At 44.3% G+C, this 69,644-nt stretch overlaps 5 protein-coding genes across 5 annotated transcripts in view; all 5 read right to left on the reverse strand.

Moving 5' to 3' along the window:
* Nucleotides 1-10,500: 10,500 nt before the first annotated feature.
* LOC102553726 (keratin, type II cytoskeletal 6A-like) lies at nucleotides 10,501-14,945 on the reverse strand. Its single transcript, XM_039080628.2, has 9 exons — nucleotides 14,384-14,945; nucleotides 13,628-13,842; nucleotides 13,262-13,322; nucleotides 13,010-13,105; nucleotides 12,716-12,880; nucleotides 12,184-12,309; nucleotides 11,825-12,045; nucleotides 11,367-11,401; nucleotides 10,501-11,262 (listed from the first exon to the last, which is right to left on the reverse strand). Exons 1-9 carry the CDS (start codon nucleotides 14,888-14,890, stop codon nucleotides 11,030-11,032), a joined length of 1,659 nt encoding a protein of 552 aa, XP_038936556.1. The 5' UTR covers nucleotides 14,891-14,945; the 3' UTR covers nucleotides 10,501-11,029.
* Nucleotides 14,946-22,848: 7,903 nt separating this feature from the next.
* On the reverse strand, nucleotides 22,849-27,286 carry Krt6c (keratin 6c). Its single transcript, NM_001101007.1, has 9 exons — nucleotides 26,747-27,286; nucleotides 26,003-26,217; nucleotides 25,616-25,676; nucleotides 25,351-25,446; nucleotides 25,064-25,228; nucleotides 24,533-24,658; nucleotides 24,174-24,394; nucleotides 23,716-23,750; nucleotides 22,849-23,611 (listed from the first exon to the last, which is right to left on the reverse strand). Exons 1-9 carry the CDS (start codon nucleotides 27,251-27,253, stop codon nucleotides 23,379-23,381), a joined length of 1,659 nt encoding a protein of 552 aa, NP_001094477.1. The 5' UTR covers nucleotides 27,254-27,286; the 3' UTR covers nucleotides 22,849-23,378.
* Nucleotides 27,287-35,854: 8,568 nt separating this feature from the next.
* On the reverse strand, nucleotides 35,855-40,308 carry LOC120093742 (keratin, type II cytoskeletal 6A-like). Its single transcript, XM_039080391.2, has 9 exons — nucleotides 39,745-40,308; nucleotides 38,998-39,212; nucleotides 38,629-38,689; nucleotides 38,360-38,455; nucleotides 38,073-38,237; nucleotides 37,542-37,667; nucleotides 37,183-37,403; nucleotides 36,725-36,759; nucleotides 35,855-36,620 (listed from the first exon to the last, which is right to left on the reverse strand). Exons 1-9 carry the CDS (start codon nucleotides 40,249-40,251, stop codon nucleotides 36,388-36,390), a joined length of 1,659 nt encoding a protein of 552 aa, XP_038936319.1. The 5' UTR covers nucleotides 40,252-40,308; the 3' UTR covers nucleotides 35,855-36,387.
* Nucleotides 40,309-52,518: 12,210 nt separating this feature from the next.
* Krt6a (keratin 6A) lies at nucleotides 52,519-56,965 on the reverse strand. Its single transcript, NM_001427490.1, has 9 exons — nucleotides 56,400-56,965; nucleotides 55,661-55,875; nucleotides 55,292-55,352; nucleotides 55,023-55,118; nucleotides 54,736-54,900; nucleotides 54,205-54,330; nucleotides 53,846-54,066; nucleotides 53,388-53,422; nucleotides 52,519-53,283 (listed from the first exon to the last, which is right to left on the reverse strand). The coding sequence occupies exons 1-9, from the start codon at nucleotides 56,904-56,906 to the stop codon at nucleotides 53,051-53,053; spliced, it is 1,659 nt and encodes a 552-aa protein (NP_001414419.1). The 5' UTR covers nucleotides 56,907-56,965; the 3' UTR covers nucleotides 52,519-53,050.
* Nucleotides 56,966-69,372: 12,407 nt separating this feature from the next.
* The window catches only part of Krt5 (keratin 5), a 5,730-nt gene continuing 5,458 nt past the window's right edge, over nucleotides 69,373-69,644 (reverse strand). The window contains exon 9 of the mRNA NM_183333.2: nucleotides 69,373-69,644. This exon is cut by the window's right edge and continues 364 nt beyond it. The gene's annotated coding sequence lies outside the window, so the exon portion shown is untranslated.

Here is a 69,644-nt window from a genome sequence, read left to right on the forward strand (position 1 = left end):
TATATAATATGTCCTGGATAATAACTAATTTAGAGACGGGCTGGTCTCAAGTCCTAGCTAATGGTAAGCATGCTGAAGGAACCTGGTGGCCCCCTTTGACTTTCGACCTTTGTCAACTGGCTAAGGACTCCTGGGAGCATACTGAGCGGACTCCCCACAACTCATACCCACCCTGCAGACACTCTGATTGGTATACTTGTCCCGGAGGTAAGAGGACACGGGAGTGCGGAGGTCCTGAGACCTTCTACTGCGCTAAGTGGGGGTGTGAGACTTACACTCGAGGATGGTGGGGGACCAAGAAGGGGGACTTAGTGGCCTTCTCCCCTGAGACTCCAGGCGAATCTCGAATTACAATAGAATTCACAGATCAAGGTAAAAACATAGATTGGAAGGTGGGGCGTAGGTGGGGGATACGGTTGTATACCCCTGGCCAAACTAACCCAGGACTCCTGTTCTCCCTCCAACTGGTGAGAGAACGGGTCACACAAGAGATTGGTCCAAACCCAGTCCTCATGGATCAAAAGCCCCCTTCCCGACCAGCACCAGCACTGCCCCCGGTCGGACCCCCACTATGGCTAAACACCACTCAGAACTCCGGGGATATCTTGACAACTCCCTCCCCGACTAGGGACCCTTCCACACCGGCCCCTCAGCTGCTAGGAACGGGAGACCGGCTAATCAACTTAGTGACCGGGGCATACTTGGCACTCAATTATTCAGAACCTGACAAGACCCAAGAATGCTGGCTGTGCCTGGTCTCTAGCCCGCCCTATTATGAGGGTGTGGCAGTCATGGGGAATTATACTAATCAGACTACGGCCCCGGCCAGCTGCACAACCCTCCCTAGCCATAGGCTGACGTTGCCGGAAGTCTCAGGACAGGGACTCTGTATAGGGACCATACCCCCCACTCACCAGGTCCTCTGCGCTATCACCGAGAGGATCCCCACTGGAAGCTACTACCTAGCAGCTCCTACAGGCACCTATTGGGCCTGTAACACTGGATTGACACCTTGTATCTCCGCCGCAATCCTCCGCAGATCCTCAGACTACTGTGTACTGGTAGAAATTTGGCCTAAGGTCACCTACCATGGGCCCGAGTACATATACTCACATTTTGAGAGGCTGACTCGATTCAGGCGAGAACCCATCACCATGACCCTAGCTCTACTCTTGGGAGGAATCACCTTAGGAGGAATGGCTGCAGGTATAGGGACGGGGACCACCGCCCTCATCGAGACGGGTCACTTTCGTCAGCTACAAGCAGCCATGAATGCAGATCTAAAAGCTATCGAGGAATCCGTGAGTGCATTAGAAAAGTCCTTAACATCTTTGTCTGAAGTAGTCTTACAAAATAGGAGAGGGCTAGACATGCTGTTCCTTCGCGAAGGAGGGCTATGTGCTGCTCTAAAAGAAGAATGTTGTTTCTATGCAGACCATACAGGATTAGTGAGAGATAACATGGCTAAGCTCCGAGAACGTTTGGCCCAGAGACAGAAGCTGTTTGATTCCCAACAAGGCTGGTTCGAGGGGTGGTTTAACCGATCCCCTTGGTTTGCTACCCTGGTGTCCACCTTGATGGGACCCTTAATCATCCTCCTCCTGATCCTCCTCTTTGGCCCCTGCATTCTAAACAGATTGATGCAGTTCATAAAGAACAGACTCTCAGTCATTCAGACGCTTGTTCTCACCCAACAATACCAGAGGGTAAGACAACAGGAAGAGATTCCTTAGAATTCGATTTGAGTAAAGGATTTTACTCAAGTCTAAAAGAAAATGGGGGAAAATGAAAGACCCACCCCATGAGTCTTAACTCAGAGTTGCAACAGGCTTGAACAAGCCCAGGCACGCCCAGATACCTAGGGCTGAGTCACCGTTAAAACTAACAGACCATAAAAGGAAAGGAATACAGAACAGACTAGGAGTACCGGATCTGGCAGGAAGAGATAAGTCCCTAGCCCCCTCCCCCCCGACATTCAGGACGTCCCAGCCCGCACGTACTCTTACCATGTTACAACCTCATTCGAATATGATTCAAACCTGCCAATGTGTGTAGCTATACCTTATTACCTCATCTTGTGAAATAACCAATCATATGTGAACATGTCTATATGCTTCGTTTAAATCCACCAATCCCCGTAACTATGCATCTGCTTCTGTACGCCCGCTTCTGCTTCCCCAAACCCTATAAAAGCCCCATGCTGGAGCTGTTGGGCGCGCAAGTCCTCCGAAGAGACTGTGTGCCCGCAGGTACCTGTGTTTTCCAATAAACCCTCTTGCTGATTGCATCCGAGTGGCCTCGGCTCGGTCATTGGGCGCTTGGGGGTCTCCTCCTGAGGGAAAGGTCCTCTCCGGAGGTCTTTTCAATAGAATAATCCCAACTAGATAGAAGTTGGTACCAATGTAGTAGGGTATTGCTGTGACATAACTGACCATGTTTGGAGAGGATTGTAAAAAGACTTTGGAACTTTGATCTAGAAAAGCCAGTGAGGATTGAGACTTCTGTGAGAAGTTCTTTAGGAACTTTGGAGATTAGAATTTGAGAGCAGGCTCCTTCTTCCTCCCCCTTTCTCCCTTCTTCCTCTTCTCTCCCCTGCTTCTCCCCAATTAACCCCTTTTCATGGGAAAAGGGAAAGAATTTTGAGAGCAGTGCAGAACACGGTTGGTCATCTTGTGACATTTCAGAGGGAAGATTAAAGACTCTATCCAGGCCATTTTCTATTTTGATTTAAGATTCTGTAGTTCTGGTCAGGAAACTACATACTCCTCAAAGGAAAATGTACTAGAAGGATATTGCAATTTTTAACATCTATACACCAAACATAAAGGCACCCAGGTTAGTTAAAGAAACATTATTATAACTTAAGCCATGTATATCCGCACTGTTAGTGGGAAACTTCATTACCTGACTCTCACCAACAGAGAGGCCATCCAAACAAAAGCTAAAGTGAAAAGTGCCGGAGCTGACTAATGTTATAAATCAAATGAACCTAACAGATGTTTATAAAACATTTTACCTGAACACAAAAGAATATAATTTTCTAGGAACCTCATGTAACTTTCTCCAAAACTGACAACTTATTGGATACAAAGCAAACTGTTTCAGAAACAATAGAAAGCTTACAAACTCATTGGGAAATAAGTCACCATTAGGAATTAAAAAATGGTTATGAAAGAAATTTAAAACTTTCTAGAACTGAATGAAAGTGAATACACAATATACTCAAACTTGTGGGGCACATTGAAGGCAAGTGAATAGAACAAAGTGCTTATATAATAAAATTGGAGAGATCTCATAACAATACACCTCAGCACTCTAAAACAGAAAGAAGAAATCACACCAAAAGAAGCACCAAATGAGAAAAGATGTTTTTATTATCTATACATCTGATAGAGTGCTAGTATCCAAAAATGTAGAGAGCTCAAGAAATTACACATTAAGAAAACAAATAAACCAATTTTAAAAATGTATATAGAGGTTGCCCTAGTGCAGACACAGAAGCCAACCAGGTCACCTACCTCATAGTGTGTGCATGGGAGGTGGGTACCAATGTGATGCACAAATATGTGATGGAGAGATCAGAAAAATAGAAAGGCAGAGCAGGATGTGCACTGTGGAGAGAGGTAGAACTGGAGACAAGACAGTGGTGAGGACCAGGCTGATGTGAGTGACCTATGCTTACACCAATTGTCATATCTGTGTTCAAGGTCCTATTGCAGCTGTATGTTGTGTTCATAGTCTGTACTTTCACCAGATACCATGTGGAAGTCCATGATCCATGCTCCTGGTGGTTGTGAAGAACAAGGAGGGTACTTTTGCTGTGATATACATGAGTGCAGGTGTTGTGGTTTGCCCTGAAGTTATCTGTATTTTGATGCTAATTCCACTGCCCCAAGGACAGCTGCCTAGTCAAGGACTCAGAACTCAGGTGACTTCACCAGAACCACCATCCCATTGAATGTGTAAAGTAGAGGTGAGGGGCAGGTACAGGATAGAAGGAGGCCTGTCATTGGAGGAGAAGGAAGGATGGGCAGGAGAGAAGTTTGAAGGAAGAGAAGAGAGGAGGAGAGAGGAGAGGGAGAGAGGGGCTGAGAAGCCTTGGCAGGACAAGATGGCAGGTGATGTTAAGATTCTGCTCTGTTTATTTACAGGTTGTTATTAATGTTCTCAAGGGAAGGATAGTACTGGGCTTTGTATGTTTAAGTGGGCAATTATATCTTACCAATTGGGTCAAAGATTATTGTGTTGTGTGTTCTTTTATGTGAGGGTTTGAGTGTAGGAAAGTGTGCGACTGGGATGTGTTTCCGCCAAGATATCTAGCAGATATCTTGGGGCATCGAGGTGCGGACCTAGCAGGGTAAAAGACAACTATACTCTTTCTATTTTATAGATTTTTACAACAACATGCAGGTGCATAGTTGAGAAAAAGAGACATGGAAGGCTTCTGTGACAACTTCTACCCCACCCCAACCCCTACCCTCCCAAAAAGTAGCAGGAAGCCATTACAAAGAATGCTTAAACTCTTATAAAATGTAATAAGGATCTTGAACTTAGCTCCCCACAATGGCTTTTGGGGGTGGGGAGTGGTATGACTCAGTTCTATTTAAGGGGAAGACAACTGACAGTCTGACCGTGGTTTCTTGGGTATCTAGATAATATAAATTGGACTTGTTTTTCTTTTTCCTTTTTTTTATTTTTAATTTTTGAGGGGGGGGGGAAGGTCACAAGGGTGAGAGTGGACATAAAAGGGCAGGGAAATGACTGCGATCAGGTTATATGATGTGAAGTGCCCAAATATCCAATAAAAATACCATGTTGAAAAACTGTATACATCTAAAAAGAGGATCCTCAAAAGATGAAACTCAAATGGTTAGTAAACCAAGAGACATCTAGCATCCTTGGTTGTCAGAAAAATGCAAATCAAGACTACTTTGAGATTTTACCTTACATCTGTGAGAATGACTGAGAAAACAAGATAAGACAGTTATGGTATGAATGGGAGGATTTAATTGGGAGGACAATGGAACAGGCAGTTGAGCTAAGAGATATAGGGAGAAACACCTAAATGTAAGTGCCATTGGTGGGGTAGCATGAAAAACCAATACAGACTGAGACAAATGAGGGCACAGCCAACCATTGGATCACGGTCAAGGTTGGGGACCAATATGGAGGAGTTAGAAGAAAGACTGAAGGAGCTGTAGGGGATTGCAACCCCAGAGAAACAACAGTGTTGACTAACCCAGACCCCCTCAGAGCTCCCAGAGTTTAAGCCAATAACTAAGGAACATACATGGTCTGATTCATGGCCCCAGGCATGTGTAGCAAAGGACTTCCCTGTATGACCTCAGTGGGAGAGGATGTGCTTAATCCTGTGGAAACTTGATGCACCAGGAAAGAGGGATGCTGGTGGGGGTGAGGGGATGGTGGGTGAATGGGTGAGACAGCATCTTTTGAGAGGTGGGAGAAAGAGATGAAGAACTTGGGGAGGAGGGACAGGGAAGAGGGGCAACTTTTGGAATGTAAATAAATAAATAATTTAATTAATTCATATATACATATTCATATATATATATATATATATATATATATATATATAGAGAGAGAGAGAGAGAGAGAGAGAGATGTTAAATCACCAAATAATGGGGGAGACAGAGCCCCCACTAGACATCCTATCAGAAAATGAAGTTTTCAGTGCCAGGATTGAGTGACATCTAATTGTGTGTGTATCCAAAGAGGTTCCATGGGAACCCCCAAACAGCACAGCTTGTTGTCAAAACTATAGGTTGCTCTACACAAACCAATGGCAAGGCCCTAATGCTAAAGACAACACCTATGCAGATCATTGAACATGAAGAATTCCAGCTGGTGCCTACACAGAGAGCTCTCACCCCTGTATGCTACTTAGGCAAGTACTCTGCACGATTCCCAAAGGAGAGATATAAACACCAAACCAGCAACAGCTACTTTAATCTCCATGTCCTGCCTGCAAGATGTGCTTGTGCAATTGGTGGCACAATGCTGTAAAAGTGAAGTAATATTTAATTCCATTTAAGGCCTACTTCACAAGATGGAATCTATCCCCAGCACTACTTGGGTAACCAAAAACCTGAGACTAGATAGCCTAGGAGACCTAGGGTAATACCAAAAATTACTGTCCTACTAGAAGTACATAGTAATAAAATGACTACTAATGGTTTTCCGCTTCATGTATAGTTCAATGTCATGTTTAGTTATCACCAGCAAAGCTGGTGGGATCAAATGCAGAGACCCAAAGCCAGATAATATGTAGAGAGGGAGAGATCTTGGAACTTCATTGCAAAACAAAATGTCTCCATCAAATCCTTCCCCTGGGGGCTTAGGGAACCCTGTGTAAGAAGAGCCGAAAAAAAGTGTCCTTTGGGTATATATTCTGGCTTTTAGTTTAGTGTTTCTATGGGATTGCTGAGTATGTGAATGATTGCATTTCTCAAGCTATTTCTTGTGCTTTTTCTTTTTTCCCTTCTGTTTGTTGGTTTGTTCTGATATGTTAATTTTACTTTATCTTATTATGCTTTTCTTAATTATTATCCCTCGGAAGCCTGTTTGTTTTCTAATGAGAGACAGGAAAGGGATGGATCCAGATGGGAAGGAAAGTGGAGAGGAACGTAGAGGAATAGAGGGAGGGAAAACCATGTAATCAGAATATATTGTATGAGATAAAGAATCTATTTTCAAGGAAAGAGAAAGTTCTTTGTACATTTTATCAATCTATGTCATTTATGAGATAAGTTCCATGCCAGCATTTGCCTGGTCTGCAGCTTGACCCCCCAAAGATTCCCTGCACACAGCCTTCACAGAGTTTTATACACTGGAACAAATCTTAATTCTTGAAAGCAAAACCAATACTTTATATGATCAAGGTAACTTAGGACAGCAACTAAGACAAGACAAAAGATGTTAGCAGATTACAGATAAAGGAGCCACTTTATTAAAGTATAGGATGGAGGGGTGATCAAAAGGCTGACTGAGCAGCCCTGGAGTGAATGAGTATGATATATGAGCCTTTAAGGGCAAAGAACTACATTGTGATAGCTGTACTTGACTTGACATGACTGGTTCCTATGGAGCTGTGACTAACAATTCTGAAAATGCTCTGTAAACAAAGTAGCACTTTTTTGAATCCAAAACACATGTGTTCTGCGCTAAACCTAAAACTGTTCAAACATAAAGGGAAATAGAGACAAAAATATAGGAGAAGGGCCAGAGGATGGACACACACACACACACACACACACACACACACACACACACACACACACACACACACGTGATAGACAGACAGATGAGATAGAGCCAGAGAGAGAAAGCAGTTAGGAACAGGCTCACGTAAGTTTGGAAGCTGAATCTCATTGGTCCCAAGGCAAAAACAAAACAAAACAGACTGATGGTGTTAGGAAGAAGGTATGGATGTGGGCAGGCTGCTAGCTGTTGGTTGGTTGCTGCTGCCTGTTGTTGGTCATGGTTTATGAAGTAGTTGTGTGCAAAGAAGAAACAACAACAAAAAAAGTAGAAATTAAATATCCTGATGGTGAATATCGAACTTGCCCCGAGCAATTTGAAACCCCCTAATCAGCAGGAATTAGTCTAATGATCACATTGATCCTTTCCTTTCTATCTTCTTTTTCTCTCCTACCCAACATTATAGGGCTGGAAAAAGAGAAGGGTGGAAAAAGGCAGAAACCAAAAAGTATTAAGCATTGGCTACAAGTGGCACCCAGATAGGGGGCTGGGCCCAAAGGGAAATTTGATTACAATGCCACAGAGAAAACAGGAGAGGATGAAGGGATGATTTTTTTTTTTAAAGATGATGGCAAAAAGATAACTCCCACTTTGCTTCCTGAAGGGAGTTTTCTTTTTGTTCCTTTTTCATCCTATATTCTGTTTCAAAAATGTTGGGAGAATGTCTGAGCAGTTAAAAAACTGTGGGTGAGGGGTTGGGGATTTAGCTCAGTGGTAGAGCGCTTGCCTAGCAAGCGCAAGGCCCTGGGTTCGGTCCTCAGCTCAAAAAAACAAAACAAAACAACAAAACAAAACAAAAAAACCCAGAAAAACAAAACTGTGGGTGAAAATGGAAGGGCCCAAGAAACTATATATATACATGAAATGAAAAATCTCATTTATGAATATGTTCCAGAGTTGGCCATGCAACTGGAAAAGTTATGGGTGGAGTTCTTGGGAGGCAAGGAGTGCCAGAGGGAGAGCAGGGAACGGAAATGCTCAGTCCTGTTGACAGAGCAAGAGAGTGTGATTTTCCCAAAGGATGAAGGAGGGAAAGAAACCTGTGATGCAAGAGTGGGAGGAGGGGTGGCCCGGGATTACAAGATCACCATCAGCTTTCAGTAGTCATAGAGTCCTATGCCTGCTAATGGTGTGGAACTCAATTATGACAAGATAGGTTGGCATCCTATAGAAACGATGCATCTAAATCACTTTCGAGAGCCCATGATTTCATATGGGATGCACTCGCCTTATGTCAAACAAATTCTAAATAACAAACTACTCAAAATAGAATTATTCCCCAGAGCTAGAAGGGATTGTTGACAGCTATGCTAGAGGCTGGTCCGCAGTTGCAATGGTTGACATGGTAGAGGGAAGAAGTTGAGCATATTGAACAGTGAAATAGAGCAAGGGGTTAAATATAGTAAAGTATCAGTTGCTGGGTGAAGGGTGGTACTGTGATACACAAGAACATATTTGTCCTTCCCAGTCTGCTCCTCTGTCAGTAACATCATAATCTCCTGGGTTCATGACCAATGGCCTGGGAGAGAAAGTGAGGTGGGAACTGCCAACTGAGACCTCAGGCAGCAAATGTGCCTGGCCAAGAACAGACTTTCAGAAGGCAGGCTTCGGTGAGACAGCTCATTTAATTGGGGAATGGGGGTAGACAAAGGCTATTTAAACCTTTTAGAGATGAGTAGGGGATATGAAGTGAGTGTTCATCATTGGCCAGGCCCAGGGTGCTGGGGATGTCTCGTTTGCATAAGGAGAAAATCAAGGTGCTGCTGGGTAAGGGGAAGGAAGTTTAATCTAGCTACCCGCTAGATGACCTCCTTGGGTGTGGCAATGTTGAGGGGAAGACAGGACTACCTGCACCAGGACATGCAGGCCCAGGGCAGGGGGAGGAGGCAAGTTGTCCTACTCATGCCGATCTCAGGATTGGATAGACCTCAACACCACTCTACCTCTGGACTGGCTTCTTCCACTCCCATGGCTCTCTGGTCCCACTCAGATTCAATTTGATAGCACTACTCTAGGACAGTGATGCTTAGCAGCTTTAAGAACTTGGAACAAAGTTGAGCAGCCCTGGAAAAGGTCCACCTCATTTACAAAGATTATACTAGGCTCTGGAGAAGACATCATTGATTTATTTTCAAAGATTCATCTCAGCTAGGAAGAAAACCATATCAGACCCAGATGCAAAGCAGATGTTGTTAGAGTCCTTGGCACTTAAAAACGCAAATACTAAATGTGAAAAAGTTATTAGATCATTAAAGGTACAGGCAGCACCTATGGATGGTTGGATAAGTGATATGACCAATATTGGTTGTAATGTGTACCATTGATAATATCATAGGCCGTGCTATGGCTAGACGTCTCCAACATAAAATTTCGTGGTATTCAATCGCAGGAAGAACAGTCATTTGCAAAGAGACCGGGACCAAGCTGCTAAAGGCCTCAGATATGAAAATGTTCAGTGCTGTAATTGTGAGAAATACTGTCAGTTGCAACAAAATTGTGAACAAGGCTTCTCTAAAGGCAATGCTTTTTCTAAATATAAACCAGAAAGAAGGCCTAGGCTTCCAGGGATGTGCAGGTGATGTGTCAATGGTTACCACTGGTCATGAAAATAACTGTAATTCTAAAACAAATACCTTATTATCTTATTAAAAAGGCTCTGGCTATCCCTGTCCAAGAATGTTTCTACACCTGAATGCTTTGGGCAAACACAGTGATCTGTGGTGATAACGTCAGAGGGGTCTCACCACTAATTCCTAACAAAGGCTGTTAGCACGGAGGGGACACCAACAGCTGCAGACTCGTGTTCTCTCTGAGGAAGATAACTCATGTGGAAGGAACACTGAACTGACATTTGTTGACTATTTCAAAAGGGAGAGAAAAGCACAAAGGGAACATACATTAAATTTATTTATAATGAAGGAAATAAAGGCTCCCCCAAAAAGACTATCAATTTGAGAAGGAAGGAGCAGGTGAGGGTGTGAAGTGAGGAAGGGAGGGCAGGGCTGGATGGTGGAAAAAGAAGGGGTAAAGTGATGAAATTCAATGTATTTTAAAAGGTATTGAAATAAAATAAAAATGTGAACTTAAATGTGAACTACAGAATACTAACAAATGGAGACATATGCAGCTGGGAGAGGGAAAAGTAATGACACCTTGCATAGCAAAGCTACAGACTTTCTATATGACACAAATAGTAACAAAAAATACACAAGGAAAGGCTTATCATTTATGGACCAGCTTTATTTAGCAATTACAACAAAGCAAAGAGCATCAAGAAAAGCAAAGACATCACATGAGCTCAGATTCTACCTCACAGGACCAGTGACTGGGCGGTCACAGTTACTTAAAAAAGGTTTAAGATGTTGAAAAATGGGGTTTCACAGGCCATTGGAAACTAATGAAGAGGTGCTCATTTCTTGAATAGGACCCAGACAATGATTCCAAGAATTAAAATGACAGAGACACCCTTTCACAGGCAGCCTCAGTGTTAGAGGTAGGGAGGCAGGAGCCTGGAAACCAAATACAGCATGAAGCACCAAGTGTGTGTGAATCATGATGTGAGCTCAGAGCATGACTATCAAGGGATGAGCAGTGGGGACAGACAGATGAGCACAAGGACACAATTTCCTCAGCACAAGAAGAGAGCAGAGGTTGGTGTCCAGCAAGGAGAAGGCCCTGAGCACAGGGCTCTGAGCACAGGGCTCTGCAGCCATGATATCTGGGATCAGGGTAAAGCTCTAAGAGACAGAATTCATGGCCTGTAGCTCTTCCTGGTGGAGGAGGTGGTAGTGTACTTGATGGTGGAAGAGCTGCCACCAGAGGAGCTGAGTCCACTGCTGATGCCTCTGCCACTGCCAGCACTGAAGCCACCTCCAATGCTGTGGCTACCACCATAGGAGAAGCTGCTGCCTCCTCCCAGGCCTATGCTGCTGCTGGCACCACCTGCACTGCCATAGCCGCTGGACATGGTGGACTGCACCACGGCTGTGAAGGAGGAAGAGGACACCACAGATATGGTGAGCACAGTGTGACCAGCTGATGCAGTCACAAAGGATGGGAAAGTGGGGACTGGTATGGAGGATACTTACAGATGTTGACTGGTCCAACGCCCTCACCATTCAACCTAGGAGAGGAAAGCAGCAGGCAAGTGAGAAATGGGCAGACATCACCTTAGACCCAATGGGAAACCTCAATCTGGTGAAGATTCAGGGAGAATCCCTTAGAAAGAGCTTTTTGTGGCTGTGGTTTTGGTTTTTCTTTTTAATATTTCTTTACTGATTCTATGCATTTGAGTTCGACTGTTTTCAGATACTCAAGGAAAAGGTATTGGATCCCAGTAGAGACAGCTGTGAGCCACCCTGTAGGAGCTGAGAATTTCCCTCAGTAATTCCAGAAGAGCACTCAGTGCTCTTAAACACTGGCCCAACGCTCCAGCCCAGCAAACGGTTTCCTGAAGGGACCAGGGTGGCCACAGCCAGTGCTCCCTCCTCTCCTGCTCAGTGATGGCATCATGGAGGAGTCCTCAGGGATTGGAGTCCATACTCACCTGCACTCCTCTCCTTCCAGCAACGTCCTGTAGGTGGCGATCTCCACATCGAGGGCCAGCTTGACATTCATGAGGTCCTGGTACTCCTTCAGCAGCCTGGCCATGTCCTGCTTGGCCTTCTGCAGGGCGTCCTCCAGCCCTTCCAGCTTGCCCCTGGCATCCTTCAGGGCCATCTCCCCACGCTGCTCAGCCTCAGCAATGGCAGCTTGCAGCTTGGCAATCTGGGCAGAGACAGCAACAAAAGCAATCGTGGAGAGCGCATCTCTACAGAGCCTGAGCCACACCCATCGGTTTCCAGTGAGCAAGAGCTAGAGGACAGCAACAAGGCCAGTGTCCCCTCCATTTCTCTGAGTACCCACCTGCTTCTTCACGTGGTCGATCTCAGACCTCAGCCTCTGGATCATGCGGTTGATCTCAGAGATCTCCTGCTTGGTGTTGCGCAGGTCGTCCCCGTGTCTGCCAGCTGTGATCTGCAGTTCCTCATACTGAAGTCAATGGAAGAGAGAACATTTGTGTGACTGTCACATGCAGAAGCAAATCCACCTCTAAGTGTCACGCACTTTCGTGGATGAGTTGACTTTTCCTCAAGAGAAGCTTTAGGAGACCTCAGACTCCATAGCTCCCTCAGGAAGAGAAAATGTTTTCTAGTGTCTCCTGAGGACTGGTGTTCAGAGAACAGCTCAAGCAGAGAAAGAGAGAGCATTGAACGCATTAATGGGAACTTTGGTTCTTCTCTATGTTCTTTATCATCATTCTATAACTCAAGTATAGTACATTTGCTGTGAGAACACCCCACGTTCTGTTCCATGGGACTTCAATACTAAAGTCAGAGACTTATGGAGTTCAGTGTGGGTCCCACACATCCTGATCTGCCTCTAACCCAGGACTCACTTTTGTCTGGTACCAGGACTCAGCCTCAGCCCGACTTCTCTTTGCAATTTCCTCATACTGGGCCTTGACCTCAGCAATGATGCTGTCCAGATCCAGGCTGCGGTTGTTGTCCATGGAGAGGACCACAGATGTGTCTGAGATGCGGGTTTGCATCTGAGACAGTTCCTGCAGAACAGAAAGTGACAGGGTCAGCTCTATTTGTGAGGATCCTATCAATTTATAAAGGATAAAAAAAAAAAATAACAGGACTGGGAAGGACGAAGAGAGAGAGAAGGGGAGAATTTGGGTGCTTACTGCCTCAAAAATAACTCTCAGGAAGTTGACCTCATCTGCCAGACTGTCTGCATTTCCTTGTAGTTCAACCTTTCTCATAAAGGCGGCGTCTACATCCTGAGGAATCCATAAACAACATGGAATGTGGTTAACTCTCTTGCCCAGACCACCACCTCTGTCTTCATGACAACCATTTCTTTGGAATGGCATGGACAGACAAGGCCATTTCTGTCCTTCAGGAGAGAAACAGGACCCTGTGATTAGTTAACTCACCTTCTTCAGGGTCACGAATTCATTCTCTGCGTATGAGTGCCTGTTGATTTCATCCTCATACCTACAAGAGGGAGGGTGCACCACATTGGAGCCATCAAACGGATGTGCCTCCAACCTAGATACCATTCTATAATATGTCCACATGTGGCTAAAAGGTGTTCTTTTACTAAAGAATTCATTCCTTTCCTGTCCTCCAATGTCCTATAACCCACCTTGGTCCGAGGCTTTTGCTCTCTCCAAATAAATTAGCATTCTCATCTCTGTTAGTATGATTTCTTAAGTCATAGAGCCCTTGTCCCTTGTCTACATTTGGGCTTCCATCGTTATAAAGTTGGGAGACTGGGTTCCTCCTCCCTTGTAACTCACTTGCTCTTGTAGTCCTCCACTGTGCCCTGCATGTTCCTCAGTTCTGAGTCCAGGCGACCCCTCTGTCCACGGATGTTGTCCAGCTGTCTGCGGAGGTTGTTGATGTATTGCTCAAACAAAGTCTCCAGACCCTGCCTCACGGTCTTGGTGCCCTGCTCCTGCAGCAGGGCCCACTTGGTGTCCAGGACCTTGTTCTGCTGCTCCAGGAACCGCACCTGGATGGGTGGAATGTAAGAGGAAGAAGTTTGAGTTTCCTCCTTCTGTGACGCCTTTACTAGTGTGTATGTCCTCTCAGGCTCTCTGACTAAACCCATTCAGTGTAGTTAGAACCTGGCCCTGGGTCTGGGACAAACAATCCAGACTGAAGCTCCTAACACCACCTCTCTAAGGAGTGTAGAGCTCTTTTGCAAGGCCCTGGCAGCCTAATGGTGTGTTGTTGGGGTGAACTTCAGCTTAATGAAGCTGGCATTGCTCCCCACAGAACTCTGTAGAGATAGAGTACAGTCATCTGTCCTGTGAGTCTTTAGGTCCTCTCAGTCCATTGGGATCAGACTCCTTTATGTGGCAACCTCTGGGGAGAGGAACTTTGACCCTGATTTCCAGAAGTAGGCCTAATGGTAGGGAACAAAAAACCAGGACAGAGGATTAACTAGGAACAAAGGCAACATCTGAGCCAAGCCTGAAGCCTCTTCCCTCCACCTCCGTTCAGCATTCAGTGCAGACACACAGGCTGCTCTAGGAAGCACCCAGTCTCACCTTGTCGATGAAGGAGGCAAACTTGTTGTTGAGGGTCTTGATCTGCTCCCTCTCCTCAGTCCTGACGCGCTGGATGGTGGGATCGATTTGCAGGTTCATGGGTGCGAGGAGGCTCTGGTTGATGGTGACCTCTTGGATGCCTCCAGGTGGGCAAACTGGGAAGCCGGCTCCCCCATAGCCACCACCAAAGCCAGCTCCAGCACCAAAGCCAAGGCTACCTCCAGCTCCTAATCCATAGCCGAAGCTTCCTCCGAATCGGCCGCCATAGCCTCCTCCAATGCCACAGCTGCCCCCTCCGATGGAGATCCTCTTGGAGCTGCCCACACCACAGAGACTCCTGCTGCCAAAGCCAGCTCCTCCACACACTGCACGGGAGCCACCACTGCCCCTGGAGCGGCACACAGACACACTGCTGAAGCCAGAGCGGGTGAGCCCTGGCAGTCTGGCTGAGCCCGCACTGAAGCCACGGTGGCTGGTTTGACTCCGGATGACGGTTTGGGTAGACATGGTTCTGTGAGATGAGAGGAAGCAGAGGAGAAGTGGAGAGAGGCAGGGCAGAGCTGAGGAGATGAATGTGCTGAGCTCCGGGCAGCGGCTTATATATGGTACACATGGTCTGAGCTGGGTCCTGAGGTGAGGTTGCTGAGTGGGTAGGGCAGGGCTTTACAGACAGTGAGGTCACACCTCGATTACTTGAAAATGTTATGAAATACTCAGGTTGCAGTTTTGCAGCAAAGACAGCTGCAGTACATGTTCTGACCTTCGTGAAAATACTCCTACACATAAAATATACAAATAAATGTAACAACAGAAATAATTGGTTTTTCTAGAACCTATTAAGCATTATTGACTTTAATGTTTTGATTGTTCAGTTTTGAAGATACATTTCATTCTTGTTCTATTTTAGTCATAGATCTTGAAAAATTCACTGTAATTTTTAGTTCTATATTTTTCTCCTCGTATGATTAAAAAAAATTTGCATGGGTCTTTCGGCTGGATGAATAGTGTAAACCATGTGTGCACCTGGATCCCTTGGAGGTTGCAGAGTGAATCAGATCCCGTAGAGAGGGATGTGTGTGCTCCGAGTCATAGTGTGGGATGTAGGAATTGAACCCAGGACTTCTGGAAACCAGACAGTGCTCTTTACCACTGACCCATCTTTCTGACCCCTCTGCTAGTACCTCCTGTGTCCAGGAATCCAGATCAGCTTTAATCCAGATCCAGTCTTTAGTGCATCAGCTGCTGCTTTTCCACTGAGTTACCTTTGCTTTCTCCTTGCTGCTGGCTGCTTTTGGAAGTCACTGTGTTTCCAACATCTTCTGTAAACTGACTTTCCTTAAATCACAAACTACGCAAGCCTTTCAAGTGTTGTGAACTGACAGAAGTTCTTGTAGGTAGCCCGGGCTTTTTGAGTCTCCGTACAGAAACTAAAAGTTTTCCTCTCAAGATCTGTGAAGAACTGTGTCAGGATTTTGACAAGGCTTGCACTGTATCTGTTCATTCCTTTGGTAGGACTTCTTTTTTGACTGTGTTAATCCTACTGACTCCCTAGCCTGGGAGGTCTTTTCATCCTCTGATGTCTCCTTCACTTTCTGACTTCAGCACCTTAAAGTTTCTATCGCAGGTGGGATTGGTCTTTTCCTCGGGATGGGTCTCAGGTTGGACCAGTCACTGCCTGGCCAATGTCTCATCTCTGCTCCTTCTTTGTCCACGCCCTTCATGTGGACAGCACACACTTGGGGTTGAAGCTTTTGTGGGTGTTTTGGTGTCCTTATCCCTCCACTGAGAGTCCTGCCTGACTACAGGAAGGAAGGGGCCACTTCAGGCTCCATATCCCCCAGTGCTATGAGTCTCAGCTAGACTCACCCTCATAGACTTCCTGGAAGCTCCCCCAACCCAGGTCTCTGGCTTGTCCTAGAGATGTACCCCCCCCCTCATGCTCCACCTCCATTCCTGCCTGCCTCCACACTCCTGGTCCTCTCTCCCCTACTCTTCCTAGTCTGATCCCCTCCCTTCCTGGGGAGTTCTTCTAACACTCTGCAGGCTCCCATATGTCCAGTGGCCTTTGCCTTACTGAAGCATTTACATTTCTGAGGTCCCATTTACTAATTGTTCATGCTAGTGCCTGAGCTATTACTGTTCTGTTTTCCTTTTTCCCCCCCAGGAGGTTGTCTCTTGTATCAATGTGCTCAAGAATATTCCCTAATTTTCTTATATTAGATGTTGTGTATCTGGTTGTGTTCTTTGATTCTCTTGGACTTGAGTTTTGTGCAGGGTGATAAGTACAGATCTGATAGTTTTCTTCTATTCACAGAAATCCAGTTACAGCCACACCACTTGTTGAAGATGCTTTCTTTTATTCCATTGCATGGTTTTGGCTTCTTTGGCAAAAAATCGTGTATCCATAGGTGTGTGGGTTTGTTTTGGAGTCTTTGATTCATTTCCTTTGATCAGCCTCTCTGTTTCTATGTGAATAACCTACATTTTTACTACAATTGCTCTGTAGTAGAGATTCAAACCAGGGATTGTGATGCCTACAGAAGTTCATTTATTGTGCAGGATTGTTTTTAACTAGGCTGGGGTTTTTTCTGTTTTTTGTTTTGTATTTCTATATGAAGTGAAAGTTGTTCTTTCAAGGCCTGTAAAGGCTTGTATTGGGCTTTTGATGGGAAGTGCATTGATCTGAAAATTGCTCTTGGTAAGATGTTTATTTTTACTCTGTTAAGCCTACTTATCCCTGAGTGTGGGAGACCTTCCCCTCTTCTAATGTCTTCTATAATTCCTTTCCTCAGAGACTTGAACTTCTTTTCATAGAGGCCTTTCACTTGCCTGTTAGAGATTTACCAAGATATTTTGCTGTATTTGTAGCTGTTGTGAAGGGTAATGTTTTCCTGATTTTTTTTCTTCTCAGCTTACTCATTTGTACAAATGCGGGCAACTGATTCTTTTTGTTTTTAATTCATTTTGCATCCAGTTACTTTGCTGAAAGTGTTTATCAGGTGTAGGAGTTGTCTGGTAGAGTCTTGGGGGTCACTTATGTAGACTATCATATCATTTCTGAATAGCAATACCTTGACTTCTTCCTTTCCAATTTGTACCCACTTGATCTCCATTAATTATCCTATTGCCATGGCTAGGACTTCAAGTCTTATACTGAATAGATACAGAGAGCAAAGACAGCCATGTCTTGTCCTTGATTTTACTATAGATGTTTTAAGTTTCTTTCCATTTAATTCGGTGTTGGTTGATGGCTTGCAGCACATGGCCCTTATTGTGTGTGTGTGCCTTGTACCCCTGATCTCTCCAAAACATGAGCAGGTATAGGATTTTATCAAAAAGCATTTTTAAGCATTGAATGCAATGATCATTCTATCTTTAAGCTAAATTTGCTATGTGGAGGATTACTTTGGTGGATTCTCATATGTGAAACCACCCTTGTATCCCAGGGATGAAGCCTACATGTTCATGGTGGATGATGTTTTCGATGTGTTCTTTGACTCAGTTTGCAATTATTACAGGGTATTTTACTCCAACGTTCATAAGGGAAATGGCTTTCAAATTCTCGTTGTTGAGTGTTTGTGTGGTTTGGGTATCAGGCTGACTGTGGCTTCATAGCATGAGTTTGGCAATATTCCTTCTGTTTCTATTTTGTGGAATAGTTTGAAGAGTATTGGTATTAGGTCTTCTTAGAAAGTCTGGTAGAATTCTATGGTAAAACCATCTGGCCCTGAAAACCATCTGGCCCTCCCCTTTTTGGGGTCATGGATGGTAGATTGAGACTTTTAATGGCTAACTGTATTTCCTTAGAAGTTATAGGACTATTTGTATCGTTTACCTGATCTTGATTGATCTTTGGTAAGTGGAATCTACCAGAAAATTTTCATTTTATTGAGATTTCCCATTTTTATGGAATAAGGCCTTTGAAGTAAGACCTAATGTTTCTTTCAATTTCCCTAGTGTCTGTTGTTATGTCTCCCTTTCATTTCTGATTTTGTTAATCTGGATATTGTCTCTCTGCCTTTTAGTTACTTTGCTCAAGGTTTGTCTATCTTGTTGATTGTCTCAAAGAATCCTTTCTTGCTTTTGTTGATTCATTTTATTGTTCTCTCTGCTGCTAATTTATTGATTTCAGATCTGAGTTTGAGTATTTCCTGCAGTCTACTCCACTTGGGTGTTTTTGATTCTTTTTCTTCTAGAGCTTTCATGTATGCTGATAAGTTGCTAGTATGAGATCTGTCTGATTTTCTTACAAAGGCATTATTGCTATGAAATTTCCTCAGCAATAATTTCATTGTGTTCTGTAAGTTTAAGGAACCTGGACCTTCTTTTTCACCAAATTCTAAAAAGTTTTTAATTTCTTCATTTATTTCTTCTATGAACCAGTCGTCAGAGAATAGAGAGTTGTTCAGTATCCTTGACTTGTAGGCTTCCTGTTGTTTCTGTTGTTGTTGAAGTCTACCTTTAATCCATGATTATCTGATAAGATGCAAGGGTATATTTCAATTGTATTGTATCCATTTAGGGTTGCTGTGGGACCAATAATATGGTCAATTATGGAGAATGTTCCATGAAGTGCTGAGAAGAATGTGTATTCTTTTGTGTTTTGGTGAAATATTCTGTAGATATCTTCAGGTCCATTTGATTCATAATGTCTTTAGTTGTATTACTTGTCTGTTTAGTTTCTGTTTTGATAAACTCTGATCTGTTAAGTAGGGTGTTGAACTCTCTCACTAGTAACGTGTGGGGTTTGTTGTACACTTTAGGCTTTGGCCACGGTTTTGTTTTGTATGTTTGTTTGCTTTTTACAAAAATAGTTGCCCTTGAATTTTGGGCAAATATGTTTAGAATTAAGAAGTCAACCTGGTGGATTTTTCCATTGATGAGTCTAAGTGTCCTTCCTCATCTTTAATAATTGCTTTTGTTGAAAGTCTGTTTTACTAGATATTAGAATGGCTACCCCAGTAACTTTAATTTTTTTCAAGAGCTATCGTTAATGATGGTTTTTAAATGTTTTGACTTCCCTCCAATGCAACCACCCACCACAGGTAGTGGAAAAGGAAGGATGTGGGGGAAGAGAATCTGTTTAGAAATGGGGTTTTGTTTTTGTTTTTGTTTGTTTTGTTTTTTGGAACAACTCCCACTTCTTTTGTCAGGGACTCAGCACTTCAATTTTCAGGTCAGCAGAGGCGGCTTGAACTACGTGTAAACACTTCTCAGATATACAAGAAGTCCAGTTCAGTGGAGTCAGGATAGCAAATATAATTCAGCAGCAGTGGCACTGCGTAGCACAGTCAGCCAAGCCTCAACCTTGGCCCAAGTCAACAGGAGGCACCATTGGAAATGCCTGACGTTCTCAGCGATACGTCTCTCAGTGAAGTGAGGATCAGCAAAGAAGCAAGACCAACAAGCGTTGCACAACTTTCTCCATATGGAAGTCTAACCCAACCTCTGTCATGTCTGTGAAGTAGTGTTTATACTCCCTCTAATCATCATGTGTCCTCCTAGGTCTTGCTTCAGCATGGGAGTCTGTCTCAGCCAACATCAATCTGCCAAACAGCCTGACTCCATGGAAGCAGCAAGAAACTATAGCATACAACCATAAATTTTTTGGTCTTTTTTGATATGAAGTCATAACAAATAGAGCTAAATTAAATAATGTAAGGCTGACCAATATATGTGTGTACCATTACCATAAAATCCTTCATCGTGCTTCCTTTCATGTACTGATTTTAGTAAGACATCCTTTCATATGTGTCTGCTTCAGGAAAACACTCCAATTGTTTACCCAAACAAAATACCATCCAACACTTTCCAAAGAACCCTTAAGTTTCCCGTTTATACTCTAGTTTCTTTCTTGGATCCATTGGCTTGGGAAATGTTTTTCAAGATCTTTACTCTGAGGTAAAGTCTACCTTTGTGCTGAGGTGTGTTTCTAATATCCAGCAGAATGGTGGAGCCTATTTATGCATCTACTATGTTAGCCTGTGTCTTTGTATTGGGGAATTGAGTTCACTGATGTTGAGAGATATCAGTAACAAGTGATTGTTAAATATTGTTATTTTTATGTTGGTCTTGGTGGGGGTGGTGCTGGTAGTAATGGTAGTGTATTGTGTGTTTGTATGATTCTCCTCTTTTTGTTTTGCTGTTGAGAAATGATAGATTTCTTGTTTTCTTGGATGTAGTTACCCTCCTTGAGTTGGACTTTCCCTTCTAGTATCCTCTGTAGGCCTAGAATAGTGGAAACACGTTGTTTAACTTGACTTTATTGTGAAATATCTTGCTTTGTCCACATATGGTATTTGAAAGTTTTGCTGGGTCTGATATTTTTGATCTCTTAGATTCTGCAAGACCTTTTCCCAGGGCCTTCTGGTTTTTTAGAGCTTCTGTTGAGAAATCAGGTGAAATACTGACAGTCCTGACTTTATTTGTTACTGAGGCATTTCTACCTCTGATTGCATCTAAGACTCCAAAGATAGAACCCATGGCTGGTATTTAAACAGCTAAAAGCAGGTGACTGCCTCAGTCACAGGCCTTAGGGGAGAAACTAATACTATGATTTGCTATGGACATGGTAATAAGCTGTTCATTAAGTTATTAACTTTAAGATTAATTCATGTCTCAAACCAAACCAGAGAAACGTATTCTATTTCAGATAATGCTTAATACAGACACCCACAGCTAGTCATCTCTTAGAGAGCAAGGGACTGTGAAATATTCAGCTCTAAGTGAAACTCTATATCACAACTCCTCAATATTCACAAGGCTCAGCTATCATTGCAGAGAAGAGAGGTAAGATTGTAATAGCTAAAATTTATGAATATTTCTATCAGAAACATGTTTGCTCGACGTAATAGGACCATTGTACACATGATAAGAGCGCAGCAGTTGGGCTAATCTTCTTGCACATTGCCCCAGGTAGTCCTGTCTCTATTTCCAGAAGGATAGAATACTGTGTGGGCCACCATAAGAGTCCACTTTGTGAACTTAATAGTCATGCAACTGAACCACAACTACAGCCCCTTTATATTTTACATTTACATTTTCATTTATTTCATATGTAATGCACACATACTACATGATTTAAATTTTATTTAACCCACTCTACACATGGTCCTGTTGTGCTCTTTTCTATATACTATTTTCCCTGTCAGTGATTTTTCTGTTATCTCCCATGTATGCACTTGTCATAAGAAGGCTTAGATTTCAGATATGGAAACTATTTTTGTTTATGTTGAGGAATTCTGGGAGAGAGTGAAGAGAAACCAGGGTGGGAAGCTTCCAGTGCTGTTAGCAGAGCAGTGAACATTGTAACAAGCAGAGATTGATGCCTACGGCTTCAGAAACAGCAGCAAACCAAGGAAAACATCTATTGGTCTGTGTACTTGTGGGTCAGATGCTGGATGATATTTGAGGGGACAATGTGCTGAAGGAGTCCTGCGAAGGATTCAAGCAGAAAAACCTCACACTAGAGCTGAGGTTGACCTGCTCTCTCAGGAGTTAAACCAGGAGTGAAACTAACACACCTGGTCAGCCTCATGCAAACCAAAATACTGTGCATATCCATGATGGGGGACTAAATGTATTAGAAGGAAGACAATAATATCGTGATGCATGTACAATTTATAAAATGAGAATCTCAGGTTTGAAAGCGTCTGACCTCCCTGATTTTGACTAGCTTGTGTGTTTGCAGTATTTCCTAGTTGTAGATGTTATTGTTGGAATGCTTAGCAGCGCCTGAACACTTCCTTGACTTTCTGCTGTCTTTTTAGAGCATTTTTCCAAAATGCTATTTCAGGTCAGAAGGAGGAAATGTTTCCTGCAATTGTGGCTGCATGTCAGGCAAGTTTCTTCATCATGGAGGAAACTTTTACTCTAAAACAAATGCCTTATTCTCTTGTCAAAGCCCTCGCGGTTGCTGTAAGCTTCTCCACCCACATGCAGTGGCTCTGTGATCTGCTGGTGATCACATCAGAGGATCCTCCCTGTTAATTCCTCCTAAGGGCGGCTAGGAAGGAGGGTCCGGTCACAGCTGGAGATTATGTTCTCACTGAGAGAAAGCTACTCATGGGGCAAGGCAAGCTGAACTGACATTTGTTGAAAATCTCTAAAGAAAGGGAGTTAAACACCTTGGAAATGGATGCATTAAAATTATCCATAGGTAAATGAAGGAAACAAAGGCTCCACCAAAAGTCTTTCGATTCGAGAGTGGAGGAATAGGTGAGGGTTTGGAGAGAAGACATTTTGGATGGACTAGTGCGTGGAAACTTAAAAGGAAATGTGATGAAATACTGTTTTATTTAAAAGAATATTAAAATAAATTTAAGGTGTGAACTTAAACAGCAATGTGTGAACAAATGGAGACATACACGGCTAGCACAGGGAACCGTGAAGGCACCTTGTCTAGAAAGGCCATAGATTTTGTGTATACAAAATATTGACAACAAAAATGCACACACAAGAGGTCATTGTTTATAAATCTGCTTTATTTAGCAAATATAAGGAAACAAAGAGCATCAAGAAAAGCAAAGACATCACATGAGCACAGATTCTACATCACAGGACCAGTGACTGGGCAGTCACAGTTACTTACAAAAAGGTTTATGATGTTGAAAAATGGGGTTTCACAGGCCATTGAAAACTAAAAAAGAGGTGCTCATTTCTTGAGTAGGACCCAGACAATGATTCCAAGAATTAAAATGACAGAGACACCCTTTCACAGGCAGCCTCAGTGTTAGAGGTAGAGAGGCAGGAGCCTGGAAACCAAATACAACATGAAGCACCAAGTGTGTGTGAATCATGATGTGAGCTCAGAGCATGACTATCAAGGGATGAGCAGTGGGGACAGAGAGATGGGCACAAGGACACAATTTCCTCAGCACAAGAAGACAGCAGAGGTTGGTGTCTAGCAAGGAGAAGGCCCTGAGCACAGGGCTCTGAGCAAAGGGCTCTGCAGCCATGATATCTGGTATCAGGGTAAAGCTCTAAGAGACAGAATTCATGGCCTGTAGCTCTTCCTGGTGGAGGAGGTGGTGGTGTACTTGATGGTGGAAGAGCTGCCACCAGAGGAGCTGAGTCCACTGCTGATGCCTCTGCCACTGCCAGCACTGAAGCCACCTCCAATGCTGTGGCTACCACCATAGGAGAAGCTGCTGCTTCCTCCCAGGCCTATGCTGCTGCTGGCACCACCTGCACTGCCATAGCTGCTGGACACGGTGGACTGCACCACGGCTGTGAAGGAGGAAGAGGACAACAAAGATATGGTGAGCACAGTGTGACCAGCTGATGCAGTCACAAAGGATGGGAAAGTGGGGGCTGGTATGGAGGATACTTACAGATGTTGACTGGTCCAACGCCCTCACCATTCAACCTAGGAGAGGAAAGCAGCAGGCAAGTGAGAAATGGGCAGACATCACCTTAGACCCAATGGGAAACCTCAATCTGGTGAAGATTCAGGGAGAATCCCTTAGAAAGAGCTTTTTGTGGCTGTGGTTTTGGTTTTTCTTTTTAATATTTCTTTACTGATTCTATGCATTTGAGTTCGACTGTTTTCAGATACTCAAGGAAAAGGTATTGGATCCCAGTAGAGACAGCTGTGAGCCACCCTGTAGGAGCTGAGAATTTCCCTCAGTAATTCCAGAAGAGCACTCAGTGCTCTTAAACACTGGCCCAACGCTCCAGCCCAGCAAACGGTTTCCTGAAGGGACCAGGGTGGCCACAGCCAGTGCTCCCTCCTCTCCTGCTCAGTGATGGCATCATGGAGGAGTCCTCAGGGATTGGAGTCCATACTCACCTGCACTCCTCTCCTTCCAGCAACGTCCTGTAGGTGGCGATCTCCACATCGAGGGCCAGCTTGACATTCATGAGGTCCTGGTACTCCTTCAGCAGCCTGGCCATGTCCTGCTTGGCCTTCTGCAGGGCGTCCTCCAGCCCTTCCAGCTTGCCCCTGGCATCCTTCAGGGCCATCTCCCCACGCTGCTCAGCCTCGGCAATGGCAGCTTGCAGGTTGGCAATCTGGGCAGAGACAGCAACAAATGCAATTGTGGAGAGCACATCTCTACAGAGCCTGAGCCACACCCATCGGTTTCCAATGAGCAAGGGCTAGAGGACAGCAACAGGGCCAGCGTCCCCTCCATTTCTCTGAGTACCCACCTGCTTCTTCACGTGGTCGATCTCAGACCTCAGCCTCTGGATCATGCGATTGATCTCAGAGATCTCCTGCTTGGTGTTGCGCAGGTCGTCCCCGTGTCTGCCAGCTGTGATCTGCAGCTCCTCATACTGAAGTCAATGGAAGAGAGAACATTTGTGTGACTGTCACATGCAGAAGCAAATCCACCTCTAAGTGTCACGCACTTTCGTGGATGAGTTGACTTTTCCTCATGAGAAGCTTTAGGAGACCTCAGACTCCATAGCTCCCTCAGGAAGAGGAAATGTTTTCTAGTGTCTCCTGAGGACTGGTGTTCAGAGAACAGCTCAAGCAGAGAAAGAGAGAGCATTGAACGCATTAATGGGAACTTCAGTTCTTCTCTGTGTTCTTTATCATCATTCTATAACCCAAGTATAGTACATTTGCTGTGAGAACACCCCAGATTCTCTTCCATGGGTGTCCAATATTAAATCAGAAACTTATGGAGTCCAGGATGGTTCCCACACATCCTGATCTGCCTCTAACCCAGGACTCACTTTTGTCTGGTACCAGGACTCAGCCTCAGCCCGACTTCTCTTTGCAATTTCCTCATACTGGGCCTTGACCTCAGCAATGATGCTGTCCAGATCCAGGCTGCGGTTGTTGTCCATGGAGAGGACCACAGATGTGTCTGAGATGTGGGTTTGCATCTGAGACAGTTCCTGCAGAACAGAAAGAAATGAGGTCATCTTTGTCTTTGATGACCACTGAGGTCCAACGCTTTGCGTGGAAAAGAAAGAAAGAGTGGAGAGGGGAGAGAAGCTGGGGAGATAAGGGCTCTTACTGCTTCATAGAGAGCTCTCAGGAAGTTGATCTCATCTGTTAGACTGTCTGCCTTGGCTTGCAGTTCAACCTTGTTCATGTAGGCAGCATCTACATCCTGAAGAAACCATTAACACGGAATCTGGTCAATTCTCTTAAGCTCACCTCTGTCTTCCCAATTCACCTCTGTCTTCAAGACCATTCATTATTTCTCTTGAATGGCATGGACAGGCAAACCATGTCTTTCCTTTAGCAGAGAAACTCATCCCTAGAATTGGTGAGCTCACCTTCTTCAGGGTCACGAATTCATTCTCTGCTGCTGTGCGCCTGTTAATTTCATCCTCATACCTACAAGAGGACAGTTGCATCAGATTGGAGCCAGTGCGCGTATGGCATTAGTGGTGGCCTCTGACCCAGATGCCATTTCTATAACATGTGTTCTTTAAACACTTGTGATTAAAAGGTGTGTTTTTATTAAATAACTCATTCCTTTTCTGGTCCTCAATGTCCTATAACCCACCTTGGTCCAAGGCTTTTGCTCCCTCCCAAGAAATTATAACTTTCCTCTCTGTTAGTATGATTTCTTGAATCATAGAACCCTTGTCCCTTGTCTACATTTGGGCTTCCATCGTTATAAAGTTGGGAGACTGGGTTCCTCCTCCCTTGTAACTCACTTGCTCTTGTAGTCCTCCACTGTGCCCTGCATGTTCCTCAGTTCTGAGTCCAGGCGACCCCTCTGTCCAAGGATGTTGTCTAGCTCTTTGCGGAGGTCGTTGATGTATTGCTCAAACAAAGTCTCCAGACCCTGCCTCACGGTCTTGGTGCCCTGCTCCTGCAGCAGGGCCCACTTGGTGTCCAGGACCTTGTTCTGCTGCTCCAGGAACCGCACCTGGATGGGTAGAATGTAAGAGGAAGAAGTTTGAGTTTCCTCCTTCTGTGACCCCTTGACTGGTGTGTATGTCCTCTCAGGCTCTCTATCTAGACCCATTCATTGTAGCTAGAACCTGGTCCGGGTCTGAAACAAACAATCCAGATTGAAGGTCCCAATACCATCTCTCTAAGGAAGGCACAGTTCCCTTGCAGGGTGATGGGAGCCAAATGTGACTTTTTATATTGTGTGGCAGCTTTAGTAGAACTAGCATTGCTCTCCATATAGATGGAGTGCTGTCATCTGTCCTGTGAGTCTTTAGGTCATCTATGTCCAAATGTATCAGACACCTTTATGTGGCAACCTCTGGAGGAGAGGAACTCTGACCCTGATTTCCAGATCCCCATGTAACTGAAGGGAGCACAAACAAGACAGAGGATCAACTAGGAACAAAGGCAACATCTGAGCCAAGCCTGAAGCCTCTTCCCCCCACCTCCGTTCAGCATTCAGTGCAGACACACAGGCTGCTCTAGGAAGCACCATGTCTCACCTTGTCGATGAAGGAGGCAAACTTGTTGTTGAGGGTCTTGATCTGCTCCCTCTCCTCAGTCCTGACCCGCTGGATGGTGGGGTCGATTTGCAGGTTCATGGGTGTGAGGAGGCTCTGGTTGATGGTGACCTCTTGGATGCCTCCAGGTGGGCAAACTGGGAAGCCGGCTCCCCCATAGCCACCACCAAAGCCAGCTCCAGCACCAAAGCCAAGGCTACCTCCAGCTCCTCCTCCATAGCCGAAGCTGCCTCCGAACCGGCCGCCATAGCCTCCTCCAATGCCACAGCTGCCCCCTCCGATGGAGATCCTCTGGGAGCTGCCCACACCACAGAGACTCCTGCTGCCAAAGCCAGCTCCTCCACACACTGCACGGGAGCCACCGCTGCCCCTGGAGCGGCACACAGACACACTGCTGAAGCCAGAGCGGTTGAGCCCAGGCAGTCTGGCTGAGCCCGCACTGAAGCCACGGTGGCTGGTTTGACTCCGGATGACGGTTTTGGTAGACATGGTTCTGTGAGATGAGAGGCAGTAGAGGAGAAGTGGAGAGAGGCAGGGCAGAGCTGAGGAGGTGAGTGTGCTGAGCTCCGGGCAGCGGCTTATATATGGTACACAAGGGCTGGGCTTGGGCCTGAGGTGAGGTTGCTGAGTGGGTAGGGCAGGGCTTTAGAGACAGTGAGGTCACACCTAGATTACTTGAAAATGTTATGAAATATTCATGTTGCAGTTTTAGTTTCCTTCAGTTAGGGAAAATGCTTCTGCCTCCAGTTTTGATCACTACAACAGTTCTTCACTCCCAGGACCTCAGAGTTAGTCATCAACTCTACAAAGGTTTTTCATGTCCTCTTGAATGTGCTGACAGCCTGCTCCCAGCCTGTCTCTTCTCCCATGGGGATTCTGGAGACCTGCTGTCGTTTGCAGCCATTAGAAAGAGCATAACTCACCTTTAGAGGTTAGGATATGAAGTATAATCAGTTTTCCTTTGCAGGAAAAGTCAGTCACACATTTGTCCCATACCTCTGTAACCCTTTTAAGACAGGCGGCTCACAACCAACCCTTGCTTCCTCCTTCCATTCAATTCACTCAACCACCTAATGGTATTTGAAAGGAGATCTCAGAGAACATATAATACCTCTAGTATATATTTCAATATTACATATAAAATAAGGCTTCTTTTTATACCTGTAGGAGTGACAAATGCCTTTTTAAAAATACTTGCATATTTATTCAGTTTCCTTTAACAATGGTGTTGAAGTCTGTGAAGCTGGCTCACTACTGAGGAGCACTGGTTTCTCTTGCAGAAACCTGAGTTCACTTCCCAGCACCCACATCATAGGCTGCAAACATCTGTAACTCCAGAGACTGGGAATTCCATGTCTGTTCTGCCCTCTAAGGACAGAAAAGACAGGTGCGGTAAATGTTCTCAACTTCGTGAAAATTCTCCTACACATAAAATATTCAAATAAATGTAACCACGGGAGTAATGGTTTTTCTACAACCTGGTTAGCATTATTGACTTTCAAGTTTTGATTGTTCATATTTAAAAATACTTTTTGCTCTTCTTTTATTTAAGCCGTAGATCTGAAACAGTTCTAATATTAATTCTCCTATATATTTTTCTCCTCATATGTTAAAAAAATTGTATGTGTCTTTTGGCTGGATGAACAATGAAAATCACGTGTGCACCTGGATCCCTTGGAGGTTGCAGAGTGAGTCAGATCCCTTCGAGCCGGAGTTGTGAGCTCCGAGTCATAGTGTGGGATGTAGGAATTGAACCCAGGACCGCTGGAAACCAGACAGTGCTCTTTACCACTGACAAATCGTTCTGATGCCTCTGCTGGTAACTCCTGTGTCCAGGAATCCGGATCAGCTTTAATCCAGATCCAGTCTTTAGTGCGTCAGCTGCTGCTTTTCCACTGAGTTACCTTTGCTTTCTCCTTGCTGCCGGCTGCTTTGGACGTCACAGTGTCTACACTGTCTTCTGTAAACTGACAGTCATTAAATCACGAGCAATAAGAGCTACAGAAACCTGTCAGATGTGGTGAACTGACAGCAGTTCATTCAGCTATCCTGGATTTTCGAGTGTCCATAGAGAAAGTAAAAGTTTTCCTCTCAAAGTCTGTGAAGAACTGTGCTGGGATTTTGACAAGGCTTGCACTGTATCTGTTCATTCCTTTTGGTAGGATGTTCCTTTTCCTGTGTTAATCCTACTGACTCCCTAGCCTGGGAGGTCTTTTCATCCTCTGATGTCTCCTTCACTTTCTGACTTCAGCACCCTAAAGTTTCTATCGCAGGTGGGATTGGTCTTTTCCTCGGGATGGGTCTCAGGTTGGACCAGTCACTGCCTGGCCAATGTCTCATCTCTGCTCCTTCTTTGTCCACGCCCTTCATGTGGACAGCACACACTTGGGGTTGAAGCTTTTGTGGGTATTTTGGTGTCCTTATCCCTCCACTGAGAGTCCTGCCTGACTACAGGAAGGAAGGAGCCACTTCAGGCTCCATATCCCCCAGTGCTAGGAGTCTCAGCTAGACTCACCCTCATAGACTTCCTGGAAGCTCCCCCAACCCAGGTCTCTGGCTTGTCCTAGAGATGTACCCCCCCCTCATGCTCCACCTCCATTCCTGCCTGCCTCCCAGTTCCCCTCACACTCCTGGTCCTCTCTCCCCTACTCTTCCTAGTCTGATCCCCTCCCTTCCTGGGGAGTTCTTCTAACACTCTGCAGGCTCCCATATTGTCCAGTGGCCTTTGCCTTACTGAAACATTTACATTTCTGAGGTCCCATTTACTAATTGTTCATGCTAGTGCCTGAGCTATTACTGTTCTGTTTTCCTTTTTTCCCCCCAGGAGGTTGTCTCTTGTATCAATGTGCTCAAGAATATTCCCTAATTTTCTTATATTAGATGTTGTGTATGTGGTTGTGTTCTTTGATTCTCTTGGACTTGAGTTTTGTGCAGGGTGATAAGTACAGATCTGATAGTTTTCTTCTATTCACAGAAATCCAGTTACAGCCACACCACTTGTTGAAGATGCTTTTTTTTTATTCCATTGCATGGTTTTGGCTTCTTTGGCAAAAAATCGTGTATCCATAGGTGTGTGGGTTTGTTTTGGAGTCTTTGATTCATATCCATTGATCAGCCTCTCTGTTTCCTTACCAATACCCTACACATTTTATTACAATTGCTTTGTAGTGGAGATTGAAACCAGGAATGGTGATGCGTACAGAAGTTCATTTATTGTACATCATGGTTTTAACTATGCTGTGGTTTTTGTATTTCCATATGAATTGAAAGTTGTTCTTTAAAGGCCTGTAAAGGGATTTTGATAAGAAGTGCATTGAATCTGAAGACTGCTTTTATTAAGATGCTTATATTTACTGTGTTAAGCCTGACTGAGTGTGGGAGGTCTGCCCTCTTCTAACGTCTTGTACAAATAGTTTCCTCAGATACTTGAGCTTCTTGTCATACAGACCTTTCACTTGCTTGTTAGAGTCATACCAAGATATTTTGTAGCATTTGTCGCTGTTGTGAAGGGTGATGGTTCCCTGATTTTTTTTCCTCTCAGCCTGCTAATTGTTTGTACAAAGGAGGTCATTTATTCTTTTTGTTTTCTGTTAATTTTCCATCCATCAACTTTGGTGAACGTGATTAACAGGTGTAGGAGTTGTCTGGAAAAGTCTTGTGGGTCACTAGTGTGTAGTATCCTATCATCTGTGAATAGCAATACTTTGACTTCTTCCACTCCAATTTGTACCAACTTGATCTCCATTACTTGTCCAATTGCCCTGGCTGGAACTTCAAGTCCTACACCGAAGACATACGTAGAGCATAGACAGGCTTGTCTCGTCCCTGATGTTAGTGAAAATGCTTAAAGTTCCTTTCCATTTAATACAATGTTGGCTGTTGGCTTGAAGCACATGGCCCTTATTGTGTGTGTGCCTCATGTCCCTGATCTCCCCAAAACATGATGAGATGTTGGGTTTTATCAGAAAGCATTTTTAAAGCTTTGAATGTGATGATCATGAAATATTTTAACTAACTTTGTTCATGTGGAGGATTATTTTGGTGGATTCTCATATATGGAACCAACTTGTATCCCAGGGATGAAGCCTACTTGTTCACAGTGGATGATGTTTTTGATGTGATTTTTGATTCAGTTTGCAAGCGTTTTATTGAGCACTGTTGCATCAATCTCCATAAGGGAAATTGCTCTGAAATTCTCTTTGTTGAGTGTTTGTGTGATATGAGTATCAGGGTGACTGTGGCCTCATAGCATGAGTTTAAACATATTATTTCCGTTTCTATTTTGTGGAATAGGTTGAGGAGTATTCGTATTCGCTCTTCTTTGAAAACCTGGCATAATTCTGCGTGAAAACAATTTGGCCCTGGCCTTTATGGGGGCAGGGATAGTGTATTGAGACTTTTAATGGCTAATTGTATTTCATTAGGAGTTATTGGACCATACATTCTTTTCTTGATCTTGATTTAACTTTGGTAAGTGGAGTCTATCCAGAAAATTCTCATTTCATTCAGATTTTCCAGTTTGTGGAGTAAGGTCTTTGAAGTAAGACCTAATGATTCTTAAGATTTCCCTAGTGTCTGTTGTTATGTCTCCCTTTTCATTTCTGATTTTCTTACTCTGGATACTGTCTCTCTGCCTTTTAGTTACTTTGCTAAAGTTTGGTCTATCTTATTGATTCTCTCAAAGAATCATCTCTTGGGCTTCTTGATTCCTTTTCTTGTTCTCTTTGTTGATAATTTATTGACTTCAGAACTGAGTTTGAGTATTTCCTGCTGTCACTCCTCTTGGTTGTGTTTGATTCTTTTTGTTTTAGAAGTTTCATATGTGCAGATGAGGTGCTAGTATGAGATCTCTCCAATTTGCTTATGAAGGCACATATTACTATAAAATTTCCTCAGCACTGCTTTCATTGTGTCCCATAAGTTTACGTGTGCCCTCCCTCCTTTTTCATAGAATTCTAGAAAGTCTTTAATTCCTTCCAGTGGTTATAGATTAGAGAGTTGTTCAGTATCCCTGACTTGTAGGCTTTCTTTGTTTCTGTTGTTGTTGAAGTCTAGAGTCAATCCACAGTATTCTGATAAGATGCAAGGTTTTATTTCAATTGTCTTGTATCCATTTAGCCTTGCTTTGTGCCCAATAATATCCTCAAATATGGAGACTGTTCCTCCAGGTGCCGAGAAGAAAGTATATTCTTTTGTGTTTAGGTGAAATGTTAAATAAAAATCTTTGGCTCCAGGTAGAGAGCTTGACAGATTGATATATTTTGGGCTAAAGTCCTGGTTTGATATGTTGCTTATTGATATTGGAATTGATAGAAGGTAATGGCAGATGACTAAATATTCTGCTCTGTGTATTTACAGGTTGTTATTAATGTCCTTAAGGGATGGATGGTACTGGGCTTTGTATGTCTATGTGGGCAATTATATCTTGCCATTTGGATCAAAGATTATTGTGTTGTGTGTTCTTTTATGTGACAGATAGAGTGTAGGCAAATGTAAGGCAGCTGGAGACACTGGGCTGCCGCCGAGTTGGGATGTGTTTCCGCCATCTTGGGGCATTGCAGTGTAGACCTAGCGAGGTAAAAGACAACCATACTTTTTTTTATTTTTTATATTTTACAACAACAGATGGCTAACCAACCTGTGGGCAAGAATCCACTAGTAATCCTAACAGTTGGGAGAAAGTTTTTATTTTCGAAGTAAGAGGAGGCCAGCGCCATGTTAAGTCATGTGATATCTCAAGTGTGGGAATTTAACAAAGAAACAGGGAAGCAGCCTGGGCTGGCAGGCTGTAGGCCCCGTGCTGTGTGATAAGTAATGGCAGATCAGAGAGTTAGAGATTAAAAGCTGCTTTTTTAAAGAAAGGTGTTTAGAAAGTCTTTCAGGATTCTCATATTCCTTCTAACGTGGGCTCCACGGGTATTTTGGGTTGAAATCCTTGTAAGACAAGCTACTTCTTGATGACGGGTATTATTAAAAGGTGATTAAGTTTTTTTTTTTAGATAGAAGAGAGTAAAGAGATTACCTGAATCATGTGGGGATTTTGACCCATGGTTCAGAACTTAGATAGGGAAAAATTAGTCACTAACTCCAAGTATAGTGTTTTGATAAATGTCTGTAACACCAGGCAGAGTGAATTCAGACATATATCATAGGAGTTATTACGGTTAAATAAATTTCTGTGGCTCCGGGTAGAGAGCTTAACAGATGGATATATTTTGGGCGAAAGTCCTGATTTTAAGTTGCTTATTGATATTAGAATTGATAGAAGGTGTTTAAGTTTGTTTTAAGGAGAGTACAGAGATTACCCGAATCACGTGGGGATTTTTATCCATGGTTCGGAACCTAGGGAAATATTAGTCACTGACTCCAAGTAGAGTATTGTGATATTTACAAGTTATTAAGGTTAAATAAAAATCTTTGGCGCCAGGTAGAGAGCTTGACAGATTGATATATGTTGGGCTAATGTCCTGGTTTGATATGTTGCTTATTGATATTGGAATTGATAGAAGGTATTGGGTTTGTTTTATGAATCACCCTGCTAAAAGCCACATGGCTCGTTGATGCCAGCTAGCAAGGGTTTGTAGTTACTTTTGATATTTACCACAACAGGAAACTCAGATTCTCTTAACATGGGCTCCACGGGAATTGTGGGTTCATTTCCTGATATCATAGAGTACAAAAGCCTATCAGGCTCATTGTTTAGCTTACTTCCTTTTATAAAAATTGCTTAACCTTCATAATGGGGGTGACATTGAGTTTATGGTTGTATTATTACTCTGTGAGAGAGTCCAAGACATAAGCTTTTCTGGTTACAGACTAAGGAACACAGTATTTGGGGAGAAATATTTTGTCTTTGTGTTTTTAAAAAGTATGATTAGGCTCTGGAAACATCACAGATTCATACTGATCAGATTTGATAGAGGTAGACCACCTGAAAAAATTGATTCAGGAGAATCAAACAAAGGGTATCTCGATTCTAAACTTTTGTCTTGAGACTTATATTTTACAGAGTGCACCTACTTGGATTCCTGGTCCCAAGGACTTTCAGCTGGGTCCAGTCAGGACACATCCAGCTACAGCATTTGCTTCATTCTTCCTACCCATACCCCCAAGGATATCTCAATGCCCATGTGCAGCTTGAGGTGTCATCACCCCTATTCCATGGACTTTTGGGGGGTTGAAAATGGTTATTCTAAAGTTGTTTTTATGAGGAATTTAAATTGGTTGTAATTTAACAGGGAGGAATTAGATAGATTGAATTGTACAGTCACAATCTCATTTGGTAATTTAGCTTAAATCATATCTTTGTTTTGGTATAGAATTTATTTGATACAGTTTAATAGTACAAGGTTTAGGGGGCTGGAGAGATGGCTCAGCAGTTCAAAGCACTGACTGCTCTTCCAGAGGTCCTGAGTTCAATTCCCAGCAACCACGTGGTGGCTCACAACCATCTGTAATGGGATCTGATGCCCTCTTCTGGTGTATCTGAAGACAGCTACAGTGTACTCATATGTGAAATAAATAAATCTTTAAAAAAAAAAAAAGTACAAGGTTTAGAGCCAGTCCGTTGATTACACATGTGAGTTAATGCCAAATAGCAAATTCATGGCTCTGACTTTTAAGAGTACTTTCAAGATAATATTTAGGATATGAAGACAATAGTGCAGATTACCTTATCAAAAACGTCAAAAATTCACAAAATTTGAGATTTAAAGTTATTTATCTTTTGTTGAGACATATCTACTCCTAACAGTTCCCCTTTGGCAGATTTAATGAAGAATTTGAACATCTCTACCTCCAGATGAGGCAAAACTGCCTGTTTCATCTGCAGACTAATACTGTCCAGAAAAGGACAAATTATGCAGAATAGTTGATTATTAAATCCTGCCAAAACAGGGTGATCAGCCCTTAAAAATCTGCATTTCAAGAGGCTGTCAGTTGATTTTGGGCAAGAAGGCTGAAGACTTGGGCTCACATGCTGCTAACAGAGGACTGTGCTGGTGGAAATTTGTCTCTACAACCTCTCAGTTCTGGAAGCTATGTTAGACTTCCTATGTGTATAGATGTTTGGTCATTCAAAGATTTCTGACGGGGTTGAAGACTGGTAGTTTTGTAACCAACCCAAGCTGTTTAGCATTGAGAAAGATAATAAATTTGAAAGGGTGGTTTTACAGATGGCATATGATCTCAAACCAGGATACAACTCAGGTATAGAGTTCTAGTCTTTTAGGATAGGTGACAAGGTGCTTTAAGTAATGGACAAAATTGATGGACTGGATGTTGAGTGTGTCCTATGTTTTATAAATCGTAGAATGGTAATAATTGTACTCAATTTATATATAAGTGAAAAGGCCTTTTTACTGGAAAAAAGGGGGAAATGTTGTGGTTTGCCCTGGAGTTATCTGTATTTTGATGCTAATTCCAGAGCCCCAAGGTCAGCTGACTAGTCAAGTACTCAGGACTCAGATGTCTTCAGCAGAAACTTCTCCCCAATAAATTTGTAAAATACAGGTGAGGTGCAGGTACAAGATAGAAGGAGGCCTGTCATTGGAGGAGAAGGAAGGATGGGTGGGAGAGAAGTTTGAAGGAAGAGGAGGAGACTGGAACAGGAAAGAAGAAGAGACAGGAGGGAGAGGGTGAGAAGCCATGGGAGATGACTTTAAGATTCTGCTCTGTGTATTTACAGGTTGTTATTAAAGTTCTTAAGGGATGGATAGAACTGCATTTTGTATGCGTAGGGGAGCAATTATATCTTACCATTTGGGTCCAAAATTATCTATAAGTAAACGAAGGAAATAAACATTCCAACAAAAGACTACCAACTTGAGAATGGAGGAAAAGGTGAGGGTTTGGAGGGAAGACATTTTGGATGGAATAGTTGTTGGAAAATTAATGGGGAATGTGATGGAATATTACTTTATTTTAAAGAATATTAAAATAAATTTAAAATGTGAACTTAACTTTAAACAGCAGTGTGCTAACAATGGAGACATAAATTCTGGGAGAGGGAACAGTAATGGCACCTTGTCGAGACAGGCCACAGATTTGGTGTATACAAAATATTGACAACAAAAATGCACACACAAGAGGTTATTATTTATAAATCTGCTTTATTTAGCGAATATAAGGAAACAAAGAGCACCAAGAAAAGCAAAGACATCACTTGAGCACAGATTCTACATCACAGGACCAGTGACTGGGCAGTCACAGTTACTTACAAAAAGGTTTATGATGTTGAAAAATGGGGTTTCACAGGCCATTGAAAACTAAAAAAGAGGTGCTCATTTCTTGAATAGGACCCAGACAATGATTTCAAGAATTAAAATGACAGAGACACCCTTTCACAGGCAGCCTCAGTGTTAGAGGTAGGGAGGCAGGAGCCTGGAAACCAAATACAACATGAAGCACCAAGTGTGTGTGAATCGTGATGTGAGCTCAGAGCATGACTATCAAGGGATGAGCAGTGGGGACAGACAGATGAGCACAAGGACACAATTTCCTCAGCACAAGAAGACAGAAGAGGTTGGTGTCTAGCAAGGAGAAGCCCCAGAGCACAGGGCTCTGAGCACAGGGCTCTGCAGCCATGATGTCTGGGATCAGGGTAAAGCTCTTAGAGACAGAATTCATGGCCTGTAGCTCTTCCTGGTGGAGGAGGTGGTGGTGTACTTGATGGTGGAAGAGCTGCCACCAGAGGAGCTGAGTCCACTGCTGATGCCTCTGCCACTGCCAGCACTGAAGCCACCTCCAATGCTGTGGCTACCACCATAGGAGAAGCTGCTGCCTCCTCCCAGGCCTATGCTGCTGCTGGCACCACCTGCACTGCCATAGCCGCTGGACATGGTGGACTGCACCACGGCTGTGAAGGAGGAAGAGGAAACCACAGATATGGTGAGCACAGTGTGACCAGCTGATGCAGTCACAAAGGATGGGAAAGAGGGGGCTGGTATGGAGGATACTTACCGATGTTGACTGGTCCAACGCCCTCACCATTCAACCTAGGAGAGGAAAGCAGCAGGCAAGTGAGAAATGGGCAGACATCACCTTAGACCCAATGGGAAACCTCAATCTGGTGAAGATTCAGGGAGAATCCCTTAGAAAGAGCTTTTTGTGGCTGTGGTTTTGGTTTTTCTTTTTAATATTTCTTTACTGATTCTATGCATTTGAGTTCGACTGTTTTCAGATACTCAAGGAAAAGGTATTGGATCCCAGTAGAGACAGCTGTGAGCCACCCTGTAGGAGCTGAGAATTTCCCTCAGTAATTCCAGAAGAGCACTCAGTGCTCTTAAACACTGGCCCAACTCTCCAGCCCAGCAAACGGTTTCCTGAAGGGACCAGGGTGGCCACAGCCAGTGCTCCCTCCTCTCCTGCTCAGTGATGGCATCATGGAGGAGTCCTCAGGGATTGGAGTCCATACTCACCTGCACTCCTCTCCTTCCAGCAACGTCCTGTAGGTGGCGATCTCCACATCGAGGGCCAGCTTGACATTCATGAGGTCCTGGTACTCCTTCAGCAGCCTGGCCATGTCCTGCTTGGCCTTCTGCAGGGCGTCCTCCAGCCCTTCCAGCTTGCCCCTGGCATCCTTCAGGGCCATCTCCCCACGCTGCTCAGCCTCGGCAATGGCAGCTTGCAGGTTGGCAATCTGGGCAGAGACAGCAACAAATGCAATCGTGGAGAGCGCATCTCTACAGAGCCTGAGCCACACAAATCGGTTTCCAGTGAGCAAGGGCTAGAGGACAGCAACAGGGCCAGCGTCCCCTCCATTTCTCTGAGTACCCACCTGCTTCTTCACGTGGTCGATCTCAGACCTCAGCCTCTGGATCATGCGGTTGATCTCAGAGATCTCCTGCTTGGTGTTGCGCAGGTCGTCCCCATGTCTGCCAGCTGTGATCTGCAGCTCCTCATACTGAAGTCCATGGAAGAGAGAACATTTGTGTGACTGTCACATGCAGAAGCAAATCCACCTCTAAGTGTCACGCACTTTCGTGGATGAGTTGACTTTTCCTCATGAGAAGCTTTAGGAGACCTCAGACTCCATAGCTCCCTCAGGAAGAGGAAATGTTTTCTAGTGTCTCCTGAGGACTGGTGTTCAGAGAACAGCTCAAGCAGAGAAAGAGAGAGTATTGAACGCATTAATGGGAACTTCAGTTCTTCTCTGTGTTCTTTATCATCATTCTATAACCCAAGTATAGTACATTTGCTGTGAGAAAACCCCAGATTCTCTTCCATGGGTGTCCAATATTAAATCAGAAACTTATCGAGTCCAGGATGGTTCCCACACATCCTGATCTGCCTCTAACCCAGGACTCACTTTTGTCTGGTACCAGGACTCAGCCTCAGCCCGACTTCTCTTTGCAATTTCCTCATACTGGGCCTTGACCTCAGCAATGATGCTGTCCAGATCCAGGCTGCGGTTGTTGTCCATGGAGAGGACCACAGATGTGTCTGAGATGTGGGTTTGCATCTGAGACAGTTCCTGCAGAACAGAAAGACATGAGGTCATCTTTGTCTTTGAAGACCACTGAGGTCTAACGCTTTGCATGGAAAAGAAAGAAAGAGTGGAGAGGGGAGAGAAGCTGGGGAGATAAGGGCTCTTACTGCTTCATAGAGAGCTCTCAGGAAGTTGATCTCATCTGTCAGACTGTCTGCCTTGGCTTGCAGTTCAACCTTGTTCATGTAGGCAGCATCTACATCCTGAAGAAACCATCAACAACATTAGAATCAGGTCAACACTCTTAACCTCACGTCTGTCTTCTCATTCACCTCTCTCTTAAAGACCTTTCATTATTCCTCTGGAATGGCCTGGACAGGCAAGGCCATGTCTGTCCTTTAGGAGAGAAAGCCCTCCCTGTGATTGGTGAGCTCACCTTCTTCAGGGTCACGAATTCATTCTCTGCTGCTGTGCGCCTATTGATTTCATCCTCATACCTACAAGAGGAAAGGTGCATCACGTTGGAACCAGTGCGTGTATGGCATCAATGGCGGCCCCTCACACAGATGCCATTTCTATCACATATCCAATTGAGATTAAAAGGTGTGTTTTTATTAAATACTTCATTCCTTTTCTGTCCCCCAGTGTGCTCTAACACACCTTGGTCCAAGGCTTTTGCTCCCTCCCAATAAATTATAACTTTCCTCTGTTAGTATGATTTCTTAAATTATAGAGCCCTTGTCTACATCTGGACTTCTATCTTTATAAAGTTTGGAGACTGGATTCTTTCTTCTTTGTAACTCACTTGCTCTTGTAGTCCTCCACTGTGCCCTGCATGTTCCTCAGTTCTGAGTCCAGGCGACCCCTCTCTCCAAGGATGCTGTCCAGCTGTCTGCGGAGGTTGTTGATGTATTGCTCAAACAAAGGCTCCAGGTTCTGCCTCACGGTCTTGGTGCCCTGCTCCTGCAGCAGGGCCCACTTGGTGTCCAGGACCTTGTTCTGCTGCTCCAGGAACCGCACCTGGATGGGTGGAATGTGAGAGGAAGAAGTTTCAGTTTCCTCCTTCTGTGACGCCTTGACTGGTGTGTATGTCCTCTCGTGCTCTCTGACTAAACCCATTCAGTGTAGTTAGAACCTGGTCCTGGGTCTGAGACAAACAATCCAGATTGAAGGTCCCAATACCACATCTCTAAGCAAGGAACAGCACCCTTGCAGGGCATTGGCAACCTAACTGTGTGTTTCTATATTGTGTGGCAGCTTAGTAAACCTGGAATTGCTCTCTATGTAAATAGAGTACCGTCATGTGTCCTGTGAGTCTTTAGGTCATCTAAATCCAAATGGATCAGACACCTTTATAAGGTAACCTCTGGAGGAGAGGAACTCTGACCCTGATTTCAAGATCCCCATCAAACTGAAGGGAGCAGAAAGCCAAGAGAGAGGATTAACTAGGAACAAAAGCACCATCTGAGCCAAGCCTGAAGCCTCTTCCCTCCACCTCCGTTCAGCATCCACTGCAGACACACAGGCTGCTCTAGGAAGCACCATGTCTCACCTTGTCGATGAAGGAGGCAAACTTGTTGTTGAGGGTCTTGATCTGCTCCCTCTCCTCAGTCCTGACGCGCTGGATGGTGGGGTCGATTTGCAGGTTCATGGGTATGAGGAGGCTCTGGTTGATGGTGACCTCTTGGATGCCTCCAGGTGGGCAAACTGGGAAGCCGGCTCCCCCATAGCCACCACCAAAGCCAGCTCCAGCACCAAAGCCAAAGCTACCTCCAGCTCCTCCTCCATAGCTGAAGCTTCCTCCGAACCGGCCGCCATAGCCTCCTCCAATGCCACAGCTGCCTCCTCCGATGGAGATCCTCTTGGAGCTGCCCACACCACAGAGACTCCTGCTGCCAAAGCCAGCTCCTCCACACACTGCACGGGAGCCACCGCTGCCCCTGGAGCGGCACACAGACACACTGCTGAAGCCAGAGCGGGTGAGCCCAGGCAGTCTGGCTGAGCCCGCACTGAAGCCACGGTGGCTGGTTTGACTCCGGATGACGGTTTTGGTAGACATGGTTCTGTGAGATGAGAGGCAGTAGAGGAGAAGTGGAGAGAGGCAGGGCAGAGCTGAGGAGATGAGTGTGTTGAGCTCCGGGCAGCGGCTTATATATGGTACACATGGTCTGAGCTGGGTCCTGAGGTGAGGTTGCTGAGTGGGTAGGGCAGGGCTTTACAGACAGTGAGGTCACACCTAGATTACTTGAAAATGTTATGAAATATTCATGTTGCAGTTTTAGTTTCCTTCAGTTAGGGAAAATGCTTCTGCCTCCAGTTTTGATCAGTACAACAGTTCTTCACTCCCAGGACCTCAGAGTTAGTCATCAACTCTACAAAGGTTTTTCATGTCCTGTTGAATGTGCTGACAGCCTGTTCCCAGCCTGTCTCCTGTCCCATGGGGATTCTGGAGACCTGCTGTCGTTTGCAGCCATTAGAAAGAGCATAACTCACCTTTAGAGGTTAGGATATGAAGTATAATCAGTTTTCCTTTGCAGGAAAAGTCAGTCACACATTTGTCCCACACCTCTGTAACCCTTTTAAGACAGGCGGCTCACAACCAGCCCTTGCTTCCTCCTTCCATTCAATTCACTCAACCACCTAATGGTATTTGAAAGGAGATCTCAGAGAACATATAATACCTCTATTATATAATTCAATATTACATAAAAAACAAGGCTTCTTTTTATACCTGAGGGAGTGACAAATGCCTTTTTAAAAATACTTGCATATTTATTCAGTTTCCTTTAACAATGGTGTTGAAGTCTGTGAAGCTGGCTCACTACTGAGGAGCACTGGTTTCTCTTGCAGAAACCTGAGTTCACTTCCCAGCACCCACATCATAGGCTGCAAACATCTGTAACTCCAGAGACTGGGAATCCCATGTCTGTTCTGCCCTCCGAGGACAGCAAAGACAGGTGCGGTAAATGTTCTCACCTTCGTGAAAATTCTCCTACACATAAAATATTCAAATAAATGTAACCACGGGAGTAATGGTTTTTCTACAACCTGGTTAGCATTATTGACTTTCAAGTTTTGATTGTTCAAATTTAAAAATACTTTTTGTTCTGCTTTTATTTAAGCCGTAGATCTGAAACAGTTCACTCTAATTTTAATTCTCCTATATATTTTTCTCCTCATATGTTAAAAAGAATTGCATGTGTCTTTTGGCTGGATGAACAATGAAAACCACGTGTGCACCTGGATCCCTTGGAGGTTGCAGAGTGAGTCAGATCCCTTAGAGCCGGAGTTGTGAGCTCTGAGTCATAGTGTGGGATGTAGGAATTGAACCCAGGACCGCTGGAAACCAGACAGTGCTCTTTACCACTGACAAATCGTTCTGACACCTCTGCTGGTAACTCCTGTGTCCAGGAATCCGGATCAGCTTTAATCCAGATCCAGTCTTTAGTGCATCAGCTGCTGCTTTTCCACTGAGTTACCTTTGCTTTCTCCTTGCTGCTGGCTGCTATGGAGGCCACTGTGTCTACACCGTCTTCTGGAAACTGACAGTCATTAAATCACGAGCAATAAGAGCTACAGCAACCTTTCAGATGTGGTGAACTGACAGCAGTTCATTCAGCTATCCTGGGTTTTTTGAGTGTCCATAGAGAAAGTAAAAGTTTTCCTCTCAAAGTCTGTGAAGAACTGTGCTGGGATTTTGACAAGGCTTGCACTGTATCTGTTCATTCCTTTTGGTAGGATGGCCCTTTTCCTGTGTTAATCCTACTGACTCCCTAGCATGGGAGGTCTTTTCATCCTCTGATGTCTCCTTCACTTTCTGACTTCAGCATCTTAAAGTTTCTATCGCAGGTGGGATTGGTCTTTCCCTCGGGATGGGTCTCAGTTTGGACCAGTCACTGCCTGGCCAATGTCTCATCTCTGCTCCTTCTTTGTCCACGCCCTTCATGTGGACAGCACACACTTGGGGTTGAAGCTTTTGTGGGTATTTTGGTGTCCTTATCCCTCCACTGAGAGTCCTGCCTGACTACAGGAAGGAAGGAGCCACTTCAGGCTCCATATCCCCCAGTGCTAGGAGTCTCAGCTACACTCACCCTCGTAGACTTCCTGGAAGCTCCCCCAGCCCAGGTCTCTGGCTTGTCCTAGAGATGTACCCCCCCCCCTCATGCTCCACCTCCATTCCTGCCTGCCTCCCAGTTCCACTCACACTCCTGGTCCTCTCTCCCCTACTCTTCCTAGTCTGATCCCCTCCCTTCCTGGGGAGTTCTTCTAACACTCTGCAGGCTGCCATATTGTCCAGTGGCCTTTGCCTTACTGAAGCATTTATGTTTCTGAGGTCCCATTTACTAAATGTTCATGCTAGTGCCTGAGCTATTACTGTTCTGTTTTGCTTTTTTTCGTGATGTTTTCCCTTTTATCAATACATTTTAGACTATTCCCCACCTTCTCTTACATTAAATTCTGTGTATCTGGTTGTGTTCTTTGATTCTCTTTGACTTGTGTTTTGTGCAGGGTGATAAATACAGATCAGTCTGCTTCCTTCTATACACAGAAATCCTGTTAGACCAGCACCATTTGTTGAAGATGCTTTCTTTTTTCCATTGCATGGTTTTGGCTTCTCTGGCAAAAATGCATACGTGTGTGGGTTTGTTTGGGGGGTCTTTGATTCATATCCATTGATCAGCCTCTCTCTTTCTATACCAATACCCTACACATTTTATGACAATTACTCTGTCGTAGAGATTGAAACCAGGGATGGTGATGCCTACAGAAGTTCATTTATTGTACATCATGGTTTTAACTATGCTGTTTTTTGTATTTCCATATGAATTGAAAGTAGTTCTTTAAAGGCCTGTAAAGGGATTTTGATAAGAAGTGCATTGAATCTGAAGACTGCTTTTATTAAGATGCTTATTTTTACAGTGTTAAGCCTGACTGAGTGTGGGAGGTCTGCCCTCTTCTAACGTCTTCTACAAATACTTTCCTCAGAGACTTGAACTTATTGTCATAGAGACCTTTCACTTGCTTGTTAGAGTCATACCAAGATATTTTGTAGCATTTGTCGCTGTTCTGAAGGGTGATGGTTCCCTGATTTTTTTTTCTTCTCAGCTTGCTAATTGTTTGTACAAAGGAGGGCAATTGATTCCTTTTGTTTTCTGTTAATTTTCCATCCAGCAACTTTGGTGAACGTGATTAACAGGTGTAGGAGTTGTCTGGAAAAGTCTTGTGGGTCACTAGTGTGTAGTATCCTATCATCTGTGAATAGCAATACTTTGACTTCTTCCCCTCCAATTTGTACCAACTTGATCTCCATTACTTGTCCAATTGCCCTGGCTGGAACTTCAAGTCCTACACCGAAGACATACGTAGAGCATAGACAGGCTTGTCTCGTCCCTGATGTTAGTGAAAATGCTTAAAGTTCCTTTCCATTTAATTCAATGTTGGCTGTTGGCTTGAAGCACATGGCCCTTATTGTGTGTGTGCCTCATGTCCCTGATCTCCCCAAAACATGATTAGACGTTGGGTTTTATCAGAAAGCATTTTTAAAGCTTTGAATGTGATGATCATTAAATATTTTAACTAACTTTGTTCATGTGGAGGATTATTTTGTGGATTCTCATATATGGAACCAACTCGTATCCCAGGGATGAAGCCTACTTGTTCACAGTGGATGATGTTTTTGATGTGATTTTTGATTCAGTTTGCAAGCGTTTTATTGAGCACCGTTGCATCAATGTTCATAAGGGAAATTGCTCTGAAATTCTCTTTGTTGAGTGTTTGTGTGATATGAGTATCAGGGTGACTGTGGCCTCATAGCATGAGTTTAAACATATTATTTCCGTTTCTATTTTGTGGAATAGGTTGAGGAGTATTCGTATTCGCTCTTCTTTGAAAACCTGACATAATTCTGCGTGAAAACAATTTGGCCCTGGCCTTTATGGGGGCAGGGATAGTGTATTGAGACTTTTAATGACTAATTGTATTTCATTAGGAGTTATTGGACCATAGATTCTTTTCTTGATCTTGATTTAACTTTGGTAAGTGGAGTCTATCCAGAAAATTCTCATTTCATTCAGATTTTCCAGTTTGTGGAGTAAGGTCTTTGAAGTAAGACCTAATGATTCTTAAGATTTCCCTAGTGTCTGTTGTTATGTCTCCCTTTTCATTTCTGATTTTCTTAATCTGGATATTGTCTCTCTGCCTTTTAGTTACTTTGCTAAAGTTTGGTCTATCTTATTGATTCTCTCAAAGAATCATCTCTTGGGCTTCTTGATTCCTTTTCTTGTTCTCTTTGTTGATAATTTATTGACTTCAGAACTGAGTTTGAGTATTTCCTGCTGTCACTCCTCTTGGTTGTGTTTGATTCTTTTTATTTTAGAAGTTTTATATGTGCAGATGAGGTGCTAGTATGAGATCTCTCCAATTTGCTTATGAAGGCACATATTAGTATAAAATTTCCTCAGCACTGCTTTCATTGTGTCCCATAAGTTTAAGTGTGCCCTCCCTCCTTTTTCATAGAATTCTAGAAAGTCTTTAATTCCTTCCAGTGGTTATAGATTAGAGAGTTGTTCAGTATCCCTGACTTGTAGGCTTTCTTTGTTTCTGTTGTTGTTGAAGTCTAGAGTCAATCCACGGTATTCTGATAAGATGCAAGGTTTTATTTCAATTGTCTTGTATCCATTTAGCCTTGCTTTGTGCCCAATAATATCCTCAAATATGGAGACTGTTCCTCCAGGTGCCGAGAAGAAAGTATATTCTTTTGTGTTTAGGTGAAATGTTCTGTAGATATCTTTGGGCCCATTTGATTCACAATGTCTGTTAGTTCATTATTATCCTGTTTTGTTTCTGTTTCGGTAACCTGTCCATTGGTTAAGGTAGGGTGTTGAACTCTCCCACCATTAATGTGTGGGGTTTGTTGTCAGCTTTGTGATTGATCCACCGGTTTGGTTTGGTTTTGTCTGTCTGTCTGTTTGTTTGCTTTTTACATATGTGGATGCCCTTGAGTTTTGGGCAAATACGTTCAGAATTGAGAAGTTGTCTTTGGTGGATTTTTCTGTTGATGAGTATAAAGTGTCCTTCTTCATCTCTTATCATTGCTTTTGGGTGAAAGTCTATTTTACTAGATACTAGAATGTCTACTCCTGTAACTTAAATTTTTTAAGAGCTATCTTTAATGATGGTTTTTAAATGCTTTAACTTCCCTCCTAGCACACTGCCCACCAGAAGTAGTAGAAGAGGAAGGATGTGGGGGAAGAGGATCTGTTTAGAAATGGTTGTTTTGGAGCAACTCCTATTTGTTTTTCAGGAACTCATCACTTCAGTTTTCAGGTCAGCAGCGGCAGCTCGATCTACTTGTAAACCAGATATACCAGAAGTCCAGCTCAGTGGAGTCAGGATAGCAAACATAATTCAGCAGCAGGGGCACTACCTAGCACACTCAGCCAGGGCTCGACCTTGGCACTAGTCAATAGGAGGGACCATTGGAAATACCAGAAGAAGTTCTCAGCCATATCTCTCTCAGTGATGTGAAGATCAGCTAAGAAGCAAGGCCAACAAGCATTGTACAGCTTGCTCTATAGGGAAGCCTAGGCCAGCCTCTGTCATGGTCCAACAAGTCATTTTTATACTTCCTGTAGTCATCATGTGTCCTCCTAGGTCTTGTTTCAGCACATGAGTCTCTCTAAGCTGACATCACTCTGCCAATTAGCCCAAGTCCAAGAAAGCAGTAAGAAACTGTAGCATACAATGAGAGGTTCTTGGTGCATTTCTCTCTATGAAGTCTTGACAAGTGGAGCTCAACTAGTTAATGTAAGTCAGACCAATATATGTGTGGGTCATTATCAAAGAATCCTTCATCTGTGTCCTTTCATGTGCTTGTTTTAGTAGGATATCCTTTCACTTCTGTCTGCTTCAGCAAAGCACTCCTTCATTTGTCTTCCCAAACAAAATCCAATCCAACAGTTTCCAAAGAACCCTAAAGTTTCCACTTCATATTCCAGCTTGCTTCTTGGATCCATTGGCTTAGGAAACCTTTTCCCAGACCTTTACTCTGAAGTAATGTCTGTCTTTTTGCTGAGCTGTGTTTCTAATATTCAGCAGAATGATGGATCCTTTTTAGGCATCTACTATGTTAGCTTGTGTCTTTGCATTGGTGAATCAAGTTCACTAATGTTGAGAGGTATTAATAACCAGTGATCTTTTATTCCTGTTATTTTTAAAGTTGTTGTCGGTGGTGGTGGTGGTAGTAAAAGTAGATGTAGTATTAGTAATAGTGGTAGTAATGTCTGTCTGCCTCTCTCTCTCTCTCTCTCTCTCTCTCTCTTTCTCTCTCTCTCTGTGTGTGTGTGTGTGTGTGTGTGTGTGAGAGGGGGGGAGGGAGAGGGAAAGAGAGAGATTTTCTTCTTTTTGTTTTGCTGTTGTAAAATGATTAATTTTATGTTTTCTTGGATGTAGTTATCCTCCTTGTGTTTGACTATTTCTTCTTTTATCCTCTGTAGTCCTGGAATAGTGGAAACACATTGTTTAATTTGGTTTTGTTGTGGAATATCTTGCTTTGTCTATGTATGGCATTTGAACGTTTTCCTGGGTATGAACTTTGTGATCTCTTAGAGTTTGCAGGACCTCTTCCAAGGTCTTTCTGTCTTTTAGAGTCTCTGTTGAGAAGTCAGGTGAAATACAGACAGGCCTGACTTTATCTGTCACTTGGGCATTTCCACCTCTGATTGCATCTAACACTCCAAAGATGGACCCCATTCCTGGTATTTAAACAGCTCAAAACGGGTGACTGCCTCAGACTTAAGCCCTCGGGGAGAAACTAATGCTACTATTTGGCTATGAAAATAGTAATAAGATTTTCATTAACTTTTTATCTTTAATATTAACTCACATCCCAAACCTAACCAGAGAAACTTATTCTATTCTAGATAACGATTAACACGGAAACCTACGGCTCGTCATCTTGTTGAGTCAAGGGACTGTGAAATGTTTAGCTCTAACTGAACATCTATATCACACCTTTTCCACACACACAAGGCACAGATATTATTGAAGAGCAGAGAGGGAAGATTGTAATAGCCAAATTTTATGAATATTAGTACCAGAAATATATGTGGTAGAAACAATAGGGCCACTGTACACATGACCACAGCTCACTGGTTAGGCTGGTTTCTCTTGGCACATTGCTCTAGGTAGGCCTGTCTCTACTTCCCGAAGGCTAGAATACCATGTGGGCCACCATAGCAGTCCATAGTGTACACCTAATATTTATGCAACTGAACCACAAATGCAGCTATTTTCTAGTATTCATTTTTTACATATGTAATGTACACACACTACGTGATTTAAATTTTACTTAGCCCACTCTACACATGATCTTGTTGTGTTCTTTTCTATATACTATTTCCATGTCACTGATTTTTCTGCTATCTCCCATGTATGCACTTGTCATAAGAAGGCTTAAATTTCAGATACAGAGCCTACATTTTTGCTCCTGTTGAGAAATTCTGGGCAGAGAGGGAAGAGAAGCCAGGGTGGGAAGCTTCCATTGCTGTCCGTGGAGCAGTGAACATTGTAACAAGCAGAGATTGATGCCTACGGCTTCAGAAACAGCAGCAAACCAAGGAAAGCATCTGGTCTGAGTACTTGTGGGTCAGATGCTGGATGATATTTGAGGGGACAATGTGCTGAAGGATCCTAGGAAGGAATCAAGTGAACAACCTCACACTACAGCTGAGGTTGCCCTGGTCACTCAGGAGTTAAACTGGGAGTGAAACTAACACACCTGGTCAGCCACATGCAAACCAAAATACTATGCGTATCCATGATGGGGGACTAACTGTATTAGAAGGAAGACAATTATGTCCTCAAGGCTTTAAGATTTACACAATGAGAATGTCAGTTTTGTGTACATCTGAAGTTCCTTGATTTGAGCAGCTTGAGTATCCCCTGTATTGCCCAGCTGCAGATGTTATGCAGGGCCTGAGCACCACCTGGAGGTTCTGCTCTCATTTCAGGGCATCTTTCAGGAGTTCCATTTCAGGTCAGAAGGAAGAAATGTTTCCTGCTATTGTGGCTGCATGCCAGGCAAGTTTCTTCATCATGAAGAAAGGAAGGAAGGAAGGAAATTTAACTCTAAAACAAATGCCTTATTCTCTTGTCGAAGCCCTCGCGGTTGCTGTAAGTTTCTCCACCCACATGCAGTGGCTGAGGACTGTGTTCTGCTGGTGATCACATCAGAAGAGACTCCCTATTAATTCCTAAGAAGGGCTGTTAGCAAGGAGGGTACTCTCACAGCTAGAGATTATGTTCTCACTGACAGAAAGTCGTCTCTGGGGGAAGACAAGCAGAGCTGACTTTTGTTGACTATCTCTAAAGAAGGGGAGTTAAACACATGGGAAATTGATGCATTACAGTTATCTATATGAGAGGGAGAGGGCAAGAAGCCATGGCAGATGACTTTAAGATTCTGCTCTGTGTATTTACAGGTTGTTATTAATGTCCTTAAGGGATGGATGGTACTGGGCTTTGTATGTCTATGTGGGCAATTATATCTTACCATTTGGATCAAAGATTATTGTGTTGTGTGTTCTTTTATGTGACGGATTGAGTGTAGGAAAATGTAAGGCGGCTGGAGACACTGGGCTGCCGCCGAGTTGGGATGTGTTTCCGCCATCTTGGGGCACTGCAGTGTAGACCTAGCGAGGTAAAAGACAACCATACTTTTTTTTATTTTTTATATTTTACAACAACAGATGGCTAACCAACCTGTGGGCAAGAATCCACTAGTAATCCTAACAGTTGGGAGAAAGTTTTTATTTTCGAAGTAAGAGGAGGCCAGCGCCATGTTAAGTCATGTGATATCTCAAGTGTGGGAATTTAACAAAGAAACAGGGAAGCAGCCTGGGCTGGCAGGCTGTAGGCCCCGTGCTGTGTGATAAGTAATGGCAGATCAGAGAGTTAGAGATTAAAAGCTGCCTTTTAAAGAAAGGTGTTTAGAAAGTCTTTCAGGATTCTCATATTCCTTCTAACGTGGGCTCCACGGGAATTTTGGGTTGAAATCCTGGTTAGACAAGCTACTTCTTGATGACGGGTATTATTACAAGGTGATTAAGTTTGTTTTTAGATAGAAGAGAGTAAAGAGATTACCTGAATCATGTGGGGATTTTCACCCATGGTTCAGAACTTAGGGAAAAATTAGTCACTAACTTCAAGTATAGTGTTTTGATAAGTGTCTGTAACACCAGGCAGAGTGAATTCAGACATATATCATAGGCGTTATTAGGGTTAAATAAATTTCTGTGGCTCCGGGTAGAGAGCTTAAGAGATGGATATAGTTTGGGCAAAAGTCCTGATTTTAAGTTGCTTATTGATATCAGAATTGATAGAAGGTATTTACAAGTTATTAAGGTTAAAGAAAAATCTGTGGCTCCGGGTAGAGAGCTTAACAGATGGATATATTTTGGGCTAAAGTACTGAGTTTTAAGTTACTTATTGGTTTTAGAATTGATAGAAGGTGTTTAAGTTTGTTTTAAGGAGAGCACAGAGATTACCCGAATCACGTGGGGATTTTTATCCATGGTTCGGGACCTAGGGAAAAATTAGTCACTGACTCCAAGTAGAGTATTGTGATATTTACAAGTTATTAAGGTTAAATAAAAATCCTTGCCTCCAGGGAGAGAGCTTGACAGATTGATATATTTTGGGCAAAAGTCCTGGTTTGATAAGTTGCTTATTGATATTGGAATTGATAGAAGGTATTGGGTTTATGAATCAGCCCGTTAAAGGCCACATGGCTCGTTGATGCCGGCTAGCGAGGGTTTGTAGTTACTTTTGATATTTACCACAACAGGAAGCTCAGATTCTCTTAACATGGGCTCCACGGGAATTTTGGGTTCATTTCCTGATATAACAGAGTACAAAAGCCTATCAAGCTCATTGTTTAGCTTACTTCCTTTTTTAAAAATTGCTTAATCTTCATAAAGGGGGTGACTTTGAGTTTATGGTTGTATTATTACTCTGTGAGAGAGTGCAAGACATAAGCATTTCTGGTTACAGACTAAGGAACACAGTATTTGGGGAGAAATATTTTGTCTTTGTGTTTTTAAAAAGTATGATTAGGCTCTGGAAACATCAAAGATTCATACTGATCAGATTTGATAGAGGTAGACCACCTGAAAAAATTGATTCAGGAGAATCAAACAAAGGGTATCTCGATTCTAAACTTTTGTCTTGAGAGTTATATTTTACAGAGTGCACCTACTTGGATTCCTGGTCTCAAGGACTTTCAGCTGGGTCCAGTCAGGACACATCCAGCTACAGCATTTGCTTCATTCTTCCTACCCATACCCCCAAGGATATCTCAATGCCCATGTGCAGCTTGAGGTGTCATCACCCCTATTCCATGGACTTTTGGGGGGTTGAAAATGGTTATTCTAAAGTTGTTTTTATGAGGAATTTAAATTGGTTGTAATTTAACAGGGAGGAATTAGATAGATTGAATTGTACAGTCACAATCTCATTTGGTAATTTAGCTTAAATCATATCTTTGTTTTGGTATAGAATTTATTTGATACAGTTTAATAGTACAAGGTTTAGGGGGCTGGAGAGATGGCTCAGCAGTTCAAAGCACTGACTGCTCTTCCAGAGGTCCTGAGTTCAATTCCCAGCAACCACGTGGTGGCTCACAACCATCTGTAATGGGATCTGATGCCCTCTTCTGGTGTATCTGAAGACAGCTACAGTGTACTCATATGTGAAATAAATAAATCTTTAAAAAAAAAAAAAGTACAAGGTTTAGAGCCAGTCCGTTGATTACACATGTGAGTTAATGCCAAATAGCAAATTCATGGCTCTGACTTTTAAGAGTACTTTCAAGATAATATTTAGGATATGAAGACAACAGTGCAGATTACCTTATCAAAAACGTCAAAAATTCACAAAATTTGAGATTTAAAGTTATTTATCTTTTGTTGAGACATATCTACTCCTAACAGTTCCCTTTGGCAGATTTAATGAAGAATTTGAACATCTCTACCTCCAGGTGAGGCAAAACTGCCTGTTTCATCTGCAGACTAATACTGTCCAGAAAAGGACAAATTATGCAGAATAGTTGATTATTAAATCCTGCCAAGACAGGGTGATCAGCCCTTAAAAATCTGCATTTCAAGAGGCTGTCAGTTGATTTTGGGCAAGAAGGCTGAAGACTTGTGCTCACATGCTGCTAACAGAGGACTGTGCTGGTGGAAATTTGTCTCTACAACCTCTCAGTTCTGGAAGTTGTGTTAGAAATTCTATGTGTATAGATGTTTGGTCATTCAAAGATTTCTAACGTGTTTGAAGACTGGTAGTTTTGTAACCAACCCAAGCTGTTTAGCATTGAGAAAGATAATAAATTTGAAAGGGTGGTTTTTCAGATGGCATATGATCTCAAACCAGGATACAACTCAGGTATAGAGTTCTAGTCTTTTAGGATAGGTGACAAGGTGCTTTAAGTAATGGACAAAATTAATGGACTGAGTGTTGAGTGTGTCCTATGTTTTATAAATCGTAGAATGGTAATAATTGCACTCAATTTATATATAAGTGAAAAGGCCTTTTTACTGGACAAAAGGGGGGAAATGTTGTGGTTTGCCCTGGAGTTATCTGTATTTTGATGCTAATTCCAGAACCCCAAGGTCAGCTGATTAGTCAAGTACTCAGGACTCAGTTGTCTTCAGCAGAAACTTCTCCCCATTAAATTTGTAAAATACAGGTGAGGTGCAGGTACAGGATAGAAGGAGGCCTGTCATTGGAGGAGAAGGAAGGATGGGTGGGAGAGAAGTTTGAAGTAAGAGGAGGAGACTGGAACAGGAAAGAAGAAGAGACAGGAGGGAGAGGGTGAGAAGCCATGGCAGGTGACGTTAAGATTCTGCTCTGTGTATTTACAGGTTGTTATTAATGTTCCTAAGGGATGGATGGTACTGGGTTTTGTATTTTTAGGGGGGCAATTATATCTTACCATTTGGGTCCAAAATTATCTATAAGAAAACGAAGGAAATAAAGATTCCAACAAAAGACTACCAACTTGAGAATGGAGGGAAAGGTGAGGGTTTGGAGGGAAGACATTTTGGATGGACTAGTTATTAGAAAATTAATGGGGAATGTGATGGAATATTACTTTATTTTAAAGAATATTAAAATAAATTTAAAATGTGAACTTAACTTTAAACAGCAGTGCGCTAACAATGGAGACATAAATTCTGGGAGAGGGAACAGTAATGGCACCTTGTCGAGACAGGCCACAGATTTGGTGTATACAAAATATTGACAACAAAAATGCACACACAAGAGGTTATTATTTATAAATCTGCTTTATTTAGCGAATATAAGGAAACAAAGAGCACTAAGAAAAGCAAAGACATCACTTGAGCACAGATTCTACATCACAGGACCAGTGACTGGGCAGTCACAGTTACTTACAAAAAGGTTTATGATGTTGAAAAATGGGGTTTCACAGGCCATTGAAAACTAAAAAAGAGGTGCTCATTTCTTGAATAGGACCCAGACAATGATTTCAAGAATTAAAATGACAGAGACACCCTTTCACAGGCAGCCTCAGTGTTAGAGGTAGGGAGGCAGGAGCCTGGAAACCAAATACAACATGAAGCACCAAGTGTGTGTGAATCGTGATGTGAGCTCAGAGCATGACTATCAAGGGATGAGCAGTTGGGACAGAGAGATGGGCACAAGGACACAATTTCCTCAGCACAAGAAGACAGCAGAGGTTGGTGTCTAGCAAGGAGAAGGCCCTGAGCACAGGGCTGTGAGCAAAGGCTCTGCAGCCATGATGTCTGGGATCAGGGTAAAGCTCTTAGAGACAGAATTCATGGCCTGTAGCTCTTCCTGGTGGAGGAGGTGGTAGTGTACTTGATGGTGGAAGAGCTGCCACCAGAGGAGCTGAGTCCACTGCTGATGCCTCTGCCACTGCCAGCACTGAAGCCACCTCCAATGCTGTGGCTACCACCATAGGAGAAGCTGCTGCCTCCTCCCATGCCTATGCTGCTGCTGGCACCACCTGCACTGCCATAGCCACTGGACATGGTGGACTGCACCACGGCTGTGAAGGAGGAAGAGGACAACACAGATATGGTGAGCACAGTGTGACCAGCTGATGCAGTCACAAAGGATGGGAAAGTGGGGGCTGGTATGGAGGATACTTACAGATGTTGACTGGTCCAACGCCCTCACCATTCAACCTAGGAGAGGAAAGCAGCAGGCAAGTGAGAAATGGGCAGACATCACCTTAGACCCAATGGGAAACCTCAATCTGGTGAAGATTCAGGGAGAATCCCTTAGAAAGAGCTTTTTGTGGCTGTGGTTTTGGTTTTTCTTTTTAATATTTCTTTACTGATTCTATGCATTTGAGTTCGACTGTTTTCAGATACTCAAGGAAAAGGTATTGGATCCCAGTAGAGACAGCTGTGAGCCACCCTGTAGGAGCTGAGAATTTCCCTCAGTAATTCCAGAAGAGCACTCAGTGCTCTTAAACACTGGCCCAACTCTCCAGCCCAGCAAACGGTTTCCTGAAGGGACCAGGGTGGCCACAGCCAGTGCTCCCTCCTCTCCTGCTCAGTGATGGCATCATGGAGGAGTCCTCAGGGATTGGAGTCCATACTCACCTGCACTCCTCTCCTTCCAGCAACGTCCTGTAGGTGGCGATCTCCACATCGAGGGCCAGCTTGACATTCATGAGGTCCTGGTACTCCTTCAGCAGCCTGGCCATGTCCTGCTTGGCCTTCTGCAGGGCGTCCTCCAGCCCTTCCAGCTTGCCCCTGGCATCCTTCAGGGCCATCTCCCCACGCTGCTCAGCCTCGGCAATGGCAGCTTGCAGGTTGGCAATCTGGGCAGAGACAGCAACAAATGCAATCGTGGAGAGCGCATCTCTACAGAGCCTGAGCCACACAAATCGGTTTCCAGTGAGCAAGGGCTAGAGGACAGCAACAGGGCCAGCGTCCCCTCCATTTCTCTGAGTACCCACCTGCTTCTTCACGTGGTCGATCTCAGACCTCAGCCTCTGGATCATGCGGTTGATCTCAGAGATCTCCTGCTTGGTGTTGCGCAGGTCGTCCCCATGTCTGCCAGCTGTGATCTGCAGCTCCTCATACTGAAGTCCATGGAAGAGAGAACATTTGTGTGACTGTCACATGCAGAAGCAAATCCACCTCTAAGTGTCACGCACTTTCGTGGATGAGTTGACTTTTCCTCATGAGAAGCTTTAGGAGACCTCAGACTCCATAGCTCCCTCAGGAAGAGGAAATGTTTTCTAGTGTCTCCTGAGGACTGGTGTTCAGAGAACAGCTCAAGCAGAGAAAGAGAGAGTATTGAACGCATTAATGGGAACTTCAGTTCTTCTCTGTGTTCTTTATCATCATTCTATAACCCAAGTATAGTACATTTGCTGTGAGAAAACCCCAGATTCTCTTCCATGGGTGTCCAATATTAAATCAGAAACTTATCGAGTCCAGGATGGTTCCCACACATCCTGATCTGCCTCTAACCCAGGACTCACTTTTGTCTGGTACCAGGACTCAGCCTCAGCCCGACTTCTCTTTGCAATTTCCTCATACTGGGCCTTGACCTCAGCAATGATGCTGTCCAGATCCAGGCTGCGGTTGTTGTCCATGGAGAGGACCACAGATGTGTCTGAGATGTGGGTTTGCATCTGAGACAGTTCCTGCAGAACAGAAAGACATGAGGTCATCTTTGTCTTTGAAGACCACTGAGGTCTAACGCTTTGCGTGGAAAAGAAAGAAAGAGTGGAGAGGGGAGAGAAGCTGGGGAGATAAGGGCTCTTACTGCTTCATAGAGAGCTCTCAGGAAGTTGATCTCATCTGTCAGACTGTCTGCCTTGGCTTGCAGTTCAACCTTGTTCATGTAGGCAGCATCTACATCCTGAAGAAACCATCAACAACATTAGAATCAGGTCAACACTCTTAACCTCACGTCTGTCTTCTCATTCACCTCTCTCTTAAAGACCTTTCATTATTCCTCTGGAATGGCCTGGACAGGCAAGGCCATGTCTGTCCTTTAGGAGAGAAAGCCCTCCCTGTGATTGGTGAGCTCACCTTCTTCAGGGTCACGAATTCATTCTCTGCTGCTGTGCGCCTATTGATTTCATCCTCATACCTACAAGAGGAAAGGTGCATCACGTTGGAACCAGTGCGTGTATGGCATCAATGGCGGCCCCTCACACAGATGCCATTTCTATCACATATCCAATTGAGATTAAAAGGTGTGTTTTTATTAAATACTTCATTCCTTTTCTGTCCCCCAGTGTGCTCTAACACACCTTGGTCCAAGGCTTTTGCTCCCTCCCAATAAATTATAACTTTCCTCTGTTAGTATGATTTCTTAAATTATAGAGCCCTTGTCTACATCTGGACTTCTATCTTTATAAAGTTTGGAGACTGGATTCTTCCTTCTTTGTAACTCACTTGCTCTTGTAGTCCTCCACTGTGCCCTGCATGTTCCTCAGTTCTGAGTCCAGGCGACCCCTCTCTCCAAGGATGCTGTCCAGCTGTCTGCGGAGGTTGTTGATGTATTGCTCAAACAAAGGCTCCAGGTTCTGCCTCACGGTCTTGGTGCCCTGCTCCTGCAGCAGGGCCCACTTGGTGTCCAGGACCTTGTTCTGCTGCTCCAGGAACCGCACCTGGATGGGTGGAATGTAAGAGGAAGAAGTTTCAGTTTCCTCCTTCTGTGACGCCTTGACTGGTGTGTATGTCCTCTCGTGCTCTCTGCTTAAACCCATTCAGTGTAGCTAGAAGCTGGTCCTGGGTCTGAGACAAAGAATCCAGATTGAAGCTCCAAATACCATCTCTCTAAGGAAGGCACCTTGCAGGGTGATGGGAGCCAAATGTGACTTTTTATATTGTGTGGCAGCTTTAGTAGAACTAGCATTGCTCTCCATGTAGATGGAGTGCTGTCATCTGTCCTGTGAGTCTTTAGGTCATCTATGTCCAAATGTATCAGACACCTTTATGTGGCAACCTCTGGAGGAGAGGAACTCTGACCCTGATTTCCAGATCCCCATGTAACTGAAGGGAGCACAAACAAGACAGAGGATCAACTAGGAACAAAGGCAACATCTGAGCCAAGCCTGAAGCCTCTTCCCCCCACCTCCGTTCAGCATTCAGTGCAGACACACAGGCTGCTCTAGGAAGCACCATGTCTCACCTTGTCAATGAAGGAGGCAAACTTGTTGTTGAGGGTCTTGATCTGCTCCCTCTCCTCAGTCCTGACCCGCTGGATGGTGGGATCGATTTGCAGGTTCATGGGTGTGAGGAGGCTCTGGTTGATGGTGACCTCTTGGATGCCTCCAGGTGGGCAAACTGGGAAGCCGGCTCCCCCATAGCCACCACCAAAGCCAGCTCCAGCACCAAAGCCAAGGCTACCTCCAGCTCCTAATCCATAGCCGAAGCTTCCTCCGAATCGGCTGCCATAGCCTCCTCCAATGCCACAACTGCCACCTCCGACAGAGATCCTCTGGGAGCTGCCCACACCATAGAGACTCCTGCTGCCAAAGCCAGCTCCTCCACACACTGCACGGGAGCCACCGCTGCCCCTGGAGCGGCACACAGACACACTGCTGAAGCCAGAGCGGTTGAGCCCAGGCAGTCTGGCTGAGCCTGCACTGAAGCCACGGTGGCTGGTTTGGCTCCTGATGGTGGTTTTAGTAGACATGGTTCCTTGTGCTGAGAAGGCTGGGATGTGGAGATATGGCAGGGCAGAGCTCAAGAGATGATTGTGTTGAGCTTCAGGTAGTGGCTTATATATGATACAAATGGGCTGGGCTGGGTCCTGAAGGTGAGCTTGCAGAGTGGGTAGGGCAGGGCTTTACAAATAATGAGATCACCCCCAAGTTCTAGAAAGGCATGATACATGAAGATTGCTTTTGGATTCCTTTAGTCACGGAGCAAATTCTCCTGCCTTCCAGCCTTGACTTGATCCAAACACAATGAGCCTGGACGTAAATTCTCTTAAGTCATGAGTTAGTCATCTTCTCAAACAAAAGACACAAGGAGCTGATCTGTGATAATTGTCCCTTCCTCTGCCCATGTAGACACTCCCTGTGTGCCCCCTCACCACACAAGTTTTCCCTTCCACCTGCTTCTCCCTCCCCAGCCACTAAATCTCTCCCTGAAGTCACACTTGCATTTGTCCAACATCCCAATCTAGAAATTGCCTGCTGCTCGGAACTAATTGTCTAGCTCTCGGCTGCCCTTTCCGATGGTCTGAGATGGCCAGGAGGCACTCAATGCCCATGTAGTCCTCCTCTCTAAGGTATAAGAGTAGAGCAGTTGATCCTTTCCCACTGTAAGACTGGCATTGTCTGTGTCTGAAGTGTTCAGCTTCTCTTGACTTTTCCCAGAGGACAGAGGCAGACAGCACCTGACCTCTGTAGTTGCTCTGCCCCAGCTGGCGCCTCCCTCCCAATATTTGCTTTCCCATCAGTCTGATTCTTCAGTAAAGTAGTCATTCCACATTCACATTCACAGACACTGTCCTCTGCACTGTGTTACAATGTTTCCTTAGCACTTAAACCCTAGAGGCCCAAATAATCAGGACCACAGGTTCCCAGACTTTCTTGGAGCTTTTCTTTTTTTAACCATCTATTTGGACACTTCTTAGGGATCGCGAATCAGAAAATACTAGTAGGGTGTGCAGAGAACGCTGAGGGGCCTAAAAGCCAGCAGTGAATCACTGCGATGTGCCCTTACAGGTGTGGTGATTTCACAAGTTATATCGTGATTTATTTTTCTAGTCTTGCTTCCTGAAAAGCCAAGTTTGAAAGGAAAGCTTGCTCTCCAAGGGAGTGAGGTTCTACTTTTTCCAGTCTACGTGTTAGGAACCATGCGTGAGGGAAACAGAACAATTCTAGGTGTGGTGTTCTCTGAGAAGATGCAGCTAGAGAAGCCACTGTGGGAGGAAAGGCTAGCTCCCACACTGAGCAGAGTCTGAGTAAGGTCCTGTTACTGTTTTGAATTCAGTTGCAGTTCTCAGACATACTAGGACCCAGCATCCAGGAACGTAGGAAGCTCCCTACCCATCAAAGGTGCTAACTCAGCGTCTGGCAGGAAAGAGATACCTTCCTCAGACAACGGAAACAGCTGCCCTCCCTCTACCCTGTTGCACAATTCTTCGCCAAGAACGTGCTTCCACCCAGTTCTGGGAAACAAGTGTCCTTGTGTGTTGGAGCTCTGATTCTCTACTCTCCCCGGTGAGGGGCTGAAGGTGTGGTGGGGCTGCTAGGTGAGGAAGCCAGGTAGGTGATGCATCACGTGGCTTCCCACTTCCCTAGTCTGTGGCTATTTCAGTGTCTGTAACTGCTCCACACCATGCCAACCAAGACTGACTCGCAAAGCCAGGAGAATTCACTCTACATTCCTTCGTGGAGATCCTTTGCCAACCCCTGGTACAGAGCTTGAGTCCTGGGGTCAGACAGAACAGGTTTCCATGTGTTCAAATGCAGACCGCTGAACCAACCCTTCATGCTTACTTTTATGCCCATAAACAAGATGGGAACTGGACCTACCTCAGTGTTGTGAAGCTGGGGTGAGAAAGTTCCTTCCCATGAAGGTCCTGGTGTAGCATCTGACACAGACGTTCTCAATGGGGATGAGCTACTATCATTAGAAAAAGGGAGCATGAAGGAGTGTGATGTATAGAAATCCAGAAACTTCGGGAACTGGATCACAGGTACAGTGTATAATGTGTAGGGGGTGGAGGGAGGGGTCTTTGGAAGACAGTGGGAGAATCAAAGCCATGATTGCAAGTTTGTGCCGTATTTACCGTGGACCTGGAAACCACATGTAGGAGAATGTCCCTGTGTCTGCCAGATATGCAGCTGACAAAGATTCCTGCAGAAGCTGTGTTGTGTGGACAGAGAACGTGGGTGTGGCACAACCCTAGTAGTCTGCGTTCCCTCCTTTGGAGCCGGGATACCTGCTCGCCTTTACTGGGTCTCTGTCTCTACATGTGCAGGGACATGCTACCACTGACCAGCACAGGCAACTACATCACTTTGTATTGTTTTTTTAGAGTGGTGTCCTCAAATAAAGTATGTCCTTTAGTTGCACCAGGAACCTCACTTTTAGTCCTCGAGCCCATCGAAGTTTGGGCTTATATCTGACTTCAGGCTTGGCATGTGCTCCCAATGGCACTAGAAGTGTAAAGTGCCATTTGGTTTCCAGACACAATCTTTCCTGTTGGTTGGTGGTTAAGGCATAATTCTCATGTAAAATCCCATCAGTGGGCCGAGTGTTTGAGTGGTTCCCTTAAGCTGGCGGCTGTACGATGTCTTTACTGGTGGGTTAAGTAGGATAAAGTAATTCTGTTGAAAATATTTAATTCAAATTTTCTTAGTCAACTGCTAGAGAGCTCTCTGAGCACCAGTTCTGGGGGCCTTGTCTGAGAGGGCTCATGGGCAATGGTGAAGGCTTTAAGACTGAGAGGAGGCTCCGGGAAGAAAGAACATACATAGACACATGCACGTGTGCATGCACACAGGCACACGCGCGCGCGCACACACACACACACACACACCAGGAGCTCCATTTCTGATTATTCTCAAACCCACAAGCCTTCAAGGATAAGCTCATACTTGACTCTGATTGGTCCTTCATGCTCTCACACTTGGTTCTCACTGGCCCTTCGTGCTCTCACACTTGGCTCTCATTGGTCCTTCATGCTCTCACACTTGGCTCTCTCATTGGTCCTTTGTGCCCTCATTGTCTGAGAGTGCCCTGTTGAGTTTCAGAACTGAGCTGTTTCTCTGTCTTCCTAGACTCCAGTCTTTACCCCTTCCTTAAGGCAAACAAACAAACAAAGAACAAAAACCAGGAGCTCACTATGTAACCTTGGTTGATCTAAAGCTGTAGAGACCAGGCTGGCCTTGAACTCACAATACTGGGATTAAAGGCCTGTGCCAACACACCTGACTTCACCCCCCTGCTTTATCATCCATGGGAGTTCTAGGCAGTAGGGACTCCTGAATGGATAAAGACTTGCCTGAGCTCTCCCTGGTGGCCCTGAGTCACGCTCCACAGTGTCACCCCAAGCAGTTCTGTTTCCCAGAGGAGTCGGGTGAGGACCTTTCATAATAAGATGAGAACAAAGGGTGATAGTTCAGGCAAATATGTGGGGGAGAAGCATTGGTATGAGTAACTCAATGGCAGATGCCTCCTCCCTGGCAAGCCGCTGAAGCCAGTCTCTTTTCTGTGCTGGAAGAGAGTCCAGCCCGCAGCTGCCTCTGGCGGCCATGGAATGTAGAATGCCCAGTTCTTGGCCAGATGGTAGCCTGCACTGCTCACTTTGTTCCCAGCACAAAGGTGGGTGAGAGGGAGGTGTTGAAGCCTGGGCTCAGGGAAAGTCGCCTCAAGATGATTTGCCTTGTCTTTCTGCCTCCCTGGGTGGAGCCCGTCAATGACCATGGAAAGCTTAGGACTAAGCACATAATCCCACAAACCACAGGGCAGATGATGCTGTTCCCAGGGAATCCCACAGCCAATCCTACAGGAGTATCCAAGACAAAGAAATACACATACAGCTGCAGGCATGTGTGAGCACAGCTCAGCAGCTCCAGGGGTGGGACGAGCAGGTTGCTGTTACATACCAAGGGTATCAGACGTCACAACACCAGATACACACTAAACTTCAGTCTCCTTGTAGTAGAAACCACACACCCAACTACCACACACACACACACACAAACAGAGAGAGAGACAGAGACAGACAGACAGACATACGCACAGAAAGAGACAAAGAGAGACAGAGACAGAAAGAGACAGAGACAGGCAGACAGATGGCAGACACAGACAGACACACACACACACACACACATACACAGAGACAGACACAGACAGAGAGACACAGAGAGAGAAAGAGACAAAGACAGATACACACACAGAGACAGACACAGAGAGACAGACACAAACATACACACAGAAACAGTCAGACATACACAGAAAGACACACACACACACACACACACACACACACTTTTTTTTGCTTAATTTTCTAATCAAGCCAGGTTACATACCAAAAAACCTGAGTAGATCCTACTACGACTGAAGAAGTCTCTGTTTTCCAATGAGATGTGGTTCTGTATCTGGTCAACGGAGGAGTCAATATGTCACTGCAGAGGCATTTCCCACAGTGCTTCATGAGACATTTGGTCCCAAGCACCAAGCTACCTCTGAACTGTGATTCCTAAGTCTCCAGATGTTACCCACTGGGATTTTGAGGCTGGGATGGGGCCTGGACCCCTTCTTTACAAAGAAGAGAGATATTGTGACTTCCATTTTCATTGCCCAAAGTAGCACACTACAAGAGGGGTCTGGGATGTACTGAGGACACTTGTGCACCTGCAGGACTGATAACTGCCCGGTGCCATGAGGGGGTACACAGGCCTGTAAAACATAGAACTTTCTCTGATCATTCTCTCATGGATTGATTTTGGCACATGTTCGTAGAGAACCTTGTTACAGGAGAAACATTTTGAAAGTGTTCTGGTTCCGGTTTTGTTTTGTTTTTTTTTTTTAATTCACTTTGTTCCTATGATAGAGTGAATGTTTAGAGCATTAAGAAGGGCAGACTTGGGTGCGGGATTGAGAACATATTTGAAAGGAAGAGACAGCATGTGACTTGTCTGGTTGACACGGAGAAACTAGTTGAAGGGATACTATATCTTGATCTAAGGTAAGAAGAGATACTGGAGATTTCAGAGACTGGGACAGTAGAAAGGGACAGCTGAGTGACAGGACCAGCCCAGGGTATACCTGGATGGGAGGGCCAGGAATCCTACGGGAGGCACCTGGATGGGTGGGCAGGGACCCTAGGTGAGGTGACAAGCAATTTCTCTCGTATGTACGTCCAAGATTAAAATCAGCCAAGCCAGGGTTCAGAGGGGAAAGGACGATCTCCAAGCTGAGTGCTCCTCTGTGTCCCTCTAATTCTTACTTCATTTGTACTCTGTCTCCTTGGTTACCACTACAGGACCAGCTTTACCACATTGTGTGGCTTTCAAAAATGTAGTGGGTGGGGGAGTGGGGGTGGGGTGGGCAGGATTCTCTAACAATTTGCCAATGAAATCCAAGAGGTATCTGGCTTGTGCAATGGAAGTGGCCAGGTGAGGTTATCTTAGGGAATCACATTTTAATAATGCACTTGTCTCCTGGATAAATTGGGGGGAAATATGACCTTTTGAACATAAGAGATTATTTCTCCACATTGGGACAATTTGCAATAATCCCTACCTGCAGACGTTCCTAGCAAAGTCACCTGGGTCCTTAAGTACAAATACCCTAGACAGCAAAACTCCCGGTGTTGGCACTGGGAATTCTTGGCATCCAGAGGCTCCTTCTGGCTTTATGATCTCACTTGAAGCCTGAGGTTGGGATTAATAACAGATCATTGATAACTCTGGCACAAGTCTGTGGCATTTATGTTGCAACGTAAGCCTCTGAGGGATCGGCCTACTTCCTTTGCCTTGTTCCCTGCCCTCCATCAGCGACTAGAAAGAAATAGCCTGGATCTTTCTAATCTGGCAAGAGGAACACTCGATGTGATTAGGAAAGTCTGCACCCCGGAGTCGCTTGGTTGACTGGCAAATCTGGATTCTATTTCCAGCACACTTCTTTCTGTTTGTCTCCACTACAGAAATGGGAAAGGGGAATTTCCCTTTCTTTTAAAACCACATGTTGTTGAGGTGCAATTTACATACAAGGAGATGCACAGATCTTAAGTGTGTGGAACTCAAACTATCCTGCATCTTTATAACCCACATACCAACAAAACATAGACTGTTATTCCCATCACTCCAGAAAAACCTTTTGGGCCCTTTCCCTGTGAATTCAATGTTCCAAGAAAACCTTTGATTCTTCCAACCAAAAAAGCCACACAATGTTTATATTTATATTATGTTATATTTAAATGTATTATATTAGTAGAGTCATTGTGTATTCGGGCTTTATCACTCAACGCAATGTTTTTAGATTACTGTGCTTTGTAGTTGAGTGGTGTGTGAATATGTCATGGTCAATTAACACATTCCTATTAATGAATTCCTGGAATATTTCCAGCCAGGGTTTCCCTTGAATAAAGGGGTTCGAAGACACTAGTATATTCACTTTGCTTAAATATTCACCTTGCTTAATGGAACCCATATACTGACAGTGAATGTGTATGACAGTGAATGCAGTTACACCACTTTTGAAAGCAGACTTCTCTTCTGAAAGCATCTTTTTGGTTCATAACAAAATCAGGCAGTGCACAGCCTCTGCCCCACTGTGCTCACTCTCCAGCCAGATACTATGATGGTTGTGGTGGATGAGCCTGCTTAACAAGATATTATTACCTGGCAGGGGGGTGGTGAGTTTCAGGGCCTTTCCAGCTGCTGTCTCTTCTGTGAGTCTTGAAGAAAACTCAATGATGGGATTCCTTTAATCCAGAAAAATCCTATGATGAAAACCCAAATCCCACAATTTACTTAGCTATTCCCTTCTGCTTCCTATCACTGTTGGCCACTGACCTTTTAGCTTTTCTAGTCTTTTTGCAGAATGTTATGGTAGATTGATAGATGAGAGAGAGAGACAGAGACAGAGAGACCGACAGGTAGATGATAGGTAGATAGACAGAGACAGATGATGATGATAGATAGATAGATAGATAGATAGATAGATAGATAGATAGATAGATAGATAGATAGAAAGATAGATACATAGATAGATACATAGATACATGGATAGATAGATAGATACATAGATACATAGATAGATAAATACATAGATAGATACATAGGTACGCAGATACATAGATATGTAGATAGGTAGATAGATGATAGATACATACATAGATACATAGATAGATACATAGACAGACAGATAGATACGTAGACAGGTAGATATGTAGATAGGGAGGGAGATAGATAGATAGATAGATAGATAGATAGATAGATAGACCGACTTCAGAATATAGCCTTTCAGATCACCCATTTACATTTAGTAATGTACATTTGTCTTCATGCATTCTCGTGGACTGATAGCTTCTTTTAGTCCTGAATAATATTTATGTTCTCAATATACTACAGTTTGTCTGTTCACCCACTGAAGGATATCAGGGTTTCTTCCATGGTTAGGTATTTAGGAATACTGCTGCTTCAAAAGCCCATGTGGAAGCTCTTGTATTGGAAGTACTTTCAGCACATTTGAGCAAATGCCCAGAAATGTGATTGCTAGATTTCTGGTACAAGTATATTTAATTTTTGTGAGAAACTATCAAACTCTGTTCCGAAGTGACCAGACTTTATATCCCCATCAGCTATGACTGCGACCACCCCTTGTTCTCAGCGTTGCCAAGGCACTGAGTGATGTTCTGGGTTTACACACTATTTGACAAGGCAAACAGTAATGTCTCATGTGCACTTCTCTGATGTATGTGTGACATTGAGCAGCACCCCATGTTTACTTGTTATCTGATTGCACGTGGTGGGTTATGCAAATTCAGTGATGCATCTTGTAAGTTCACCTATGCATTTATGGTTGAGTGGTTTGTTTTCTTATCGTTGAGCTTTTACAATCCGTCGTACATTTCCTGCTAGGGTCTATATCCCTTACCAGATATGACTTTTGAAGATATTTTCTTCCAGTCTGTGGCTTGACGGCCCATTGTCTTGGCTCAGGGTTTTAATTATAATGAGGCTCAGCTTATTGGCCATTTCTTCAGTGTTTCTTTTGTTATATCACACATTGCCCAAGGTTGTCTGGGTCTCTCCTTTGCCACAGGTAGGAGTTCCACAGTTTCACTCTTCACATCATGTGCTAAGAACACCTTAAGTTAATGTTGTGGAATACGCAAGGTCTGTACCTAGATTATTGTTTTGCAAATGGGCACACAATTCTGTTGGTAAGACTCCTTGCTCTACCAGAGTACCTATGTGTCTGTGTCAAGGGCCAGTTGATTAGATTTTTGTAGGTCTAGTGAGGAGCTGGGGATTGGGGTCCATTTCCCTACTTGTTGGTTCTTTCACAGGCCACAAGGCCTTGATTCGTGTGGCTCTGCACTGAGTCAAAGCCAGAGATGACCATTGCTTTGCCTTTGTTCTTGTTTGGTACCATGCGGGGCTGTTCTCTGCTCTCAGTATCTACACAGTAACTTTTGAAATGATGTTGACAATCTAAACAAAGTATCTTGCTGTGAGTTTGAGATTACCTTGAGTCTACAAAGCAAGATGAGGGAGGGACTCATGGGGCCTCACTGAGACACAGGGGGGTACCACACTTCTGCTGTCATGTCTACTTTCAAAGGACACAGGCTTAGTTCAGGGCCACCGCACATCCTTTATAATGACCATGTAGTAGTATTTCCTTCCTCCTGTCTTCCACATGGCTGCAGTCACACATTGCAGCCACAACGAAGACATTGTAGCAGTTATAACTTTGAGCAGTCTGTGTTGGATCCATGCAGAAGAAAAATAAGAAGAAAAATACAAACACTTCCTCGGCTTATTCCTTCTCCATTGTTCTTCCTTTAACATAGATCCATCTCTGACTTCTACAGAATTCCTACTACGTGAAGAAATTCTGTTAATATTTCTTCCAGGGCGAGACTGTGGCAGCACATTCCACCATTTTTATTTCTCTAACGAAGTCTCTCTCTCTCTCTCTCTCTCTCTCTCTCTCTCTCTCTCTCTCTCTCTCTCTCTCTCTCGTGGGGAAATTGAACCCAGGACAAGCAAGCACTTTACCACTTATCCACATCCCCAACATTTTACACTTGATCTTAGCCAAAAGGCTGAGAAGCGATCCCTAACATTTTAAAAAGCAGTCTTGAATTTTGAGACAGGGTCTTATCAAGTTGCCCAAGTAAGCCCTGAACTAGCCTAGAGTGGCTTCAAATTTGCAATCCTCCTCCACGAAGCTGTTTAGTGATGGAATTATAAGTGTGAGCCACCAATCCTGACTGTCCTTCACTTTTGTGGAGAATGTTTAAAAAATATAGAACTTCAGCAGGACAGTGGTGGCACACACCTTTAATTCCAGCACTCCAGAGGCAGAGGCAGACAGATCTCTTAGTTCCAGGCCAGTCTGGTGTACAGAATGAGTTCCCAGGACTCTTGAACTCTCTGTGTAGCAAGAACTCAAAAACCCAGACAGACAAACAGAATTCCTATATTAATGAGTTTTGTTTTCTCAGCCTTGACTGTCTCCCTCCACTCTCTTCCTGTTCCACAGTGAAGACACTGCCTGTGTGGCCATTGTCCATTATTCCTTGCTAGGATGCCTGCTTGTTTTCTCCGGCTCCTTTCAGAATTCTCCTCTTTATCATTGATGTTCTGAAGTGTGAAGGGATGCCTAAGTACAATGTCTTGTATCGTGTCCCATCGTCATCTGTGATTTGGTGGCTGACAGGAATTTTAGGAAGCCCTTGTTCCTCACAGACTCTGGTGGCTTTCTGTCCATTTCTGTGGTCCTGTGTTCCAGCACTCACTCCCATCCCACGCGTGGGACACTTGTGTTCCGGTACTCACTCCAATCCCACGCCCACACACGTCACACTTCCTGTAGCTTTATGTTCTTACAACCAGAGTTCTAGCATCTTCTGTCTATTTTCCCCTGGGCTTTTTCTCCTCCTCCTCTCTGTTTCACTGGGCTCTATCGTTATAGTCTGATTTCAGAGAACACTAATCGAAGGATTCATAGTCATGCCCTGCCTTCTGAAGAGTCCATTGGGAGCAGTCCCATTTCATTACTGAAGAACAATCCATTGTGATTGAGTCTTTTGTCCAGAGCTCCAGAGAGGGGCTGGCAGTTAAAAACAGAACTCCGGCTGATTCAAAACAGTTTCCACTCCCCCTGCTGGAGGTGAGAGGGGATTCTTCTCTAGTCTTCTCTGCATTGACTTGGTAGATCCCCTAGAGTCAAGTTCACTAAAGCATGGCTGCTTCTCATCCCTGGAGCCACCCTGCAGTCAGCCCAGTGTAGTTTTGATCTTCCTCCTGGTAGGTCTGTCTACCCTAGCAAACTGTACTTCTCTGCCATCATCTGTCTTTCCCATCCGAGAGAACAGTGATGGGCTCGGGGGGCTCAGTTCTCCTCTGAGTAAGGAGGAACTGTTGTCACCTTTCCTGTGTTCATCTTTGAGTAAATCCCCACAGATGTCATGGGTGAGGAAGGGTCTAGATGCTAAAAAGGCTTAGAACAGTCTTTGGGGTCGGGCGGTGACTTTCTCTCCTTGATTGCTATTCCCCAACTCTACCACCATGATGGCCTTCCGTCTCTCACGGTGGCTTGCAATCTAGCTCCCTGTCAGCTCGCAGCATGCTCTGCAGTCTGCTCAAGGCCCTGATAAACTGGAGATGCGCACTGTGTGCGTGGCAGTCTCTGTTGTTTTCGGTTTGTTCCACTTTACAGATTTCGCTGATCTGAATCACAAGTCACAGTCATTGTCGCTTAAGAGCAGGCTTGTAGGGTTGAGTCTCTCACTAAAATACCCTTGAGTGCTGTGTCTCAGTCCCAAACCATCTATCTGTCCCACCCATATCAAGCTCTGTGTGCTGGTTCATTGGCTGCTATGAATGCTTCTCAGGCCTCTGAGGAGAATAAAACATTTTTTTCCCCTCTGGGCTATAGAGGCAAACCAGGGAATTACACAACTATTTCTGTGTGGAGCAGCCCCTCGCCCTGATAATAACGATATGGCCCTTTCCAGAAAATGATATATAGATCAACATGAAGATTCCAGTCTCGACACAGCACAGTCACAAACAGGAGAGAGGAGAGGGAGAGGAGTTGGGCCTTAGAGGAGAGAAAGGAGTTGTAATTGAGGGGGAGGGGAGGAGTTGAAATTGGTGGGGGGCTGGGGGATGGAGCAGAATACTGAAACAACATCCCACAATTTGATATAAGTAGAAATCCTGGCTGCTATAAAAGAATTTCACCACGGGACCTTCCTTTCAAAGCTAAAATAGCTGTCCCAGTGTAAATGAAAGCCAGTGCGAAAGTGAGCCTCAGAGGTCTGCTTCAAGGGATCACCTTAGGAAGAGATGGTTTCCCCTACTCCATATAACCCAGCAGGGCCTCTGTTCTGCACAACGGAGTTCCACAGCCTTGAGCTCATAGCAATAAAGTTGGTGCAACAGACATCACTCAAAGTGCTGATTCAGCTGGTCCGCACGGCTCACAAATTTGGTTCACAGTGCCTTGTACCTATTTTAACAGTCTTCACCTCAGAAGAGTCACAACATGGCTTCCCAGACATCCTTAAAGAGATAGACCCGTTTTATACAGACACTCATGCGTGAATGCAAGGGAGCTCACATAAAGAGGGAGTGCCAAGGTCCCACACAGAGGTCCTGCCTTCTCCGGTAAAACACATTCCCTGGTGAATTATGAAGTATACTGATGCCAACGAGAAATGCATTAGACATTTTGGTCTATGTGGTATTAGAAAAAAGCCCAGCATCTTGATGCCTTTGGAGGTCTGTGCCATAAGAGTCTCCATTTATCAGCTTTAATTCAATCCACTTGCCCATTCTGTTTAAGCCCATTTATCTGTTTCTTATCAAATGACCTGCCTTACTTAAATAGGCTCCTTCTTCAACAGAGGGCTCTAAGATCTACCCAAGTATGATTCAGTGGACTGTCCTTCATGCCCTGCAGGGACTGCCTTGCTGTCAGAGCTTCTGCAGCTTCCTCCCCTAACTCTGGGATCCCATGGACCTCCTGTGGTTCTGCTGTCCCTGGCCCTCCATCCTCCTCCATCCCCTCCCCCTCCCCCACCATTCTTCCTCCCCATCCTCACCCACCATTCTTCCTCCCCATCCTCCCCCATCCTCCCCCATCCTCCCCCACCATTCTTCCCCCATCCTCCCCCATCCTCCCCCACCATTCTTCCCCCATCCTCCCCCACCATTCTTCCTCCCCATCCTCCCCCACCATTCTTCCCCCATCCTCCCCCACCATTCTTCCTCCCCATCCTCCCTCATCCTCCCCCACAATTCTTCCTCCCCCATCCTCCCCCATCCTCCCCCATCGTCCCCCGAATCCTCCCCAAGAATCATCAAAGAAACCAAGCACACCTGGATAGGTCCCGCCTTGAGGTGTTTCTAGGATGATTGTAGGCCTGGAGAAAAACCATTCCACTCAGGGGCTTATATTATAAAAGCTTTATTGGACACAGTCTGGAGGACGTCAGAACCAGGACAGAGTTAAGGTGGGTGCCAGGGTGGGGGTGGGGTCTGCTTTGGTGGTTTACGTTCTACAACAATTTGGATGTCTGGGTTATCAAAGAACACACGTAGGTACTGACTTGGAACAAGATGAAGAACTGAGGCATGGGGAGGCCAGAAGTTGGGATTTATTCCCTTCCAGGAACCAAAGCATGTGGTTTTGCAGCAGGCATGGTCTAGACTACTCTCCAGAA

This window comes from Rattus norvegicus, chromosome 7 (genome assembly GCF_036323735.1).
Source record: "Rattus norvegicus strain BN/NHsdMcwi chromosome 7, GRCr8, whole genome shotgun sequence".
In the NCBI taxonomy this organism is placed as follows: Eukaryota; Metazoa; Chordata; class Mammalia; order Rodentia; family Muridae; genus Rattus; species Rattus norvegicus.

What these genes read in the sequence shown, in the direction of transcription:
- LOC102553726 (XM_039080628.2), bottom strand. Translation starts at nt 14,890, where the DNA reads ATGTCTACCCAAACCGTCATCCGGAGTCAAACCAGCCACCGTGGCTTC. An exon ending in TTGCCTCCTTCATCGACAAG is followed by an intron (nt 13,843 to 14,383) that starts GTGAGACTGGGT and finishes CCACCCATCCAG; the next exon opens with GTGCGGTTCCTGGAGCAGCA. An exon ending in GTGGAGGACTACAAGAGCAA is followed by an intron (nt 13,323 to 13,627) that starts GTGAGTTACAAG and finishes TCCCTCTTGTAG; the next exon opens with GTATGAGGATGAAATCAACA.
- LOC120093742 (XM_039080391.2), bottom strand. Translation starts at nt 40,251, where the DNA reads ATGTCTACCAAAACCGTCATCCGGAGTCAAACCAGCCACCGTGGCTTC. An exon ending in TGAGAGCTCTCTATGAAGCA is followed by an intron (nt 38,238 to 38,359) that starts GTAAGAGCCCTT and finishes TCTGTTCTGCAG; the next exon opens with GAACTGTCTCAGATGCAAAC. An exon ending in TCGACCACGTGAAGAAGCAG is followed by an intron (nt 37,404 to 37,541) that starts GTGGGTACTCAG and finishes GTCTCTGCCCAG; the next exon opens with ATTGCCAACCTGCAAGCTGC.
- Krt6c (NM_001101007.1), bottom strand. Translation starts at nt 27,253, where the DNA reads ATGTCTACCAAAACCGTCATCCGGAGTCAAACCAGCCACCGTGGCTTC. An exon ending in CTGGAAGGAGAGGAGTGCAG is followed by an intron (nt 23,751 to 24,173) that starts GTGAGTATGGAC and finishes TTCCTCTCCTAG; the next exon opens with GTTGAATGGTGAGGGCGTTG. An exon ending in CGTTGGACCAGTCAACATCT is followed by an intron (nt 23,612 to 23,715) that starts GTAAGTATCCTC and finishes CCTCCTTCACAG; the next exon opens with CCGTGGTGCAGTCCACCGTG.
- Krt6a (NM_001427490.1), bottom strand. Translation starts at nt 56,906, where the DNA reads ATGTCTACTAAAACCACCATCAGGAGCCAAACCAGCCACCGTGGCTTC. An exon ending in TGAGAGCTCTCTATGAAGCA is followed by an intron (nt 54,901 to 55,022) that starts GTAAGAGCCCTT and finishes TCTGTTCTGCAG; the next exon opens with GAACTGTCTCAGATGCAAAC. An exon ending in AGTCCTGGTACCAGACAAAA is followed by an intron (nt 54,331 to 54,735) that starts GTGAGTCCTGGG and finishes CATGGACTTCAG; the next exon opens with TATGAGGAGCTGCAGATCAC.